Below are 50,951 nucleotides of genomic sequence, written 5' to 3'. Positions count from 1 at the left end.
GAGCTGAAGAGAGACACCCTCAGAATGTATATAGGATATGGCCATTATTGATTGCATCAACAGATTCCTCTCAATCCAAGGACATCATTTGTTCAGGGTGCTGCATACTCTGGCTGACTGGCAGTTAGTCTTGCAGGCCCGTAGGAACATTTGAAAATCCTATGCGATAACATAGCTGTGCACTGAAGAGTAAGGAAGGACGTTGAAAGAGAATAAAATGGATTGGCACACTGCAAGGGCTTATGGTCATGAACAATGAAACAAACAAAAAACCCACGTAGAGCCCAAATATGTGTCTTTTAAAATATAAGTACATTAATGATGATGGTGTTTCTTTCTTTTTTTCGATGGGCAATTTTAGTCACAGTCACTGAACACGGGTCAAAAGTTTAACTCTCTCTTGAGATTCTTTTATGGCTCATTAGTCTAGTATCTGCGTGCACATTGCAACTACTCTTTGCATTCATTTGTATTGTACACTCTGTGCACATATGGTTCATTGTTTGTATCATAGCTAGATGGATACTTGTAGTTATCTCATATATGAACCTTCTAAAACAAGGAATAATGTAAGAACTACTTTAATAAGTATCATCTGTGTATATATGTATATTATATATTTTTGTATTGATGTAGAGAGACTAATCAGAACTGTATCACAGTAGGCACTGTTTGAACACAACAAAAGATTTCTACAGCACCTATTCATGACTGTAGTTTGGAACCTTATCCTTATCTATACAGTATACATTTACAGAGTACCTACAGCAATGGATATGTGTTTTGCAAAATGGTACTTAAAATAGCACTTGAGTAACATCTTTTTGTTAGAAAGGAGACTTGCTTTTATGGCTGGATCATTGGGTACACATCCAAATTTCATATGTATATTTCATGCTTTAAATGTTGCGCAATGTGTGTGAGAAATATGGTAGTTTTATCCATCTAGCTGTCTGTCTATAATATGGGAACACACAAAGTTAGACGTTTACATGCGTGAACGTGGGTATACTACAGTCCATTTAGATAACTAGAGAGGAAACTATACATAAGTAAATACTGGTATACCTGCGTAGATATATATAAATTAAATAAATAAATTAATGGAGATATCCTATCTCCTAGAACTGGAAGGGACCTTGAAAGGTCATTGAGTCCAGCCCCCTGCCTTCACTAGCAGCACCAAGTACTGATTTTGCCCCAGATCCCTAGGTGGGCCCCCTCAAGGATTGAACTCACAACCCTGGGTTTAGCAGGCCAATGCTCAAACCACTGAGCTATCCCTCCCCCCGAATATGTAAACTTATTTGTGTGTATAGATATATGGGTGGACTGACAGAGAGATGAGAGTTTCATATACATAGCTCACCTCACATCAAAGTATTATACATGTATTTAGTGAGATTATCTCCAATGATCTAACCATGGCAGCAAACCTGTCTTCAAACACAAGGGGTCATACTAGAGCTACTTTAATAAGTATCATCTTGATCCTTCAGAACATGTAACCTGTCACTTCCCCCTCATTATTATTATCGTATTAAGCCTTCAGCAGGAAGGAAGACACCCAGAGAGGACGTTTTAGCTCAGATGTTAATGTTACTACTACAGGCGGTTGGAAATGTGTGTCCAAAAGCGCTGAGACCACAGTATGGGGGCTGAGGAGACAATGCCCACATAACTAATAACTCTGCAAAGCTTGCCAGGGTTGACGGCACAGCAGTTCAAGCAACACAAAGACCAGGAGTGATATGATCTTTTGGAACAGATCAAGGTTTCCATTTCCTTTCTGACTATCTTTCCGACTTGTGCTATGGTATCACCATGGATCTGCTGTGTTTAAATTCTTCTGTGCCAATGCAGGAGCAAAGAACATATTTGACCTTGAGGGGCTAACGGGCAGTTGGTTTGTATCATGGTAGGCTGAGTTTTAGACTGAAGTTAACGAAGGTGATAGCCAAAGCAATAGCCAAATTTAGCCCTGGATAGTTTCATTGACTTCAGCAGAGTTTCCCTGATGATGAATTTGCCCTTTTATCTGTAATGCAAACCCTCTATCAAAGCGACTTCACTGTCCTTAATCCACAATAGTGTCAAGCCAGGGATTTTGATTGCATTATAATGGAACACTCCATCACTCACCATAGCTGATGGAACCTGGCTGATGCATTTTGGAACCTGACACAGCACCTACTCTTGAGAACAACAATAGTACAGTCCATAAAAACAAATCACTCTGAAGCCATCTGTGCAGAGAAGCGAGGTGGGAAATAGGTAGGCCCAGAGAAATCTGCATTTGTTCCATGAATCTGTACCTTAAAAACAGATCAAGGGGTATAAGCTGGGCACTCCCAAGAAGATTGTGGGATGCTGGAAGAGCTACAGTTGGATTAATTAAAACCGGTGTATTTGGAAAGTTAGTCCGATATAGTCTGGAAGCAGGAACCTATGTTCCCACATGAAAAAGCTTCATGCATTGTGAGTTCAGTTTGCTTGACTGCATATACCCCGCCCCCCATGCAAATAATAAACAGCAAGGAAAAAAGCAGTTGCTCACCAACTCATTCACACCCCACTCACCAGCAACCCTTCTCAACCTCAGCTCTCTCCCCTTCCACCATCCACAACCCAATGTCTCCAACCTCCTCCTAAACAATCAGCATGACACCTTGACTCTGACCACGGCTGCTGGTTACATGTCCCTGAGTTTCAGTAATTAATATAGACTTTGGCATGTTTCCCAATTACAAAATAGGTGTTTTTGAACTGGTGGGTGTGAGGCGTGATGTCAGATGGTATACGGTGATAATGCAATATAGTTTCTGCTATGTTCAGGAAAGGTCTCATAAATGGGTGATCTACATCAGGGATCATTCTCCATGTGGCAGTAGTTTTTACTCACAGAGCAGAAATCTGCATGTGTGGGCGCACTGGTATTTCCGATCTATGGCTGAGGTCCAGCCAAATTGGGTCTATAGAGACAGGACGGTGTGATGGTTAGAGCAGGGAGACCTGAGACCTGGGTTTTGTTGCTAACTCTGCCAGTGACTTACAGTGTCACCTTGGGCAAGTCATTTACCTTTTCTGTCTGCAGGTTCCTCATTTGTAAATCAGGGCATTGATAGGACTTACACAGCTTTGTAAAAGGTTTTGAGATCCCTGGGAAAAAAGGGAAATTTGCACATTCTCATTATTTGCACGTGGTAAAATAAGTCCCTTTGGTTGAGGGCTCCTTGAGCATGTGCAAAGGCAGGGATGGAGCCAGGCACATCAATCCCTTAATAAAAGGCCTAGGATTAATCAATAAAAAGAGTTAAGGAGTCAAAGTCCAGGTCCCATTAGAATCTCTCCACTGCCTTCAATGGGAGCTGGATTAGGCTCCTGAGGGAGCATTTTATTAAAGATACTATTTCATAGTTTACAGAGAGAGTCAATGAATCAGTCCCAGGCATTACAAAATAGGATCATAGGGTAGAATCAAATATAAACTAATATTAAGGGGATAAAACAAACATGTGACAGTGAAATGGGTTATTACAAACACACCAGAAGGCAACTCACCTTTTGATCTAAATATAAACGAGTGGTTTGACAAGTGTATCAAAGCCAAGACAATGACGGTTAATAATAACTGCAAGGCAGGCTAATGGAGACAAGAAGATAGAAAGAGACAATTCCTGTACTGACAGATGTAACCATGGGAAACCGAAAGCATACAGGCCCCTGGAAAGAAAGATGAATGTTTCTGGAACTGACCGGGCTATACAATGGGGTAAGTGTGACTACTGAACTGTGACTCAGTGCCAGCTGCCAATTTCTCTCTCTTTAGAAAGAGCAACAATGCACTGCATGTATCTGAAGCTAAGGGCCAGATCCCCTCTCCCTGCTGCATGGTCTTAGCAAGTTCCCCATCCAGACAGCAGCGCTTCTCCTCACAGTAATAACTGTGGTAGCTCAAGCGAATATCTTGCCACTGATATATTTAGACACCTGCTAAAGCCTGGTATCGGCTACTGCTTATGGTCATTTCTTATCTGAAATGCATTCCGTAGGTGAAGTCAATTCATAGTCAACAATAATTACGACTGAAAAGCTGTTTCTCTTTCCCAAGCCCTAAAGGGTTATTTGCATGGGGGCTTGAAATGCAAAGAAAGGACAACAACTTAAAAAGTCTTTCCAACTTCAGTTGCCAACTTGCTCCATCCTTTCAAACTTCAGTTGCCAACTTGCTCACTTTGAACTCAACAGGGGTTTCGCCACTGACGTCAGTTGGAACAAGCTAAAGGGCCCTATGCTGCTCTATAAATTGTATGTCCATATAGCAAAAGCTGCCATGTTAATTGGCCACGTGGTTGGCAGTTTTAGTAAAAGGGCCAAGGACCGAATAATCATGGAGATTGAACCCTTCTCTGATATAAACTAGGGACGCTTGTACTTCCAAGGCCTGTGCTGAAGATAAATCACTGTTCCCCACCACTAAATTCATTTGCAAAGTGTATATAACATGGCGCACACCTCGTTTAACACAACGGCTGTGCGTGCACTTCAATGACCTACATTATCCACTTTACAAGACTAATGTTTTCGTCATCCTTAGGAAAAGGTGGGAGTTGGGTGTTCCAGAAAGAGGCGGGCTGTTGCTAGAAAAGGACCCTTGAAATTAACAGGTGAACTAAAGTTCAAGCAATAAGGCTTCAGCATGACTGAGGAAATGAACTCGAGTGCCCAAGAGAAAGGAAAAGGAAAGCTAAAGTCATTTAGAAAACAAATCTTAATCTAAAGCACATCAGATAACCTACGGTGAACGACTTCCAAACTACACAAATGCTGGCTGAGATAAGCAATGATCCACAGTGCTAAGAAACCTGACCCCACAGCCTTTACTTGAGCTCAACTCTCAATGCCTTCAATAGCTGTTTTGACCAAGACAGGACTTAATGTTTGTTCCTGATGAATGATAAATATGATCCACCTTGAGTACTAGGCTCAGGCCATTAAGCTACCCATTACCGTAGGCGACACCAACTCTCATTACGACTAGCCTCCTTTGCGGAATTAGGGAGCTGTTTGTACATGAAACGCATAAACAGTAAATGTTGACAACTATTCAAGAAGACTCCATAGAACTCTATGGAGATCAGGACTAAAATAAATTTAAGTCCTTGTGTAAGGCAGAATGTGGAGGGTAAGAGGAAAATGTTGGATGTACCAAAAACTTAGATAGCAGGACAATGGGCACTGAAAAAATACCAGACAAAACTTTCAATAGATAGATATCCAAGAGGGTGGAAATGCTATTTTGTGAAGTTATTTATAGACAATATTAAGTCACAAAGAGTGGGACTTTGAGAGGAACCTAAGGTAGTTGGGCACCTGAATCCCACTGAAATTCAATGGGAGTTGGGCACTATCTTAAAATGCTTTGAGAGTCCCAGTTCAAATCCATCTTGAAATGGATATTGGGATTGGATTTTGGCTGCAGCTGGCTTCCATATCAACCATGTATTTCTTTACCTCTTTCCCCTCCACTTCCTTCCCTCTCTCTTCATGGAAACATTTATAAACTTTCAACTCCCAATGCAAAGGCCACATTTTAAGAAGGGGCCTTAATCTAGCCTCTAATTTTGCAGTTTTAAATTAAATGTGGTCACAGATAGTAGCATTGAAGCAGCTCACTACCCGATTGCTCCCACAAACAGGAAATCTCTACCAGTTTTCACACACAAATGTGTGTGTGAATCAGGCCACCAAATTTGGCCTTGACTGAGATATAACTCATTTGAGAACAGGCCCAACATGTCAGTGATAGTGTTTCTAGATTCAAGAGAAGCAATGTTAAAATTTGTGAAGAGATGATATGAAGATTATATAGTCTAATAGCAGATGGCTATAAAGCTACTGTACATTCTGTAAACATCTGCTGCCTATATTTTAATCCAAGTTTTCCTCAGCTAGACTCATGGACAGCAGAGAAAAAGATGAGACCCCAAACCCTACTCTCAAATACACACACACACACACACCCCACTGGGTTTCTGCCAAAGTTGGCAGGACATCTCTCAAATCAGAATTAGGTTTATTAAATAAGCTATACCAAGCTCCTCAGAGTAATATTCCAAAATTCCCAGCTACTCTTCATAGGGTTAACACATCCAATCTTTTTACACAGCACAAAGCATAATGATTTTATTTAAAAAACACATTAGGAGGCCATAGTTTGAAATAAATTTCTAAGCAGGCTGCTGTAAATGTCAGCATGTAAGACTGGAGTGATGAGGGATTTTTTTAAAATTACATTTTGTCTGCATAGGAACTGAAATGATGCCAGATCAGAGTAAAATTCAGTCCAATGGTGGCCAACAGCTGATGCTCAAGTGAAAGGTGAAATACTATAATTGCTTATTGACCTCTGCAAATATGAGCACACCCCATCAAACCTGAAATTTGATTATCCTTATCTTAATCCAGCCACAATGGATGACACAATCTTATGTGTGTTGAGTTCTACATACAGACACGATACTAACCAAAGTATTATTACCATGTATTTAGATGCATATTGTCTTTATTAAGCTTGATTTAGCACTAGGACAACTTTCTAACACAGCTGTTGATGGGGGAAAGGGACGGATGTGGTGAACTTTTGCTCTGATTAGCTGTGATTATTTCTGAGGTAATTTTATTTACAAACCCCCCCCTAAAACTCAGCCAAGCAACAACAAAAACGCCCATTTTGCAATACTAGTGAAACAGCTGACTTCAGAAAGGGGCACACATTTAAGGGCACTACAATTTTATTTTTACAAAAGCTAAAAACTTACTTAATATGAAGGTTTTGATTTCTTTTGCAAAAATATTCAGTGAAAACCCTGGCCCTGAATTTGTAACATTTCCCTGAAAGTTTGATAACACTAGCCCTTAGTCACTGCAAGGGAATCCAAAACGGAAACTGACCCAATTAATGTTGACTAGGTTATTTTCATTTCTCAAGCTGAGTGAAATGCCAGAAAAACAGAAAACATTTTTCACTATCCTATCTAATTTTAAAATTTATTTGTTTTAATACATATACGTTCTAGTAACATGTAAAGAATTTAGGTTTTGTAAGTTTGTGATTTTTAGCAAAATGACCTTTTAAACTCCCAGAGCAAGAAATTTCAGTGATTTAAGCTTGCACTGTATTACTTACTGTGCCCGTGTATTATACAGTACATTCTAAGATCATCACACTATTTAAAAGCAAGAAGCAGCGCATGATTGTTGGAATAAGCTCCATACTAAATTTTCTTGCTTTTGTGGGTTTGAGTCTAGTGTTATTTTAACATCGTGATGAATAAGCACAAACCTTTCTCCAGCCAAGCTTCCTGTGATCGGGTTTGAACTTCCCGTCTGATATGAGGCTGGGCTGTCAGTTGACATTGGTAACACCGCTCACGTCAGGGAAGCTGCAAGAAGGTCAGCGTCTGTTATTACATTCTGGCAGATCAAGAGCTTTATACCCTGCTACCCAAACCTGTGCGTCATTGTTCTTAAAATTGAACAGGATGCATAAGAAAGCAAGAACACTTTTTCCAGAACTAAAGCCTTGGTAATTTAGTGGACTAGGGTAATTTAGTGGACTTTTTGTTTTTTATATATAAAGAAAACTTAAGGGGGAGATTTGCAAATCTCTCCCACGCGATTTAAGAGCACAAATCCTATTAACCTGTGCTCCTAATTCATTGAGGCACATGTGAAAATATTCCCGTAAGTGCACACAGCTCTAGGGTAAAGGCAATGGCAAATCTTCCACGGCTTCACTGGGGCCAGGATTTTACCCCTAAACTTTTGTAAGAGGACTTTAGTTTCCTCTGGTTTATCCTTAGTCATAGTAATAAGCATCCTTATTTCACAAAAGAAATATGCAATACTCTCTTGTATTCAACCTAAGCTGATGACAGAGATACATCGCTCAGAGAGAAAGCTAGTTTCTATGCCAATTATCTTAGCAAATAGCATTCAGGTCACTAATGGTAATATGAACTTTGTGCCTGACTACTAGAGAATAGTATCTCAATAGAAACCACTACTTTCCAGTTGGAGACCCTCCCCTGAGGGTAGGCCCACAAGACCTAATGTTTGGATTAGCTGACTAAGGTTGCAAGCTTAACTGCAATGGAATTGCATGCTCAGCACCTTGCAGCTCTGGGGCCTATATGACCACTTAACTTCCCTCCTAACCAAAAGGAGTGGTTGATTCCAGACGTGGAAAGAGAAATACATTGTGGAGTGGTTTTGGGGGTGAGGGGAGAATGAGGGTGGTACCATAGGCCTGAATGTATTTCAAGTAATTGTATAGCATGGGTTACAAGTGATTTGTATTTATGCAGTGTATAACGTTCATTTACTAGCACATTAAACAAAATATAAATGAGTTACAAACTCCTAAGATTTTACTTCATGAGGACAGAGGCTCTTAATAGATCTAAAGCTGGAACAGCTGCAGGTTAAGTGACCTGCTCAACCCTAAATGAGAGACTGAAATAGGGATTTAATAAAAAGGCTCCTATACCAAGTAGGAAGGTGTTCATCCTGGGCATTCTTCTGGTAACAGGAAATTCTAACTATTCTTAGCTTTAATCTTACTACACCTCTCACTACTAAAAGCAATTATCTAGCATAAACTAGCATCCTGTATTCTTTTAAAAATAGCAAAGCCATGAGAAAAGACGTAGTCAAGCACATGACGTCAACATGACAGCCACAGTCACTGGATTCCTCTGAAGGCTAAAATAACCCAGACCTAAATAAAGAATCCTGGAGGCGACTCAGAAAAGTGTTCCCTACAGAGGTAAAATGCGACTCCTGTATGCTACAGTGCATGAAAGAATATTAAAAACATTCATTTTAAACCAAAATTGTGCAAATATCCCCAGCAATTTCACTTAATTCAGTCACTGATTACTATGGTCAAAAAACTTCTAAAACAAATGTGCATTATAATTCAAGTACCTGCTTTCAGTATTCAAATTATTGGCTACAAAAAGCAATTTGGTTAATGAATCAAAATTCTGAATGAAGAGGACAGTCCAAAGTGGATCCATGTGGCAGAATTATCCATCTGTTGTGTCTTGTATTACATTGTAAGCTCTTTGAGGCAGGGACTGTCTTGGTCTGTACATTTTGGACTAGTGTTTTAGGGTATGTCTACACTGCAACCAGAGGTATGATTGCAGCACAAGCTGGCATATCTGCAGTGGCTTTGGCGCTCCATTTGGGTACCAAAAAACAAAAACAAAAAAAACCACACCATGAAGTTTCCAAATTCACAAAATATTTATTTTTTTAAATAGTCTAGTACATTCAAATTCATTTAGACTAGAATACAGTAATTCAAAATATTTTTGGCGAGTTCAAATTTTTAAAAACCATTTTCACCATTAAACACTCCGAACAACTGGCCGTGAAAATTAACTTAAAAGATAATGGAACAAATCCAAGCAAAAATTTCATTTTTGACAAAAAGCAAACGTTGACACAGATTTTAGTGGTTTTAACAGTGCTGCATTTGAACAGAATAGATGAACCCACAGAAGTGAAAAAACATTAAAAACAAACCACAGGCATCCACATGTTTAAGACTGTCATACAAGGGATTGTCTGCCCAGATGTTCCATTTTTATGCTTTTTAGAGATTTAACTAGTGGTACACTACGAGTGTAGTGGTGCCGTTTTCCAGTCACCAGCTAACACTGTATGGCAACTCATTTCCATGCCTTGATTTTTTTTTTAAAAAGTGTCCCTTCCTGGAAATTTTATAGACCTGTACAGATTCTATAATATGCAAACAACCCACTGGCAAGTTCAGATGAAATATTAAATAGTACCTTGAAAAACATCTCTATTGTACTAGTCTATTGTTTGAAGACAGGCAATACCCAGAACAAAATCTGAAAAAGGCAACATGTTTGTTTTGTTTTTAGTTTTTAAAATACTGACATGAAAAACTGAGTAAATTAGAAAAAAGGATCAAGTCAATCTTAATATAAGACATTGATAATGTAGTGGGACAGATACAATAACTGGACGAACAGCATTACAGGGAGGCGTCTACATCTAGATATTTAATGCACGTGTTCTACAATCATGCCTTGCTACATTTTGTTTTCCTGTACAGAAAATAGCAATATGCTAAGACCAGTTTTGCTCTTCTTAAGGTCCCAAATTGATGAGAGATATTGTATCAAGTTCTTCAGGCTTTCTTCACTAGAAGGCCATGTGTGTGAGGAACCAGTAACCATAAAATACTCTAAGTTATCAGCAATTGCAATATACCAGTTTTGGCTGGGATTCTGAAGGAGCCTAAGGGAGTTAGACATACAACGCCCACTCAAAGCCCAGGGTTGCTGGTACCCAACTCCACGGAGATCCTTTTGATATCCCAGCCTTAATGTTTCAGCACCAATATATATTAACTCTTCTGGACAATTACTGATGCTTCCTCATTGTAATTTGGATACTGGAATATTTAATAGTTGGCCACCTTCATTGATACTGCCAAGTTTTGAAAAGTCTGCTCTCATCAATTCAACTGTCTCTATAGATGGCATGTGGGGAGGGGCTTTAAAATGTTTGACTGGTATTAACTACTTGTCTGAAACACTTTGCTTCTTTCACTGATAAGCCATACTAAGGGCTTGTCTACATGGTGTGGTAATGTGGACTACAGGGGTATGCTGCACATTAATTAGTTGATACAGACCCTGCTGGTGTGCACTAAAGGCTCCCTGGTGCACTTTAATGTAGTGCTATTTGAAACAGTATTATGTTAAAGTGCATTAGGGAGCCTTTCATGTGCAGCATCTGGGTCCATATGGACCAATTAACATGTAGCATGTTAGTGCACTTTACGAATCACACCCTGTAATCTGCATTATTCCACCATGTAGACAAGCCCTGAGTAACTAAATGTACTATAGTGAGCAGCATGTTTTCACGTTCAAGCTTGGCAGAACCACGTTTTGAAATTACAAGTTTTTAAAAATTATGAGTTACAACCACACTTGTAATAAAACTTTTGGAAGAGGTATAATGTTTGCTTGTCAGTACAGTATGTGGAATGTAAGTTTCTTGCAAGAGTTTGCAATATGAATAACTGCATAGGTGACTGTTGTGTTTTCATTTCAATAAATGTACTTTTAAAATTTACAAAAAACAATTTAAAATTTCTATAAAAGTCATTATGCCAAGATGTGTGGTAAAACTAGATCTATCCCTCCATGATTTATGTTTATTAAATGGCTAGTGAAAAAACAGTAGAAACCAATTTTAAAACAAAAGAAGTTACATCTTTGCTATTGCACTGACTTTCACAATTTGAATCACTAATTTAGAAAAATTCATATAGTAAAAACTGTAAAATTAATCTGGAATACAAAAATTCTGGTTAGTAAACATCAAGAACCCAGTTCTACTAGTGTGGAATGGACTATCAGTACTGTACTTTAGTGCCTTGATTATTTACAGTACTTGCTGTATGAAGGGCAATTCCAGGACACATTATTTAACATCTGTTCACAGTAAATGTATTCAGAGAACTATCTACGTCAGTGCAGTTTTTCCTGTGCAATTTTTCAATTCCCCAGAATTCCTTACATCAAATAATACTGTTATGGAGGCCTAGTGCCGATTTTTTTTTTTAAATCATAAGTGACGGATAATGTCTGCAGGGCTTCTGTAAAGGTACTTCCAAATGGCATAGTAATGAACTGCAGCTGCAGTAGCTACAAACATGTGCCAGATGGCATGGGCAAATGGAATGATTCCATCACTCTTGAAGAACACCACTCCCATGCAATAAATTAAGCCTCCCCAGGCAACTTCTTGAAGTCCATCGGTGTTGTTCTGTTAATTAACAAGGAGAGACAAAAAAAAGTTAGTCTTCAAAAATTAAAACTGGAACAGAGAGTTAGTAAGTCTCCAGGCCTTGTTATTGGGGCGGGGATAGGGGATGGGACGGATGACTTATTTAATGACATTTAAAAGGCCAAACAAGATTATTCTGAGACATCACTTTGGAGTACATAGTATATGGATCCTAATTGTGGGTGAGTTTCTAAACCTTTTCACGTGACAGCTAATATGAACAGAACAAACAGGACAGCCAATCCTAAATGCTTACAGTTCAGGTTGGAGTTTCAGACTCAGCTTGTTTGAACACTGGCCTGGTGTTGTGATCATTATAAGATGTTACGCCACATGTGTAAAGTTAGAATGTCACTGTTTCTGCTGTTATAATTTTGTTTCAGATTCATCACTTCACCGTTCTAGCAGTTTGAGCAACAAGCTGTAATGTACTTAAATATTTACAATATAATGGCTATTCTTGATTGTGTGTGGGGTGACGTGTTTCACAGGTTACTCTTATCAAAGCAATATCAGGTGACATGATCAGAGTTGAGCAGGTCTGACATTCTACCCAGCTGAGAGTGGAGTACACACATGGGAGACCACAAACACACAAGAATGGATGTAAAGGGCAAAAAACAGAGGGAAGGAGTAACTTATTTCTAGAAACCACCCCAAAATTTACAAGACAGCTAGTGAATAAGCCAAACAGGACTACAGGGAGTCTTATGTCACACTGCTAAATTAAAAGCTTCCTTCTGAATTTCCAAGGGACAAGGAAGCAATCATTAAATGGAGTCATAAATATTACAATTCAAACACATTGCTTTGAAATACATGATGTTTGGATATATGGAACTGAAATGCACTACTTGATTCATTCTGGCTCTAGTGAAATAGAAGTACCATCCCTACATGATTCTTTTAAGCTTTTTTTTTTTATTATTATATTATATTATTATTATTATTAAAGAAACTGAATCTACATAATGGATGGAATTTCATTGGCTTATAGCTTAAGGACCAATCAACCCAAACAGATGGCTAAATACTTTCAGTGCTTCTACAACTAGCATTTATAACAGTGTGTTGAACTGAAATTAACAGCTATACAGACAAAAATGGAACTTCACTGGAGCTCCCTTTTAAACTAAACTACTTTTAAAAGGAAAGGTATTTATTACATTAACAGCATATTCATTTATTACATTAAGAGCATATTCCTTACCATGGATATCACTACCAGAGCAGGAGAAAATCCCATTGCTAAATAGAAAAGGAGTTCGACAATCTTATACCTAAAGGAATAATTTAAGGAAAGGTACAAGATGAATTTTTAATGCACATTTAATATTTCCTTAAAAGACAAAACAGCTAATGTATGACTTTTTAAACTAACAGATGCCCATCAGCCACCTAAAGACTTTGTATACAGACAGATCTACAGATAGATCACATTGAGGTTTTATTTACATAATTAGAGAAATATCTGCCCTCTGTTAAGGGAAAGAGGATGACAGTATGCTATAAACATTGCCTACACACTTTCGATATATGGCTAAATATATCAATTTTTCTCCATACTTTTGAGATGTACCTGTAACTACCACTTTGAGCCTCCCACCAAGTGGGTCAATGCATATGGTTTCAACCCTTCTTTCTTACTAGGTTGGGAAAGACTTATGAAGATTAGTCGCTTGCTCCTCGGGAATGGGGTATGCGATGAGAGGCAGTCATACAGGCTCAAGGAAACAGTAGTGTAAACTAAATAGACTCAGCTCTCCCAATAGCTCAACAGGGGCATTGTAGACATTTCCTGGGTTAGTAACTTCTCCATGTGCAACTTGCACTGTAATCCTATAAGGGATATTGTATCAATTAACTAGCATAGTAGAATATGGAAGCAATGAAGACATCTTGATTGTCTAGACATTTCCCTCAACTCCCACCAACAGATTTAATAGGACAGTAAAGATCAACTACTGAATGAAGTCAATAAAGATACTCCTCCTCTCCTTGCCTACTTTCCATCAGCTGGGTCTTAGTTTTCCACAGAAGACATAGAAGAGCATTTATAAATTTGTTCTAAATGTGAGATATACAAGTTACTGTAAATTTGTATGTGATAAAGTGGGTGCAAATATCTGTTCAGAAGATATAAGCTTGCATCCTTCTATTTATGTATTTCTGCTATTTTGAAGTTCTTAAGTCAATATGCAAGACAAGCTGACATTTTATTATAGGAGTATTTATAAAGCAGCAAGTTCAAATGCAGTTTACAGTTTAATGCAAATTAGAATTCTTACTTTTCATGGTAGAGAAATACATAAATGGTTCCTCCAGCTGCCATTAGCCAGATAAACCAACGCATATGAGATGCCAGAGGTCCAAGCTCACGAAGATTTAACCTGAAAACGTGAAGATTACAATAGACAACAGAAGTGATGACTGAATGGAACTTATTGACATACAAAGATTTTTACTCTTTTAAAACAATATGGGCTACACTTTGTTTAGAAAACAGGAAGAGGAAATAATCTTGCAACTTCTTGGAGAGGTAAGAAAATTTATTTGGGAACCTAAACTAAGTAGTGTCTAGGTGTGCTGGGACAGATGTGAGGAAGAGAGAGCGCTTTTTTCTATTTCAAATCCCTTTCTACCATCCCTTCTTAGGGATAATGTTCAGAGTATTTTCAATAACAAGTTGAAGTATAGTATTTTGCTTATGACAGTAGAATAGAGAAAAAGACAACTGCAGTACTTGGATAATTTAGCAATTGCTCATTCGAAAGGGGTATCACTGTCCGCTAGCTCCCTTTCTTCTTCAGTCCAAATTTTAAAACTCAAGGTAAAAATGAGGGGCCCTGTTACATTCCTTACATAACCTGATGTCCCACTGCAGTCAGTTTGAATTTTGGATAAGCAGGAATGCAGGTTAAGGCCCATAATTTCTAGTCATGTAGCTCAGAATTCATTCAACAATATAAAGAAAGTAACATCCGAAGAAGTGGGATGTAGCCCACGAAAGCTTATGCTCAAATAAATCTGTTAGTCTCTAAGGTGCCACAAGTACTCCTGTTCTTTTTGCGGATACAGACTAACACGGCTGCTACTCTAAAAACAGTTTGTTCTTCTTGTAATACAAAAGAGGGAGGAGGCAGCAGAGTTAAATCCCAAGGGATTAGGCCATATTCCATTTCCCAGTTCAATAATGTTGTCAATCAACTACTTCCCAACACCTTTACAAAAGTTATTTGGAAATCATATTGATAATACAGCGTAGGACGTTTTAATCCCTTGAAAATATACATTTGATTTCTTACCATGGTGCATATGATGCTGCAATAAAGACATAGATCACCATTCTGTCACACATGTGAAAACAATGCTCCATTGTCCTAACAAAGAAAAAACAAGCTGCTAAAATACAAGTTTGGGAAAAACGTCACAATGCCTCTCTGTCAAGAAAAAGCATTAGATCTTTTTGTGTTCAACGTGAAAATGTCTCACTTTTAAATGCTTTCATGTACAATAGTAAAGCTTCTTGGTCTTTGAGACACTAGAGTAGGGACCAAGTGCTCAGGTCTGGCTCTGTGCTCCCTCATTTCAGGGCTGGCTATGCCTTCAGCCTGCAGCAGCCTCCAGGATGATCTACGTTGGGCCAGCTGGCTCAGGCAACCCAGAGCGCAGCAGTGCTCCTGTCATGTCTTTTCCCCAGCCATGACCCCATGCTAGGGCAAGATAGCATGGAGTTGCTACACAAGCTCTACACTACCCAATGACAGGCACTATGCAGGGGGAATCCTTAAAGAAGCTGTTTAAGACAGCTTTGTGACTCCAGAGGAATCATGGCAGGAATTCTGCTATTGGAGACTAACTTTGAAACAGAACCTTCGTCTGGTCAACTGCGTATTAGATTGTGAGACACTTAAGTTCTGTGTCTAGCTCAGTGTATGGTAGAATGCAAAACATCCAGCCAACAATCACATTTCTATATTGAGATCAAACCCACCTCACTTTTAATCTAGCAATTTTCTTCTACAGAATAATGTTGAGTTGCTCGTGACATCCATTAACTGCAACAGTTAATGCCAGCATAAATTGTGTGGTTTTGTTGTGTTGCTCTGTCCTGTACATGTATAGTGAAAGTGATTCAGAGCCTTGTGATGGAAGGAAGTATAGGCTATTATTTTAATAAAGAAGTAATCAGGAACATGCTAGTGATTCATTACGTTCTGCCTATAGAAAGTGATCAGAAATAATGGTAGGTGTAAGATTAGCAGAAGACCAATTTATTTTTGGTTCAGTGTCCTATTGAGTTTTGTCTTCATAGAAGTCAACTCATATTTGAATATGCCATGCAGGCACATAGAAATGTGACCCAAAGCTACACTTTGTGCAGTATTATATGTTCTTTAAATAATGTATCTAGTTTTCTCTGGAGTAATTCTTCCCAACAAACAGAGTATAGTGTTACTTTAGTAACCCAACCTTGCAAGCCAAAGGTCTGCAGTGACAGAATGAAGATTTCCTGGAGAATCTATTACACAGCACACAAGGTACCCCTCTTAATGCTCTGCAAAAGCAGAAAGAAAGTGTTCCTTGATCTGCTTACTCAGGGTAATTGAATCTGACCACTTCAGAAGCAGCATGAAAAACATTACAAATGGTGAGTTCTCTGTGGATACCTTAAGTGACTCTTTTTCCAGGAAACAATGTGAAACACCGTTGAAACAATGAAGAGTGCACAGAGGCCCATGCCATACATCCATGCGGTTATCTTTTCCCATCGATCATCAGAGAGCCGGTGGAGGAGGGCACTACCCACAATGGCTGGAAAAATGAGGAACTAAGGAAATAATAAGAACACAGATGTTATTCTCTATCCCCAGCCAGTGTGTAGAATCATCCACCCATTCCTGAACTATGGATTTCTCTGGTCACAATACACAAGCAACAGCAACAGACAATATGCTAAGTGTGTGCCTGTCCATCTTCCCACAACCTCTTTTCACAGAGTAAAATAAGACCTAATTAGCTGTTTGTGTTGCACAGACTGATGGCAGCTCCCTAAAAAGGGCACAAAACCGAATATCACTGATGTCTAAATATTTCACGGGTTACTACTAGTAGGTTTATATATCAATTCTACCTCTTCCTCACATTAGTGTTTGAAGAGGCTAATGATTAATCCCAGTCACAAAGCACCAGGGAAACAGACACTCAGCACAGCTCTTCACTTAGTAAGCTACTTAAAATACAAAGATTTTGAAGGAGATCTTCGGTCTTCACAACTGCTTTGCCAAGCCCAAACTAAATTTCAGGTTAAAACCTGATATGGTATTTTTACCTAGCTGGAAGTAATGCAAACTGAAGGCCAACTTCTTCCTTCACGGTGCCCACTGGAGGCTAAGAGAGAGTCCCACCCTATGCATGCATCCATGAGCAAAAGTTCTCTTTTTAGTATAACGACTGAGCAAGAGAAATCTTTAAAGAAAACTAAAGCCTCAATTCAGAAAAACACTAAAGCAAGTGTTTTAGCCTCATTGAAGTCAACAGAATTTAGACAAGTGCTTTGCTGAACGGAGGATTCAAGCACTGACTGTATTGGCATAGTTAAAGTAGTACAACACCCCCCTCGTGTGATGAAGATTTATACGGGTATAAATGCTTTTATACCAGTATAACTTATTCCTGAAGGAAATGGGAATAATCTATACTAGTATAAGGCACCTTTATTTTGGTATAATTGGGTCCACATTGGAGGTTGTACCCAGCATAACTATTTCACTAAAATCCCACTCCCCAAAGCAAAATTGTTATAGTGATTACACACAGATTTTTGTGAGAGGCCTAAATAAGAGCAGGAGGAAATTCTCATGTATGTACTGAGCATTTAAAAGGAGTTTTTCTGTACTCTTGATAACAGAACAAGGATCGGTTAAGGCCACTGCAGAGTAACATTTAGAAAAATAATCCTCAATTCACAATACAAAATATAACCTATATCACTTTTAGGCTTGAAGGAGCATTCTGCATACTTGAGTTATCTTTAAGTCTTAGTAGTACAAATATGCTACATGAAATCCTAAAAAGAGTGGTTGTGCGTATTTTATATAATTATAGTGAAGAAAATTTAAAATGTGCTACTTCGGTTTAGATTTTAATATGTGGCAGTTCAAAGATCTTTATCACCTATTTTTTGTATGCATGTCTGGCAAATCAGTAACAGTGATAAAAAGGTGCTCAGATGAGGTCTGTTTAGGTCAAGGGGTAGGCAACCTATGGCACGTGTGCCAAAGGCGGCACGCGAGCTGATTTTCAGTGGCACTCACACTGCCCGGGTCCTGGCCACCAGTCCGGGGGGCTCCGCATTTTAATTTAATTTTAAATGAAGCTTCTTAAACATTTTAAAAACCTTATTTACTTTACATACAACAATAGTTTAGTTATATATTATAGACTTATAGAAAGAGACCTTCTAAAAATGTTAAAATGTATTACTGGCACGTGAAACCTTAAATTAGAGAGTGAATAAATGAAGACTCGGCACACCACTTCTGAAAGGTTGCTGACCCCTGGTTTAGGTCATAAGAAACATTTCAAGCTGCCCCCTTCAAACTACAGAAAGTATACATCTGTACATATTTTGAACATAGTTTTCTGTAACCAAAAGTAGTATTCTACTGGTCCTCACTATAGATTTTTCAGGCTTTATTGAAAAAATGAAATATTAATTTAACCAATGAAATTATTGGTACAGCCCAAAGTGGAAAAAACACACGTCTTTTATGATAAACACTGCATCCTGGAATTTGACAATGATTCACCTTTTAAAAAGTCTGTAATGCAAGACAGAATTACAGGTTGCAAAGTTCTTCCTTGATTATAGATATACTGTACTTTATCCACATGCAAAACTCCCTGTAGCATAAATGGAAATCCTGAGCATGGCTACAATAGAGATCATTCAAGAAAAGTCTGCACTGTGGATTGAAAAACAAACAGTTTGTAACTTGAAGACCAGAGTTCACAAACCAATTTAAAAAGCACAGAACTGGTGCCTGGTTTTTTTTGTTAAAAAAATAAAAAGAAGAAGAGATAAATGCATGTACTGATCCTTAAACACACACACAGAATGCAACAATTGCATTTCTATGATGCCTTTGCCTTCCATTCACAGACCTCAAGGCCCTTTTACAAAGATTAGAATATATAAACTAACTGCATAACTGTAAAAATATGCTGAGTACTACACTGTTAGTACCACAGCAAATGAACCAATGTACAAGACATGTTTACCTTTTAATTTGAAGTTCACACTGAATACAATTTAGTCTTCTCCATCCTCAGATTTAACGGAATACACATAAACCCAAAGATACTTGAGCCTAGAGGTATATTACTCATAAGACAACTTAAGCACTGGTGGTCACCATTAAAAAGTAAACTTTTATACAATTAAGAAACAGTGCATTTAAGATACCAGATATTTTTGACAAGGTGGGGTCTAACTTTTATAAAGACCACTGTAGTTCAAGTTATAGCAGGGTGAAGCAAATCAGTTTGTTTTACCATCTCTTCCTTCATGCCTTTAAAGGATGAATACAGATACAAATCAATACAGCGCTGCAAGCTATCAAATGTAATTTATTTCTGCCATTTTCCTGGCTTTTATTCTGAGCTCCAAATAAAAAAAATTCCATTCCTGCTATGGAAGAATTACACACACTACATTTCTCTTTTCTTTTAAGTGGTCCATTTGGAAAATAGCATGCCTTGCCTATATCCCATCAAGTGCATCATGAGAACAGTTAACTAAACAAAAGGTGTTTTATTACTTCCAGGGTGTTTGCTTTCAATCTAGCCATTTTATGTCAGACCAGAAGTGAAATTCTGCTGTCTGCTTACCTACTGGCAAACAGAATTCTCTACTACACTAATTACACTGGACACAATATAGGTTCTAATAAAAATAAGATGTATATAAAAATGGATTTCTCATCCACCTTTTAAAAAGCAAGATATAGCTTTAGTCTTAGAGCAGTGATAAGCAATACAAGTTTTCCACTCAAACTTTTCATAGATACAAAGATTTCCAGGTCAGAAGGGACCATCTAGAATACAGGCTATACAACTTCCCCAAAATAATTCCTGGAGCAGATCTTTTAGAAATTTAAAACTTCAAAAATTATACAACAAATACAGTATCAGTTCTCAAAAGGGGAAAGTCCTGATAGCACCTTTAGGATTGATATTTACTAACAAACCGAGGGAATGGATCTATTTTGACAGAATCATAAAAATGCTGAGTCATCACAATATAATGTAACAGTGCTAAACTGCCAGACAGTGTCCTGTTCTTGGTATTCAAATTTGCTGAAATTTACACTCTGTTCATTGTGTAAGCAAAACTATATTAACAGGAGAGACTGTACCAAGGTGCTAATTCTGTGTGCCAAATCCACTACTTTATAAATAGCCCAACTGAAACAAAAGCCAGCATTAAAATAAAGTAAAATCAATTTAGAAAGTATTCCATTTCATAGTTCAAGGTTAGCAATTACTTTGAGCACCTTCGCCAAAGCATACTTGCTAAATTAGAGGAAGTGAGCAGTGAGCTTTGGAGAGGCAAGGGAGGTGGGGAGGCGGGGTCAGGGAAGTGACAGTATTTTAGAGGAGATGTAGCAGAATTGCTGCCTAGTTCTTTCAATTTTACTAAGATATTTTAGAATAAATTGGAGAACCTCGTCTGATAGAGTCATTTGCTTTACTTTCTATTAAGGAAAGGACAGGAAGGAGTTAAGATGCATTAACAGTTTATGCAGCTTATTTTTATGGGCTGGGATTATCAAATGAGCCTGTTGAATGAGGAGCTGAATGTCCATTGAAACTGGCTGGGATTTAAGCACCTAACTCTGTTAGACCCTTGGAAAAATCCTAATCATTCAGTTATGAGAAAGTTGCAGTCACTGCTGGTAGGAATATCTGCTGAAGGAACTGAAAGGTGGCAAATACACTGGGGAAAGTCAATAGCACTTCCCTATTGCTACACATAACAGCAACTTTAATTAGGGCCCACAGCAGAATGAATGATGCAGAAACCATAAGCCCTAAAGCTGGTTGGAGAAGTTTTGATGGAATCATATGCCATTGTAACATGCAGAGCTGTTGAAATCTTGGCACTCTGTGAAATCCTGTCATGTCCCTGGAATTTCCTTTTGGAAGAAAACCAGAAGAAAATGTTTAACAGTGTCAGAACATTCTGTCTGGACATTTTCAGAATAAAACATTTTGATTTTTTGTTTTGAAACCAACTTTCCATTTGGAAGTTTTAAAAATTTGTACCATCTCTCATAAGAATGCAAAATAAGACGGTCACAATCAAAATGAAATGTTTCAATTTTGTTCAAACAAAACGTTTCAACTGACCTGAAACAATATTTGTAGAAGTTTCTTTCTTACAGCTTCAAATTTTTCAGTTTTTGTTTAAATTTGGAACGAAGCCAAATTAAAAAAAAACAAACAAACAAAAAAACCATCACTAGAAATCCTTCGTGAAACATAATTGCATCCTTCACACAATTCTAATAAGCTTCTTGCAGCACAAAATGAAACCCACAGAACCCTTATATTGCAACACCAACGTGCTGTTTGCTGTCAAACTATAGCAGACCAGTATAAACTTCCCATCAATTTTCTCAGTTTACTAGGGTGGTATAGACACTACTTTGCCTCAACTTGTTCCACATTTCACACTGTTTACGTAGCACCATTTTGGTCTTTGAACAGTAGCTACACCAGTTAGATCGCTTTGGCTTATGCACAAAGTTAAGGCAAGTTGTGCGTTACGTTACTACTCTTTTTGTTGCACAGGCCACAGCAACACAATGTAAAGTTATTCTCTTGCATAAGTTTTCCATGGGAAAGGTAAAAGTGTGCAAAACCCCAATTCTTGCTCTGTGTATGGAGACAAGTGGAAAGACTATGTAAAGCAGGTAGCACCATGTGGAACCCGAGTATTCACAGGGAAGCATGCAGCAGTCCCAGCCTCAACACTGAAGATCTTGAGGCATTCAGTTCGATTGCCTGTCCCTGTACATGGCTTTCAGAGAGGACTTCTCCACTGGCAGTATAGGATGATCATTGGCCATGCCACATGGTTTCCCACATGGTTTCCCTCTGTACTCCCTAACATTGGCTGGAGAGAAACAGGGCCCTCTCTCCATCAGAGCTGACAAGCTCTCCACTGCTCCCTTTTGGGAATACTTGCAGTCCTTTGCTCCCTGCTGCATGATGCAGCATTGGGGCATATAGACCATGACTCATATTTTGAAATACAGAAAGAAGAGAGCCCCTTATATGAAAACAAGCGGGAAGGGACTTTTAAAATTGTTGCAAATACAAGTTGTTTACATTTTGCTCGTTTTAGTTTACTATAGTATAGCATATGCTCTCTACACAGGTATAAAAACCCTGTATTTTGGATAATTTCAGATTGACCCCTCCACTCCCATATCAAATGGAGTTTACAGCAACTTAACTGTAAACTTCTCCCAACTTCACTCATACGCACTGTTTCTTTCCTGTTCCTGCAGCTACAAAAAGAGCAGTCTTGAGTGTCGCTACATTCATCCGCTAGCTGCCCTTCCTGCATCTCACAGTTCGTGCACTCAACTGTAGGAGTGGCAGATCCAAATTCAAGTCCCTGCTCCAAATCAAAGAGTGAGTGGATTTGAACCTGGGCCTCCCACATCCCGGATGAGTGTACTAACCACTGGACTAGAGGATCAAAAAGCATTCCACCACCACCAGGTTGAACAGCAATCAAGTTCCCTGGTAAATGTAGCCTGAACATTTATTTTTTTTTGCCAAAACTATTTGCCAAATCAGTGTCAAATTCACAAATAGTTTTAGTTGACCTGAGACTGCATTTTTAGGTGAATAAACTAGTCACTCAAAAATGTTTTGTCCATGGGGAACATATAGATATTTATAGTTAGATACTTAGAGTTTACATTCACCTTAATTGTTAGTGTCTTTAAAAATGTCTAGACTTCTCTCTAAGCAATTTAGAAAGAGAAGCTTTATCATAGCAAAGCTGTTCCATTTTATTTTTATCCTAAATGTAGCCTATGCCGCAGCCTTGTATTTAAAGGCTCAAAAGTTTTTAAACTGTTAAATCTTCCTTGTTCTTCCTGTACTGAAAAATAATCAGTCTAAAAGGATTATAGTAATCATTAGCTATAGAGATCCATTTTCATGATGCTTTAGTCACCCTTTGATTGGGCAGAATGAAAATAGATGGGTCAAAACCTTTAACCTGCAGGACTTTTCCAAAATATGACTCCTTGGATCCTTCTGCGCTCCCGGAACATGTGTTTATGATCACTGCTTGTATTTACTACTACTTTCTAGTAATAGTATACCATCAGATTGATTTTAGAAGTTGCAAACAAATATATTAAAGAATTCAAAGCTAAAAGAAATTTAGGATTCCAATACCATAAAGGGTTTCACTGAAAGAACTGGTAAAATAATGAATTTACTTACTGCGTGTGTATAACAGTTAGCAGCATGTTCATAGCAAGTGGGTTTGTAGCGGCTGTTTGCTGGAGCTGGGTGGTTCATGAACCTGTTCAGATAATCATGGAATACTTTTAGAAAAAGTTCACACACCACCACACACAGTAGCATCTAACTTAAATCTGTTAACATGTTAAAAATATAAGCAAAGCGATGTTTTTCTTACAGATATTTTAAACAATCTCAAAGGTATAATATACAATTGAAAGCGGACCTAATGAAGAAATTCATTAAATAATGTTTTCTGTGTCCCAGTGTATAGAAGACCAATCCCCTAGACATGGAAGACACTTAATTTAGTAGTAGTTGCATGCAAGATCAGACCTTAGCTTTTCCCATGGCTTGTTCTGTTTTCTTTAAACATACACGAGGTGGCAGCTCTGAGGAATGGCCAGGACTCAAGGGAATACATGTTAAAATAGGAGTAATACTAGGACCAAGATTTCTTTTATCTAAAGTTGTAACCGTTTTCTCTAGTTCTATGTAGATAAAGGAGACTAATCCTTTGGATCATGACAGCTGAGATACTGGTGTTTCTGATCCTCTAAGGGGCCTCAACATTTGCCTCTTGAGTGTGCCTAGTCTTTTAACCTAGTGTTTTTAGCTAAGGTCAAGACTTTGGGTCTGTCATCCAAGTCTAAGACATATTTTTATTTTTTGAATGACTGTTTCACTACGGTCTCTTCCCCAGGCCATATGGACCCATAGTATTCAGAAGATCCTGGAGGAAAATTGGGTTTATTCCAAATTAAGATTAGATTCAGAGGAGAGGGAGCACGGCTGAACTCTCTCAACTTTTCCCATAGACAGGGCCGGCTCCAGGCACCAGCTTACCAAGCAGGTGCTTGGGGCGGCCACTCCGGAGAGGCATGTCCAGCTGTTCGGCGGCAATTCGGCAGACGGTCCCTCACTCCTGCTCGGAGCAAAGGACCTCCCGCCGACTTGCCGCATTTGGCTGCTTGGGGCGGCCAAAACCCTGGAGCCGGCCCTGCCCATAGAGCATGTTACTACAGTAGTAGCTTCAGAAAAGTGAGAGCCAAAGGGGATATCAAAGTTCTCGCTGATCATGAACTACTGTTCATCTAGTTCTGATGAAAAATGTTTCCCCATATTTTTTCCAGTCTAACTTCTAAGCAAAATGTAGCATCAGGACACTAAAATAAATCATTCCCAGCAGGTGTTTAAAAATATGGCAATTTATACCATTTATTAGACAGTCCAGATAACAGATGTTCAACTTGCCCTTCCATGCTGCATTACATGTTTCAGTACCAAGTAATATTTTGCTAGATCTAGAATGAGATGCATTATTTTAAAAGTCAAAAATTTTATATTATAAATGTACACATAGTTTTGAATACCAAAAGTGAGTAGTATTTTTATAGAACTAGAGCTCTATATAGGTATCCTAATAAGACCAATGAACCAATTTCTAAAGACTTTTCCGTTAAGACTATACTCCATCTTCTGCCTGCTTAGGACTGCATTCAGATCACAATGGTTTCAAAGTCAAACATACATCTAGGTCACATTTCAACAAGTTGTGGCAAATATCCTATTGTTTATTTAGAAATTGAAGGATTGCATAGAGCAAGAATAGGTGGTCCTTTTGAAGTGGATGTGCGTATACATCTAAAATAAATAATGCATTTTAATTCTGCTTGAACCAAGAGTCAATCACAAGAGGCTTGTGAATAGAATCGAGAAAACGTAAGAGAATGTTAGAAAAAACTTGCCAGCATAAGCTATACCGGGGTCGGCAACGTTTGGCACGCGGCTCGCCAGGGTAAGCACTCTGGCGGGCCGGGCCAGTTTATTTACCTGCTGACGCGGCAGGTTCGGCCGATCACGGCCCCCACTGGCCGCGGTTCGCCGTCCCGGGCCAATGGGGGCAGCGAGAAGCGGCGCGGGCGAGGGATGTGCTGGCCGCGGCTTGCCGCCGCCCCCATTGGCCCGGGACGGCAAACCGCGGCCAGTGGGGGCTGCGATCGGCCGAACCTACTGCGTCAGCAGGTAAATAAACTGGCCCAGCCCGCCAGGGTGCTTACCCTGGCGAGCCGCGCGCCAAACGTTGCCGACCCCTGAGCTATACTCTTCTGAGAACAGCTGGAAAAACCCTGTGTCACATAAAACTGCAGACACAGGCAACATGACCAGAACCAATATGCAAATATTCCCTGTATCATTCTAAAACCTTTTTTTAAAGCTATACACAAATAGGGAAATTTCATGTTCAAGAAGAAACGTCATACTAACTTACTCTCCCGTTGGTCTATATCCATCTCGTCTTAAACTTACACTAAGTCCCTTGGGACAGGGATCCTCTTTTTGTTCAGTGCCTAGCACAGTGGGGTTCTGGTATGGGGCCCCTAGGCACTACAGTAATACAAAACAATAAGTTAGTAATAATTATTCCAAGTAGATCATTTTGTACCAATAACCAGTAACACCCAAATGGGTTTCTCAGGCTTTCACTGGTACCCAGCAGGGAACAGAATCATGAATGCACAGGCCCCTCCCCCCCACTTCCCAACGGGTACTTATATGTTCAGAGCTCAAAATTGCTTCATAACACAAGTCCTGTTTATAATGCAAGAACTTTGTTTTTCTTGTTAGGTTTCTTAAGTCAAGAGTCCTATTTTAATACCATCCATTTACTGTGCTGTGACGTCAGACCAGGCCAATCTTAGCAGCTGAAGTTGTGGCATTTGGAAGCTAGTTCTTTTGACCAAATATAGAGTCCTATTTGTGAAATAGAAAATAGTGACAAATATTTTGATCTATTCATAACTGACAATCAGTGCAAGTTAACATTGAAACTCTGGGTGCTAATGCTTTTTATTCATGTATACTAAACTGATAAATAAGGAATCCTGCAAAGACTGATAAATTGAGCAGGATATCAAAATAAAACTCCCCTTCTAAACTGGTCCACTAATAGATACAATCTCTACATAAAGTTGCATTTTCTGAGTTCCCTGTAGAGGCATAACGAAATGTAATGATTATTCACACACCAGAGAATACTGAACATTTATGCCTAATTGCAGTGAACTACACTAAATCCTAAAACAATGAAGAATTTAGCAGACTTACATTTGTTCTTAGTCTCTAGAACAACCGTAGGATTGCAATCAGAGGTAAACAGATTTCCAGGACATTTGGAAAATGGAATTAATGCCTGGTTGCCTATCTTTATTTATTCAACAACTGTTAAAGATTATCTGAACGTCGTCTAGAGGGAGCCCAACAGTTCACTCAGTTTTGTTTCCAAGTTGGGAAAATAGATAAAAATAAAGCATCTGTTAGGTTAGCCTCGTGTTCAGAATTAGATTGCTCCTGCACAGTTAAGTGGATTCAAAACCACAGGAGACATCTTTCCATTGATTACGTCTGGGATGATTTTACAAAATTTCTCCATGGACCACAGTGGTACCTTTGAGGCCTTATTATATGTAGAAACAAAAGGAATAATTATATCTTGAGAGTTAACTTTAAAGCTTTGCTTATTTCAGGATTTAGAATGTTAACTACTTCAGTTGTTTTGAACTATTCGTGATTTACAAGAGTTTAAGATGGTTAGTGGGATACCCCATTACAGTACAAGTTTAAATTAAATTATAGTTTTATATCTAAGTGAAAATAAAGAAAATCATCTGCACAGGAAATAGATTCAAAGATTCTAGGACTGGAAGGGACCTTGAGAGGTCATCGAGTCCAGTCCCCTGCCCGCATTGGGTGAATGCATTGCCAGATCCTCTAAGGACTGGATGAACTTAAATGACTTTAATGGGACTGGGTTAGATACAGACTTTCACGAAGGCCCCCATCTCCAAGAGAGTTGGCTGGTATACCATACACTAGTGGAGACTAGACTGGTATTGCTTATACCAGTGGGTAGACAGCTTATAGCAGGAAAAGAGTTCTTTTGTCCGTATAGCTTATACTAGTTTCCCAAATGAAATAAGCTATACCAGCAAAGAACTTTTTTATAAACTGCATCTATACTAATGCTTTCTGCCAGTATAAATGTGTTGTAAAGAATCACACTCCTAACCAACATAATTACACTGGCTAAAAGCCCTGTTGTAGAACTGGCCTCCGAGTTCGGAGATCTTCACAAACATGGAGTCTGTTTCTTTAGACAAGATTCTAGAAGCTTGTTTGAATGTTTCCACTTGGTGGACACACTGACAGCACAGTAGAGAATTTCAGCGCTCTTTAGCAAGAATCTTATTGGAAGAGCAGCATTACTGAGCTACTAAATGGGAACTGAACCCTACCCTTTTTCTACCATAGATGATTGTCTCACAGGATTGTGTTTTTAGGGAGGGGCTCATCCATATAGTGACAGAGATCCTAATTTGTCTACAAATGCTTTGTTTAAACATCAAGGAAAACAAATGAGTTTGGGGATAATAAACATGAGAGCTCCGCTTTGGATCTGGGAAAGGTTCGAAAAATTTGCACTTCTACTGTGCCTTTAATGGGAGGATTTCAAAGTACTGTATCACCTATCAGCTTTAGGTGTGACACCCCCATACCTCCTTTGTGAAAAAAGTTGATACCTCAGTGACACCACAATAATTACTAGGTCACACTGACTCCCATTCTAGATTTCCAAGAAGACCAACATTTACAAGTACATGGGACCCTCGCTAGAACACGCGTCTATATAGCATGTATTTGCATATAACGCGGTCACGCCCATGGATCCCAAATTTAATTAATTTAATTACAATTCATTTTAACGCAGTCCCTGCTATAACATGGTCTCAAATCCCCGTGTTCTAGCAAGGGTCTGGTGTATTTCCTTACAGTTATCAAACTGAATAAAAAAATACTCCAAGAAACACACAAACCAAATGTTAGTGTAAAGCTAATTTGAAGAAAATGGTGAAATAATTTTTTTACAGCACAAGACTAGTGCCTTAGGAGCACTAGGCAAGTTACAGCAACTAGTAGAATTTTGTTTATAAGGAGGAATTGATTGGAAGAGAGAGTCTAGTTTTTTTTATCTAGTATCTAGATTTAATCTTTTTATATCGTACGCAGGTCAGCCACTTCCCTTCATGACAAGAAACTCCTCCAACTCCCAAAGTGCAGTGAAATGTGGACACTTCCTTATTGGGCAACCTTCTGTCTTGTATCCACAAGCATCTATAATTGTACCAAGTACAGGTATACTCCACATTTACAGACTGCATTTCTTAAACAACTAGTTTGTTGGTCCCTTAAGTGGTCATGCAAGACAGGCCATGCTCTATAGCAATTTTATTGCGGCACATATGGCCTTTTTTTTGCCCCTGGGAAGTGCTCATAATTATCCAATCTTGAATGGAGAGTTTGTTGCCATGTCGCAAGTTTCATTATGTGTTGAGAAAGTTCTGCTATTTATTTTGGTTCAGTGTAGGAAGAAACTGGGCCAAAGAGAGAAAAGGTTACTTTTAAAGATTACATACTCATCAAAAACGAACATGTGGTTTTGACATCTACTGTGAAAGATCAGCTCAGACAACTATTCCTGGATGTAAAAGTTAAAACTATACTGTAGCACTGAGACAGATAGAAGAATTGATTTCCTGACCCGATATGCCATGTTAAAGGTGACCTTGAGATGCTTGTTCCTTAAGTCAGTTGGGGCTGGGAACATCACGCACAAGATTGCTCTGCTTCTCCTATGGGAATGCTGCTGCTTTTTGTTCCCTAAAATCATGAATGTTGCAGTGATGAGGATACTGGTTATCTCTAATATTGGGTTAGCAGGAAAATGTGCCACTTAAAAAAAAAAAAAGAAAGAAAAAAAGGTACTGTAGTGGCAAGAGGGATTCAGATTTAAAGAGGGAGAATACATGAAAAAAGTTTATATGCTGTATTCAGACTAAGTTGTATGTTCAAAAGTGAGGGTCGGGAGGTTTGAATCTACAAATTTACACAGTTAGGAGAAAGCTTTCCTAGGCTATATCTACACCGTGCACCTTACAGCACACTAACCGCTCTCTCCTGCCGACAAAATAACTCCCCAACGAGGGGCGGTAGCTTTATCGGCAGGACACCATCTCCCGCCAACATAGCGCTGTCCACCTGTCCATACTGGCGCTTTTCGTCGGCAAAACTGTCAGTCAGGGGCGTGTTTTCCCCCCCCCACCAATGACCCACGAAAGTTTTACTGACAAAAGTGCAGTGTAGACATAGCCTTAAGCTGAACAATTAGACCTCAAAATATAAATAAAAACCTGAAAATAAAAATAATGAATATGCCAGGCAGATGGAAAAAAAAATCACCAAGGAATGCACAGTAACAGCTTAACTAAAACTAACTGGGTTTTCTTGTATCTGTTACACCAAGAGACTCCATAAATGTTTTCCAGTGTAAGACTCTTGAACAGTAAAGATATACTGTTCTTATAGTAGTTCTTTTATTATTAGAGCCAATATAGATAAGATTGTAAAACAGTTTCCTGGATAGGACACTGGGGCTCTGCTTAGGCGCACACACACACACACGGTATCTTGTGTTAAGGTTGTTTTGTTAACTGCAGAGCACAGAAGTCATACACCGAGGGCATGTCTACGCTACAGAACTTTGGTCGATGCAAGCTACGCCAGTGTAAAGCCACTGCAGTTAAGATATGGCTTGTGCATGTGCCTACTGAGTTCCTTGCACCAGCACTGCACATACTCACCAGGAGCGCTTGTGTTGATGCACAATGTGGTGCAGCATGGGTAGATATCCCAATGTGCAACTTGCCATTGTGCAGCCTCTTTGGGGAAATTCAGGCACTGAATGGTTGGGCAGAAATGAGTGACGTAAGGGGGTCTGGGAGTGAAGGGTCAAGTTTTGATCATGCAACTTTCTCCATCCTATTATGCCATTTCTATCCCATAACATTTGTGCCTTTTGTAAAAACCCCTCAAACCCATGCAGTACTAGTCACAGTCCACCAGCTCTGACAGAAGCAGGGAGTCCGCACAGCTCTGCACTACTGTCATAAGCGTTGCAAACACAGAACGCACGATCCTCTGGTGTTTGCAGAGCCACAAAAAGAACCATAGCTGCGAGCAACATGATAATTTCATGGAGGACAGCTTGCTATGGGACTTAGCAAAAACCAATTCAAGGTTGCTGGTGGTGTTCATGAAGCAGCTACAGATGGTTTAGTGTGGCTTCTGGACCTGAGAAACAAGTAGGATTGAATCAGAGGATTGAATCATAATGCAGGTTTGGGATGACAAGTAGAGGCTGCAGAACTTTCGAGTTGTGAAAGGCCACATTCCTGGATCTGTGTGCCGAGCTTACCCCAGCCCTCCAGCACAGGGACACCAGAATGAAAGCTGCACGGTCAGTTGAGAACTGAATGACAATCACACTGGGGAAGCCTGCAATGTTGGATTGCTGCTGATACATGGGAAATCATTTTGGAGTTGGAAAATTCACCATGGGGGGCTGATGTTATTCAAGTGTTCAATTTTGCGATGCTTGTTGTACCTTTATAATTATTACGGTGTTTGTCACTGATCCCATGAGTTCTGTTGCCCTGTACAATAACTAATAGTGGGTGCTTTCAGTTGTGCTAGGCATTATGTTGTGAAATAATAAAAGATACATTATGTTCTCAAAAATAGATTGTATTGGGTACCAAAGCCAGTGCATAGAAATTATATGCAATTAAAAAAAAAACCCCCAAATAATTAGTTCCTTTTAATTTATTTCAAAAACAAACACGGGGAAAGAACATTCAGGTCCATTTCCGCTACACAGACAACAATCATGGCTCCCACAGGTCAGGATGTGAAGCTGTGGTTGTCCTTACTGTCTCCCAGTGTGGAGTGGCAGGGGTAGGGATGCAGCCCTGATGCCATGTGGAACATTGGAGAGTATGGGGGGGGGGGGGAAGTGTACAAGAATTCCATTTTAGCACCTCCCATTGACTGCAAAGGGAGGCAAGTCCAGGCTTGTTGATCCTGCAGGCCCCCAGGGAGTTTGCATCACCTGTGTTTTGTGCTGAAGAAGCCTCATTATGCCCTGGTGCATCTGCCTCTCCTTTTCCTGATGGGCCTTTCTCCTGTCCACCCTTTCCTTCTCCATCGAGTCTCTTCTTTCTCTTCCTTATCTAGCTCAAGCATTCTACAGGTGTGGAGGGGGACCCCTGAAGGCCAAAATGGCAAGAGCTACAGCTAACACACACAGAGGTATCACTGTAATAGTCAAAATGGAAAGTGTACGTTTTGTTCCAGAACTCCCTTCCCTTGCTGCCCTCAGGTTTTAAACAAGACACGCTTATTGACACTGCTCGGGCACAGCCCCACTCTCCAATTCCAGCCATCGTGAGCGTGGGCGGCCAGAGGCAGAGGGAAGAGAAATGAGGAGGGAATTGTTTGGTTGCATGAAACAATACAAGTATAGGGCAATGGCAGTGACTACGGGCACTATTTTCCACAGGCAGTGGTGATTTTAGCTGAACTCTCCTCTGAGGGTAACGAAAAGGCACAGAGAGCACAGCTGCGGCTGGCGACCCGAAACCACCTAGGCCTGTATGTTGCTAGCTGGCAACTGCAATGATGCCTGCCAAAGTCATCACAGAGTGGAGTGGGACTGTGTCCTACCACAGAGGAAGAAATAAGGCGGTCATCCCCAGAAGCCTGCAGGAGAGGATTGCAGAACAGCTCCATGGAAGTGTCGTCGAGATCTTTCAGGACGATTCAAGGACATCCGTGTGTACGTAAACAAACTGCTCCACGGGTCCCCTACCCTCTGCCTATCTCTAGTGGGGAATGAAAAGCTGACCACTCTACCTCTTTTTGTTGTACCACTACTTCTTCTAGTATGAGGAAAATAATAAGTCAATAGACGGGCCTTGCTACATTGGGGTTGGGCACCATCAGTACTTTTAAAGACTGTAATGGGAAATGCATTCACACACTTCCCCTGCAGCAGGCTCCCCTGTGCTTGACGGCCTGGACTGTGGAGGAGTCTCAAACAGGTCCTGTCTTTCAGCATGGCTGGACTCCTCAGTCACATGTTACGTATCCTCCTCCTCCTCCTGGCTGTTCATGCAGAGGTCTGTGTGTCCAGTTCCTTGGAGGTACCCACGGTGCTCTGTGGGGTGCTGGCGGGGTGTCCGCAAAGTATGGCATGCACATCATTTTAAAAGCGACATGTCTGTGGCTCAGCACTGGATCGACTGCCGGCCTCGCAGCATGCCTGCCGTAGTTCCTTCACTGTAATGCAGCTCTGTTGCTGATCCCTGTTGTTCCCCTTCGCCCACATCCCCTATGCAATCTGCTTGCAGACGTCGATGTTTCTATGCCTGCTGTATAACTGTGCCTGCACAGCCTCTTTTCCCCACCATGAGCCCAGGAAATCCATTACCTCCCATCTACTCCAGGCAGCAGCGCATCTAGAGTGTGTAGACAGCATGGTCAGTTGCACCCAAGGGGAAGCTGCTAGCTGTGCTCACCAAGCTGGGCAATCAGGAAAAAGTATTACAAAATGGTGAAGGGTTTTTTAAGGGGGGTGGGGTGGCTTCCGCTCTCTGCCGACCCTTGGGAAGCAGAGTTCACAATTGTGACCAGAGCCGTCAGCATCAGGCATCGCGGGACAGTTGCTGGCGGACTGTTAGGGTTGACATAAGTCACAGTGTCTACACGGACACTGCACGGCTCTCAGTACATTGAGCATAGTTCAGCGCTGTTTGAGAAGACGGTGTAACAGGGTGCTTACATTGGCCAGACACAAAATTTAAACGTAGGCACATGCAACTAGGCAGCTTACGTTGACCTAACTTTGTAGCGCAGACCAAGCCCAAGTCATTCAGGTCCATCAGGTAAACACATGGACTTGAAAAGGAGTTGCAGGAGAGAATTTGTAACATGTTTATATGATCAATACGAACTGCTATTTTAGGGATTTTACAGCCCATTAGGAAAATGACACATAGGGTTCCTGGTTTTCTTGATTTTTTGGTGTACTAGACCTTAGTGTTTATGAAAGTAATGGACTAATAATGCTAATTAGAAACAGACAGTCTGAAGATTGGGCTGGGGAAGCTTCCCCCAGTTAGCTCTGCTGAAGGAAATCAATTTTGACATGAGACTCCCTTAGATCGGTTACCAGTCAATTGTATCAATCAAGGCAATGTGAAAGCATTGCAATATGTATAAAGTACGTTTGAAGGCATCCAAGCTTTAAAATGAAGTATTCATCAAACTAAAATGGCCTTGGACCAAAGGCAAACCAAGTCCTTTACATCTTCAATGCAGAATCCCACATGAGGACAAGCATCTTCATTTTACAGACAGGGAAAGTAATGAACAGGGGGGCAAGTGGCTTGGGCAATTCATACTAACATCTTCATCTTAAGGTTTACACACACACACACACACACACACACACACACACACACACACCTTTAAATCACTTGAATTTTCGGCCTAAAGTATCTGACAGTCTTTTAAATAAAAAGCAGAGTAACCTATTAGATTAATGAAAGGGCAGAACTCGTGAAGTTTTTAATGTAAATTCTTGTTCATTTCCCATCAGACTGCCTTGTACACTGTGTTCTGTATTTCAAATGTGAATTATATAGAATTAAATAGTCCTATGTTAAGGGAAAGATTTTTTTTTTTTTTTTAAACTGTACCATGGACCACAATGAGTTTGGAAGACAGTATGAGGACTGTTGTAGCCAAGACACTATTTCACAATTCAATCTTATTTTTTCTGTAATCAGACCAGTGGCCCATCTAACTGTACACTCAATATTGTGTTGAACACTGGGTTACATCCAAAGCTGTAGTAAGAAACACATCGACAAGAAACCTGCCCATTTTGCCATATATTCTTGACTTCATCTAGTGATCAATGTAAGCTTTGAAACATGAAGTGATAGCACATTCTAGTTCTCATCTTAGCCAAGTAACTCTGTATGATGTTATTCACACAATGGTCCAATTTTGTAATCTTTTAGAGGTAAATATTTTTCAGTATTTAGTTTCATAGACCAAGTTACTTTAAGCCTCCGGTATTTCCTTTCATCCATTTTAAATGTGTTGCCTTTTTGTTTTACTTGGTGCCCTTCTGTTTTTGTATAACTAGAAACCCAAGGAGGAGGTCTGAATGGCCTTATATAAAATAAATAAATCCATGATTGACAGGAGTATAAGAAAATACACTGGCAGGAACAAACCAGCATTAGCAGGGGAATCGATTAAATGGAATTCCACATTTAGATACCAAGGTAATAGTTTTAAGGAACTAAACAGACTAGACAACCCAAGGGGGGGGGGGAGGAAGAGTGATTTCCATTGTTCCATTTTTCTCTAAATAAAGGTACAAATAAAATTAAAAAAAAAAAAAGTCAGTTCTGCATCAAGTTTGATGTTCATAGTCTACCTGGCAGTTATTTCTACTTCCCTCCATCTTTTCCCAGAATAAAGAAAATAAATGAAATCCCTTCACCAAATAAAACCACCACACTGATCACTGTTTGAGATGTTATTGACTACCACACAGAATTATTTTAGAAGCAACAGAATTCAGAATGCTTCAAAACATGTATCAGCACAGAATTAGATTGCTTCCATTTGTCACATTCAACATTAGATATAATAAATAACACCGTTCACAAGTAGTATGAACTCTGAAGCCAACATAACATGGTCATAAAGTCTTCTTGAAATAAGCGAATGCTGAAAGTTAACCCAAGCCCACAATATGCTCACAATCTCCACTATAAAAATAAAGGCCTGCTGTTTTATATTTCCCTATGGCCTAATCTAAAATTCATTACTACATGCGCCTCGATATCCCCAGATTTCTGGAAATTGCAAAGTAAAGGCGTGTTAAGGTGGCAGAGCTCAAAATGAGAAAATAATGGGGCTGGGGCTGGGAAAGACTAGATGACACTCATGTAATGCTGCAGCACATGTCTGAGCTGGGGAGCTTAACAAAACAAGTATATCAAAACAGGCATGGGCAATGTAGACAAGCTCAAATGTAGACAAGCTCTCTCCCCTCATGTCTACTTTAGGTTTGATTTCTTTGATCTTTCAATCTTTGCCTTTTGGTTTACTTGCTCAAAAGTAAAAAGTTATTGTAATTCTGCAAGAGACTGAGACGGTGTACCTCCTTGGGGGGATGGGGGGAATACACCAGAGGTCCTACACACTTGGGAGGCTCACTGTCATTCAAAAGTTTCAGAGTAGCAGCCGTGTTAGTCTGTATCCGCAAAAAGAACAGGAGTACTTGTGGCACCTTAGAGACTAACAAATTTATTAGAGCATAAGCTTTCATGGGCTACAACCCACTTCTTCGGATGCATATAGAGTGAAGAAGTGGGTTGTAGCCCACGAAAGCTTATGCTCTAATAAATTTGTTAGTCTCTAAGGTGCCACAAGTACTCCTGTTCTTTTTGTCATTCAAAACTTCACCTTCATTGTACCTGATGTTAGAATAATGAAGCACCTGAAAACCCAAATACTTATTTAAGTACCCGGGTTCTATTGTTCCTTGAACTGACCCATTTTTGGAAGGGAGGGGACAAGAACAAGGAATGAGGCCAGCATTCTAATTCTGTCTGCTAATGGACATCTAATTGTTGTATGCAGTGTAGTTATACCTGTGCTGGTCCCAGGAAATTACAGACACAATAAGGGTGAGGTAATTTCTTTTATTGGACCAACTTCTGTGGGCGAGAGAGAAGTTTTGGAGCCATGCAGAAGCTCTTCTTCAGGTCTGAGCGACTAGGGTGGCTTAAACACTTCAACATCTGTTGGTGAGAGAGAGAAGTTTTTAAGCCACCCTAGTCGCTCAGACCTGAAGAAGAGCTTCTGCGTGGCTCCAAAATTTGTCTCTCTCACCAACAGACGTTGATCCACTAAAAGATATTACCTCACCCTCCCTGTTTCTCTAAGAGACATCTAAAGAAGCCGGCAGGGATTGAAAATATCCCCATATACTTAAGGCTCCGCAACCACATCAGAGCACAAAAGACCACACTCTTTGCTTGTCCCTTGCCAACCCTTCTCCTCCTACCACGCGTTCTGCATCGTAAAGCAGCCAAAACAAACAGCTAGACATAATAATCCCAAAGCACCCTATACCCTACCGTCCCCACGGCCAGTCGTTCACGAGACCAGATCATTTCTAGGTTGGAAATTCCCCTGCCAGCTGGCGGAGTCCAACCACAGATGAACCTGTGACAAAGCATCCCACCGGATGCGTGACCCTTCACCCACTTAAAAGGGGGGGGGGGGGGGGAGGAGTATCTCATCCCTGCCTGCGATCTATTTCCTTTTTGGAGACACGCTGGCTCCTCATCTCTCCTGCCGGCCGGCACAGCCCAGGGCCCTTTTCCCAGGAGGGAAGGGACTGGCTCCCCAGTGACAGATGCAGCCCATGGGGGGCTGGCGGGGCTTTGCATGCAGCTATGGGGGGGCAGTTCTAGCCCTGGAATTTAAGCCCCTCCAAACACCCCCTGGTCCCCCCCAAAGCCTTCAGTAATGGGCCCCCCGCCCCGCCCATGCTCCAGCATTTGGGGCTGGGGGAGGCAGGTGTCAGACCCCCAGGAGGGGGCGCACAGACCCGAGGAGGGTGGGCTTGGGGGATGCGGGCACCAGCCCCGGGGGCGGCGTGGGGAGCCCCGGGCCCCGCCTGCCGGCTGGGGGAGCCCCCCGGGGATGGGCGCTCGGCCCCTGGCTCACCTCCGCAGCCTCTCCTGGAGCAGCCGCATGGGTCCTGGGCGCCGGGCGGGCGGGGGGTCGGGCCGGGGGGCTGCGGGCGGCTCCTGCGGCGGCGAGGGCCGGGGTCCGGGCCCTCATTGGCTTGCGAGCCCCGCGGCCCGGAGCGGCGTGTGCGGGAGAGACGGAACCGGCGGCACACGGGGGGGGGGAAGGCGCTCGGGGCTGCCGCTTTATCCGGCCCCTCGGCCCGGGCTTCCCTCCGCCCCATCCCCGCCCCTAGCGCCGGCGCCGCCCCGCCCCTGTCGGCGCCGGGCCAAGGAGGGAGCGAAGGCGGAGACGCGGCCCGGGTGGGGGGAACCTCGCCTGGCTCCAGCGCCTGGCCGGGGGCCGAATGGCCCAGGTTCCGCGGGGGCTGCAGCCAGGGGCAGCAGCGGCCCTCGCTCGCCCTTCGCGCCTGGGCGGGGGGTACAGAGGGCTCCCCGCAGAGCCTCCCCGCGCAGAGGCTAAACCTGCCTGCGGCGCCTTCCGTGCTACAGTGGAAACCCCACGCTGGCAGCCCGCGAGAGTCCCCGGCCGATGGGCAAAATCAGACCCCGTTTGAGTCCAACTGCCAGGGGGGCGCTGCTTTGTAATGAGCACCTCCTGGTAGCAAGCTGGGTTTCCTTTTTCAGAATGAAAGAAGAAGAAGAAAACCCTTGTACTGGCTGACACGTGGAATTCCCTTCGTGTACACACACGCGGGATGTTAAAAAGAAAGCCAGGCTGGACCTGAGCACAATTGTTTCTTAGGTGAGGAGAGAAGCAGGGGTGCCGGGACTAGAGGTGCTGCAGTACCCCCTGGCTTAAAGTGGTTTCCATCATATACAGGGTTTAGTTTTGTTCAATGGTTCTCCGCACCCCCACTATAAAAATGGTTTTAGTGCCACTGGGGAGAAGGAAGAAAGTAAAAGGGGAAAATGTAAGATAGGAGACGTTCAGGTGCTGGAGGAAGAGCCTAAACAGAATAGTTGTAAGGATGGATGAAGGCATTGAAGGGGGAAGGATAGCTCAGTGGTTTGAGCATTGGCCTGCTAAACCCAGGGTTCTGAGTTCAATCCTTGAGGGGGCCACTTAGGGATGTGGGGCAAAATCAGTACTTGGTCCTGCTAGTGAAGGCAGGGGGCTGGACTTGATGACCTTTCAAGGTCCCTTCCAGTTCTAGGAGATAGGATATCTCCATTAATTTAGGAGAGGCAGCTGAAGAAGAGGCCAGGGCTGAATCAGAAAGGATAGTGGTTTCAGTCCCTTTGTTTTAATTTAGTTGCCCCAGGAAGCAGTGAACTTAAGAAGATGAATCTTCTTGACTCCAAGAACCATGTACTTGTCTATAAACAGGTGAGATACCCTCACCGTAACAGAAACAATGGAGAGAAGATAGCATGGCCTCGGGCATGGTGCGCCCAGAGCAGTTTGGCTTCTGTTCCCAGTTCTGCTACAGAGCTGCTGTGTGACACTGGGCAGATGGCTTCACTTTTCTGTACCTCTGTTTTCCCTCCCACTCTTTGTCTTGTCTATTGTGACTATCGCCTTTTCCAAGCAGGGACTGCCTCTAAATATGTTTGTACACTACTTAGTATGTTGGAGACAGTAGGCAGTGCTGTAACAGAAAACACAACATTCCATTTAAGACTTACCAAATACTATGAAGGGGGAAGATGTACCACCTCTCACAAGCTCCCGTCTTTCATTAAAGAATCTAAGGCCTTGTTTATGCTTGGGATTGCATGGAAAGTGACCAAGGCAAGCCACTGGTGTAGACACCTAAGCTATGATGCAGTTTATCCAACTTTCAAGCTGGAGTGAGCTGCAGTGGTGCAGATCACACCTTTCTCATTTACAGCAAGGGTTTTCATCAGGGCAGGTACACAAATCCCCAGTGTGGATGGACAACACCTAAGCTTTCATTAAAAAAAGGGGAAGGGAGAGGAATGGCAAGTTTATCCCTTGTAGTTGAAAAGAAAACCTTCAAATTGCCAAATGGGTTTAGCCACTGCAGATTAATTTTCCTGTGTTTGCAGACAGCCTAAAATAATTTCAAGATCTATGAGTGGCCCCTATTAATCTCAGGTTTTAACAATGTTGACATTTAATTTGAACATGAATTAACTATTTCACTGCAAATCAGCACATAAGAGATAGAGGTTCGTAGTATGAAAATCTACCCAATTTACATGTGTGACACTGGGAAGTTGCTTCACTTTTCTGTACCTCTGTTTTCCCTCCCAACTTCTTTTCCTACTAATCAATAATCAATAGGGGGCAAAAGCGAAGGAGCATAGCAAGGCATCGTGAGCTCCAGAAAGGGAATGCTAAACCCAAAGAGCCCATCAGAATACATGGTCATATTTTGAATACCTGCACAGTCTAAGAGTAGCAGCACTGCATTCCCATACAACACCCTACCGTCTGTGATGGTTTTCCTCTGTTGCTCCCATAGCAAGTTTGCATACTGAAAGTATGAAGAAAGTACAGGAAACTGTCATGACACTGCTGCATCATCAGACTGTGGCTGTGAGCAGAGCACAATGTGTGGAGCCCAAGGAGGGTAAAGCAGAAAGCATGTGTGAACAGTATAAAATGTATCCAGTCAGAAGGTGACCCTCAAATCCCTCTTGGTATGTCATTGGGTATTCTGCCCACGTCCTCTCTATTCCTCTTTCTTCTTAGCTGCTGCTTCTTTTGTCATCTCCTCTTATAGTCTCTGCTTCATCTTTTCCCCTGCTGCCTCCTTATATTTGAACTAGCCTTCTAGACTTCCCATGTGGCACGCCGACTCCTGTCTTTCTTCACGTTTCTCAAAACTGATTTCTCCCACAAAGTCTTGTAGCAGCCACAACCTCCTTATTCCACGTTGGCCTTATTATTTACTGTAGCACGACTGCCTGATCCTCTGGGTGCTAAACGTTGAACAAACAGACCCCGAAGAGCATACAATGACTTGTGAAGGGTGGAGAACAGTGGCTTAGGGAGAAGAAACCACCAAATATAAACATTTTTAATGCATGTTATCTATTTGTAGCTAAAAAATTGCAAAAGTGCTAACTAACCCCATGCACTTCAACCTTTGATTGCCTGATTTGTGTGTTGCAGATGCACTGGAGTTTTTGTATAATTTTATACCAATTCATTACTTTAGCTGATAATCTCTTTAGGGAGAACTTCCATCCTGCAAAGATTTACTCTTGTGCTTAATTGTATGTTACATGTATAGAGCCATTGAATTAAGTAAAACTAACAGAGCACAAAAAGTAAGTAATGTACATAAGTCTTTGCAGGATTTATGCATGCACATGTGTCTTTGTTCAGTACATTCTAGCTATTTCACAGTGCATAGTACACTTACAATTAAAAATCATGTAGTATAGCAGATTTCCATGATCCCACATAAATTTAATTTGGTCAAATTTTAACACAAGACTCCCAGGGAATATTTGTAGAATGTAGCTATTCTAATACAGTATTTCAGTATTGCCCACCCTGAACAGTTAAAAAAAAATATCATGAATCAGGCTCTCAAAATCATGAGAGTGGCTTAAAATAAAGAGATTTTTAAAAATAAAGTTTTGGGTTCTTTTTATTGGCCTTCTGCTGCATGAGCACTGGGGATTCACATTTTCAAGTTTTTCTTTGGAATCATGAGGATTAGAAACTTACTTCTGTGTTTTAATGAAAAGCTGAGATGCTCAGAGAATAACCTGATTGCAGCATCTGGGGCTTTAAGAAAAGAAAAAAAAATCACAAGACTTGTGATAAAAATCGTAAGATTTTGTGATGCTGATGTTGAGTCAAATATGTATATTTCTTTTTGCAATGAAAGTAAGTTATTCAGCATTCACATTTAAGAGCCTGATCCTGAACAATACCATACTTAGCACTTACCACTCCCATGGAAATCACATCTCTAATGCATTTCATGTTTTAATGACTCAGACATTTTATTGTATTTTGTAAATATCAGAAGAGCTCAGACCTTTTTATGGTCTCAGGAGCTACAAATTAATTTAAAAAAACTGGCATCAAGCACAAAACTGCAGACACCAAATCCCCCAAGTCTTCCAAACACCACTATTTTTATTACACTCTTATACTTTACAAATTAAAAAACCTAAGATGCTATTTCATTGCTTTATTACAAAGTGCTCCTGGCACTAGAAACATGTTGCCTCGCTTTAGCTAGGAGTGCATTTTTTCGATGTGTCAGGTTTGCTTAAACAAAATTGCCAATGGTTTCTTAAGGGATGAAACCCTAGCTGCTACAATGTCTTTGTCCACCTAGAAACAAAATGGCTGCATGCTGATGATGGATGGCCCAGGGGACTGCTAATAAGATACAGAAGCTTTCACCTCTAGTTTGGCGGATTGAATACACCTCTGCTCAACAATAATGGAAATTTGTTAGATGGGTGATGTGAAATGAGCCTAATAGGAACTAGACTGAAACTAATAGGCAGGTGTCCACACAGCAAACCTGCTGCTAATTGCCATGCTTAGTGGCAGGCTCATCACAGAGAACGAGTGGATGGGCCACATGGAGTGACCTCTTCTTTCATTGCTATTTCAGGTTTGACACATGGGAGGAGCTGGAGGACATGCAAAGCTTGCACCGCCATTGTTCTGTGGATAGAGAAATTCATTCTCCCGAGCTGTTCATTAATCATTTTTCATGAGCTAAGTTCACACATATATATCATTTCTTGTTTTTGGCACAGACATCAAGCACCATGGGGAGATTATACTAACAGGGACAGAAAGATGGGATCTTTATGACAAGCTGCCATTTTCACTCTACCTCACAGCACACACAGAACCTACATATGATGGTTGGCATAGGCAAAACACACACCACGGCCAAGGCTAAATTGTAGTATCCCACAAGAAGTCCGTGTAGACGTCCTACTAACAAAATTAAATCTCTCAGATAGAAGCTGAATCTCTTCTTGTCACGTTGACAACATAGGAATTATTGTCATTAGTATTTATGTCAGACATACGTGATGTACCCAGCCTTTTCATTTGTCAGATCAAGAGAATAACAAACATTTAGAATAAGGAACTGCAATTGTTTCTGGAGTGTGCTTTGGTAGTCACCGAACGCTTACACAATGATAGTTAATGTTTTCCTTACTGACTGGTTTACATTCCTGGATACTTGTCTGAGTCTTCAGTGGTCACAGGTACACAGCTGAGGTGGCCAGTTTCCTTCTGTGACTCTGGGAGCCATCATCCATTTTAACATAGCAGAGAATAGCTTAGGTCTTTTTATGAGGCAAGAGGAGACAAGTTTGACTGGTGAAACTCCTTTGCTCTCCAGGTATTGATGGGTTGGACTTATCAGGAGAGGTGGGGTAAGTCAGGATGAAAAAAGGAGTATTGGCATGCCAATAGAATCCAGCCTTCCAGTAGAGGAGGAGCTAGAGGACTGCTCTGGTAGGAGGGAATAATTTGGCCTGTTGCTTAGGCAGACAAACCAGCAACACTGAAACTGTGCTGCTAACAAGAAGAGATAAAGCGAAGGGTTCATGCGAATGGAAGGGAGTGTGGATAGCTGACCTTGGCTCTGGGTTTCTGTGAGTTTCTTGTTGGAAACTGCTTTGCTGATAAGAAATTATGAATTCTTTGCTGTTGCTAGGGAAATTTTTGACCCATTAGGGGTTATGTGCTTTGTTTTGAGCTATCTATAAAAGAGATTTGTTAGAGTGTGCACTTTGGAGAAGTTTTGGAGTGGATTTCAATGAGCTAAAAGACTGACACCAAACTCCCCAGTGGCTCGGAGAAAGGCTGGTCACTAGAACCCTGCTGCTGACTACTCGATACATCTCAAACTTTGGGTAACTATATCTGGGGAGCTCTAGATGAGACTATTGCTATTTTAGATGAGTGCTTTGTACTTAATAAAAGCAAGGCTTTTGGGGTGAAAGCACTCTTGTGTGTACCAATTGTTTATCAGATGGAGGTGCTGTGTTCCCCACTGATTTATTTCCTGTCGCCACCTGAAAAACAGAGACTAGTTACCATGGTTTTGGGTTCGGAAAACCTCGGGTAACATAGTGACTTAAATCAGAGGGCCAATCCCTCTGTACTGGGATGCATTTAACCAAATGTAATAAGTACAATTCATACTGCATGATGTTTTACGTTGTATTCTGCCACAAGGAAGTCTCCACTAGTGGATAAAGAACTATCACTTCTTGGGTTTATAACAATACATACTATAATTAGCTCAACAGACTCTTCGTGAATCTGAGTTTTCTACCCTCTCCTCCTCTCTTGCTGATTGCTTTCAGTCTTATCCTGCTATGAAGGAGACATTCGCTATTAACACCTCCCCCCATAGGAGACTGCTGATAGAAAAATAGTCTCCATTTGTTGATTTGTGGTGTTGGATTCTTGCATGAGCAACAAATAGAGTTTGTGGGACGATGTGGAGTCAGAAACTCAGCTGTGGCCATGGAATGCTCAGCACATCAAGGGGTGCAAATGTGGGTTTTTTGCTCTCCCGAACATGGGCTCCTGCCTGCTGGCCTGTGCCCATAACACAGATGAGAAGAACCAGAACCCCCTATTCCCAATAGTGATTAGGACCTCTTAAAAATCCACAATTTTCCTGACAACTATCATCTTGTACATTCATATACTATAATTTAAATAACAAGACATTTGAAAGCCACCCCACTTTCCACGTAAAAATACAGCATTTCACAGATCAAATGCTCAGCTTGTTGGTTGTCTGGATGGTCATCAGGGCATTGATTATTTCTACAATCTGTATCATCTCTGGAGCTGGATGGTTCCCAGATAAATTGGGACAACTCAATAATCTGCCCTAATGTACAACATTATACAGATAAAGGGGCAGGTTGTAATACACTTACTCACACTGAGTGGTGTTTTACTCCACTTACACATGGTGAAAGGAGTTATTCAGTGTGAATAAAGATATCACAGTCTGGCCCAAGATACCAGTTGGTTCTCTCCTCTTCAGAGCAGAAAGGTCCTTCCAAGCCAGGGTTGATGGTCCTGACACTCCAGCATGGGAGAATGACCATGCAGAGAAGAAAGTAGCTGATGTAATGCATGAGAAAGCTGATAACTTCAGTTGTCAGTATGACAAGTCCTTAATTCTTCAGCCCATTAAGAGTAGGCTTTTCACAAGGTTCTGTAGCGTTTCTTGGCAATATGCCATTCACTCAGAACAACTCATTCTCCTTGGCACCGTTATTTGATCAATATTTTACCTTCTATATTGTCAAAAAAAAAAGTACACGATTTTCACATTTGTGCCAGCATCCATTATATAATTAATACACCTGCAAGTCCCTTTTCAGTAACAAAGCAGAACTAGTCTGGATTGGTAAAGCAGACACCTACATGTAAAGACTTCTCTCTCACTTCCTCCCAAACCTCAGATTTTTTCCCTTTGGAAACACATCGATGATGAACCAGATTCTGCCATTCTTATTCACACCAAGGAATACCTTCCTTTGACATTGCAATGAAGGGAATAGTTGGCGGAGTAAGGTCAATGGGTCTGATCTAAAGCCATGATCTATTGTCGAGATAGACAATAGAAAGACTACCCCCATTGAATCCAATGGGCTTTGGATCAGGCCTTCAGTAAATAAAGGTCACAGAATCTGGCCCTTCATATTTACAGATTTTAACATACATTGTTTCCTAACTGAAGGGAAAAAATTGCAGTTTCCTAATATATGATTAAGCATGGCAGAGGTTTTATTCCAAGTGGGTATTGTCTAGTTTTAGGACGAGAAGCAGCTGAATTTGTTATTTTTACATGATTGTATTTTTAAAATACAAAGATACCTAAAGTCCTTTTGTTATACTTTCTTTATAAAGAGAAATAATCAGAAAATAGATAAATAAAAATCTCAGGCCAGATTTTTCTCTCACGTCTAGTGATGTAAATCAAGAAGAATTCCATTGGAGTTTATGGAATCAAAATGGTGTAAGTGGGACTAGAAGCAGGTCTATTGTGTTTACATGACAAGTTATCTCTTGTTTAGTACTGGGACCAGATCCAGGATTTGCTTAGAGCTGAGGAGTCATTCATTTAAAATCACAGACCACGCTGACAGCATTATGGTAGTTATTTGTTAAAATGGTTTTCATTAGGTTGTTTGAATAATAAATTTGGAATCTGAGAACCCAAATATAGACTGAGATGCACACTTTCAAACTTGAAATAAACATCTCAGTTCTTTTACTTTTGACAAATAGATTTTAGTAAAGAATAACTTAAAAATCCAGGTCTCCGGCCCTCTGTTAATGGCAAAAGTCATTGAGAAGTGAAGTGAAGCTATCATATATAAATCCAAATCCAAAGTAGAGGGTGGTGAAGCACTGGAATGGGTTACCTAGGGAGGTGGTGGAATCTCCATCCTTAGAGGTTTTTAAGGCCCGGCTTGACAAAGCCCTGATTGGGATGATTTAGTTGGTGTTGGTCCTGCCTTGAGCAGGGGGTTGGACCAGATGACCTCCTGAGGTCTCTTCCAACCCTAATCTTCTATGATTCTATGAATGTACTCACCAGTTACTGTTTTTATCATGTGTGTTGGAAACTAGAACTCCTTCCAATAACATGTGGGGTTTCTTTCATTAATGTTTAGGTTCAAACCTGATTAGGAAATATTTTAGAACATGTGAATCTATGGACATTGCATCTTATTATTTGTATTATAGTAGCACCCAGAGGTCCCAAATGAGATCAGGGCCCCACTGTGCTAGGCTCTGTAGAAACACTTAAAAAGAGACAGTCCCTATCCCAAATTGCTTATTGACATATAGAATGAAGTCAGGGAGATTTGAAGGTGCACATCACCTTCCAGGACTGGCTCCATAGATATGTTTCATTGTGGAAGAGGCAGCTACCTGGCTTTAGGAACATGGCATTTCTTTTTCCAGTTGGTTCCTCTCAACTGTTTTCACTGGATTTGTATTAATTACCTGTACTGTGATAGCACTGTGGAGCCCACCCTTTGAAAATGTGCTTCTCAGTGACTTTCTCACAGCCCAAAGATAATCAGTACTGGAGATAGATCAGACTTCAAGAATCCCTGCCTCTGATTTTAACCACACCTCCTGAGTTTATACAGGGCGCTATGCAAACTGAGAACGAACAGAAAGTTCCTGCTGACAATCTAAGTATTGTTTACCTTTAAAATAAAATATTACCAGCATTGGAAGTGGGGAGGAAGGGGATGGGCAGGCAAAAGAACAGTCATGATGTAATCATCTAATGTCATTCCTGATGAGGTAGCTCTCTCCACTCAGCCTACGGAACAATTTGTGGCACTCAGCGGGGACCTGGGCACTGGGACAAAATAATAATCATACTTGATGCTTTTATAGTGCATGTCATCTGAATTAATTGATCCTCACAACATCCCTTCAGCAAGGTAGCAAAGTATTGTTACATGCAATTTACTGAAGAGCAAACTGAATCATTGAGAGGTTACGTCACTTGCCAAAGGTTGCACAGTAAGCGGCAAAGAGATATCAAGAGACCAATTGCCTGTCTCACTGTTCTAACTAGTAGACAAACACTGAGTGACTCCCAGACAGATGCTACTACTATTAATAATGACACTTACCAGCACTTCTTATCTTTGCCATCTAGTTAAGTCTCACAACAGCCTTGCGAGGGTGGTATTACCTAACCATCATCTTTTATAGATGAAGAAATGGGGGAAGGGGGAAAGAGAGGATAAGGGGTAAGTTTTCAGAAAGGCTGAGGCCTGGCTTCCCTTTTTGTGGATGTAGCTCACACCTGGGGAATAAACCGAAGCAGAAATCTGAATACCCATGCCTCACTGCCTGCCTGATTTGTACCCACAACTGGATCCGGGGGCCAGATCCTCAACTGATTTAAATCAGTGTGGTTCTGTTGACTTCAGTTGGACTTCATTGACTACACTGAGGACCTGACTCATGGTATAAATTCCAGGAATAACGGTTCCACCCACACGGTTCTTATTTGGAGGATTGGGACTTTAGACTGCAAAGTCTCTTCCTCAGGACTGAATCTTGAGGTTAGGGTGCAGTTCTTGCAACAAGATAAAATCATTCAACATAAACAGAAAATAAACAGACAAACTCCCTAGAGGAAAGTTCAGGCCAGTTGAATGATACCTGGGTGTGGATGGAGCAAAGCCATTGACTCTTTCTCTCTTACTTCTACAGCACTTTCCTCTGGTTACCTGAGGAAGGGCACAGAGAAGCTGATCAGGAGTTACCAGGTCCCCAGTGAATTGGGAATTAGTTTCCTTGCACTCTGTGACTTGTGGATGCAAAAGATTCAGCTATATTTTTGGGGAGTGCAACTTGCAGCCTCAGCACAGAGCCCACCCTTTGAAAATGTGCTTCTCAGTGACTTTCTCACAGCCCAAAGATAATCAGTACTGGAGATAGATCAGACTTCAAGAATCCCTGCCTCTGATTTTAACCACACCTCCTGAGTTTAGGCCACACCTTTCTCTTTCTTCTGTTTGTTTTAGCATGATCTCTCTCATAAAATATAATTTTATCTACAGTATATAGCATAAATATTTCAATCACCCTTACATTTAATGCTGGTCTCTGCAGTATTGCCAACTCTTGCCAATGTTAGCGTGAGTCTTGTGATATTTGGTATTTTTCTTAAACTCTCAGTTTTCATTACAAAACAAAACAAAACTAAGCACTAAGATTCAAGCCGTCTTGGTTTTGGATAAATGCTGGAAAATTTGAACCCCAACGGTACAAAAGCTAGATGGCAAATAAAAAAGACTCCAAAGGAATTGTTCTAAAATCTCATGATTTTTTAAGACAGGCTCATAATTTTGGGCCTGATTCATGAGTTCTGAATTCTTTGGATTGGCAATATTGTGTCTGTTGAATGTACTCTATATCAGTTTCATGATAATCCAAAACACCAATATGATGGGATACTGTTACTGTGAATAATTTATTTCTGGACATCTCAGGGTATGTCTACACTGCAATGTAAGCCCAGGGTAAGTAGAAGTCAAATCAGCAGCTCCTGGGTTTGTTAGGGCTTGAGCATCTACATTTATTTGTAACCCCAGGTTTGGAATAGTTGAACCCTTGGTCCCAACCTGGGGCTCCAGTGTCTACACTGCATTATGCAGGCCTGAGTCAAACCACCCACATCTCAGACTTCCTGGCACCCTCCCAAAATGTGGCTGCTCTAGTCCTTTGTTCGTGGCATTGATGGGAAAACTTGACAGTTCACCAAACTTGACTGTCCAGAGAACAAAGAAAGTCAGCCTGTGGGATTGTGGGATATTAGTGGCGGACTGCCAGAGTATGTCTACACTGCAATAAAACATCCGTGACTGGCTTGTGTGAGCTGACCTGGGCTTGCAGGGCTCAGGCTGGGGGCTATAAAACTGCAGTGTAGACATTCAGGCTCCAGCTGTAGCCCAGGTTCTGGAAGCCCAGGAATGGGGAGGTTCCCAGAGCTTGGGCTCTAACCTGATCCCAAATGTCTACACTGCCATTTTATAGCCATGCAGCATGAGACCCAGAAGCCAAAGTCAGCTGACCCAGGCTGGCTAGCCACAGGTATTTTATTGCAATGTAGACATACCCCCAGAACATGAGTCCAGTGGGTCTACGTCTACACTGCAAATCAGTGACTCTGGTTCAGACCCTGCACCCTCGTGGAGTCTGGGGACACTGGGTCTGAACCCTGGGTTAGTGCAATGTGTGTGTAGATGGGAAGGGGGTTAGGCGTGAGCCCTAGTTTGCACCCTGGGTTTAGATTGCAGTGTAAACATACCCTTAGTGGTTTAGGTATAAAGATATTATGGGCCTAATCTTGAATTGTTGTAAATTGGAAGAATTTACCTAGTCACGTGGTGGATCCTCAGTCACACGAAGTCTTTAAATCAATGTTGAATATCTTTCTAAAAGAGATGCTATTGCTCAGAAAGAAGTTATGGATTAGATGCAGAAATTACTGAGTGAGGTTCAGTAGCCCATGGTATGCACAGTTTAGATGACTAATACTTTAGTCTAATCCAGACTATTCGTCTCATTAAAGGGGAATAGTAGTCTGTGATGTGCAGAAGGTCAAACAAGATGATCTGGCGATCCCTTCTGGCCTTAAAATCTATTAAGTGGATTGATATCAATGGATCTTCACCCATTTACGTCAGCCGAGGGCCTGGGCCTATGAATCCTCTTTTAGACTAGCCAGCGAGTAACTAGCCTACTGGTAAATAAGATCTCAAATGGATACAGGCAGCTAATTAGCACTGAGCTTTCTCTAACACAACTCTTTGTAGAAGCTCCTGAAATAGAAACTAAGACAAATGAATTATTGATGTGGCCTGGAACAAATGGATAAATTAAACCCATAAAGCTGTTCACAGCCAATGTTCATACTCTGTCAGAGTCAACTTAATAAGGAGAAGCCAGACTGACCACAGCACTTAAATTTATATCACTACTTAGTAGGTCTTCAATTCAGTATTAGAGCAGCCTCAAGGAATAATAGGAAAGGAGACCCTTTCCTTAAAGTGGGTTTAGGCTTGTATTAGAGTACTCTTTGTGACTGTTCCATACTATTTTCTCCCTTAAAGAAAGAATACTTAGAAATTGTCTTTCAGTTAAGGGGCTATGGAACATTCTTCACAGGGAAGTAGTAAAAACACCCTATCATTTTACATATTGAAGATACAACTGGACAAAACAGGAGAAAACATATTGTAGGAAATATATTGTAGTGTTGCCCTTTTTGGACTTGAATGGCTAGTCCAAAATATTGGCTGAAAAACAATTTTTGGGGGTCTAAAAACCAAACATTTCAGTTCAGTTATGCCACCATGGTGCCTCATGGGACTTATAATTTAGGTGCTTCAGGGTCCCCTTCTCCTCGGACTGGGATCCCTGGTTGGACTACATCTCCCATGATGCACCATGAACTCTCCGCTTGGTGAGCCACCATGGAAGTCCTAGGGCTGTGGTGCATCACGGGAGATATTCCAGCTGAAAAGTCTGGCTTATAGAGGAGAATTGGAGCCTGAGGAACTGACTCCTTTGGTGCCATTTCCAAACTGAAGTTTTTGACCAAATGTTTTCTGGTTTTGGCGAAAACCTAAACACTTTTCAGATATTGATTTTTTAACAAAAAATTAAACTTGTCTGTGGAAAGCAGACATTTTTTGTGAAAACTTTTGAGTCAGAACTCCAATTTCCATTGAAAAACAGTTTTGATGGAAAATTTCCAAGGAGTCCTATTGATCACAGTTTTGGAAATCTCCATCCACACAGCAAGAAGACATTTCCTGGTGTCAGACAGAGGAGTATTAGACTCTAGGGGTCTGCTTCATTACTGAACCACACTTTGTGTTATCATTTACACTAATGCAAAGTGATTTGATAGTTTACTCCTACCTCCTACTCACTTTGCATTAGTGTCAATTTCCTACTCACGTTGCATTAGTGCAAATTACTACCCAAAGTGCAGGGCAATAGTATACCAGGTCTCATAACTTCATTCCCATTCTTGAAAAATAGAAAGCTAAAGTAAAAAGTCCCAGGAACAGTGGTAACTGATGTACAGTTCGTGCTGCTATCAATACACTGCTATTTAAGGGTGACTGATCCTCTTAAAGCTCCAGATTATACATGCTATAACAGGGGTCGGCAACGTTTGGCATGCGGCTCGCCAGGGTAAGCACCCTGGTGGGCCGGGCCAGTTTTATTTACCTGCTGACGCGGCAAGTTCGGCCGAT

The 50,951-nt window shown here is 40.9% G+C and overlaps 1 protein-coding gene across 2 annotated transcripts; it reads right to left on the bottom strand.

Moving 5' to 3' along the window:
- Positions 1-9,317: 9,317 nt before the first annotated feature.
- Positions 9,318-37,283, bottom strand: MMD (monocyte to macrophage differentiation associated). Of its 2 annotated transcripts, none has more exons than XM_026654540.2 (7): positions 37,177-37,283; positions 23,440-23,521; positions 16,575-16,735; positions 15,210-15,284; positions 14,193-14,294; positions 13,115-13,184; positions 9,318-11,883 (listed from the first exon to the last, which is right to left on the bottom strand). In XM_026654540.2, exons 1-7 carry the CDS (start codon positions 37,203-37,205, stop codon positions 11,683-11,685), a joined length of 720 nt encoding a protein of 239 aa, XP_026510325.1. In that variant the 5' UTR covers positions 37,206-37,283; the 3' UTR covers positions 9,318-11,682. The 2 variants fall into 2 exon arrangements, with proteins under 2 accessions (XP_026510325.1, XP_024049076.1); XM_024193308.2 differs by lacking the exon at positions 37,177-37,283 and adding an exon at positions 25,771-25,786.
- Between the last annotated feature and the right edge of the window lie 13,668 nt (positions 37,284-50,951).

Source organism: Terrapene carolina, unplaced genomic scaffold (genome assembly GCF_002925995.2).
Source record: "Terrapene carolina triunguis isolate 2854851 unplaced genomic scaffold, T_m_triunguis-2.0 Scaffold192, whole genome shotgun sequence".
Taxonomy (NCBI): Eukaryota; Metazoa; Chordata; order Testudines; family Emydidae; genus Terrapene; species Terrapene triunguis.
The sequence above is the reverse complement of the archived record's forward strand: the minus strand, read 5'-3'. Positions and strand labels throughout refer to the sequence as shown.

Coding starts and splice junctions, on each gene's coding strand:
- MMD (XM_026654540.2), bottom strand. CDS start 37,205: ATGCGGCTGCTCCAGGAGAGGCTGCGGAG. Junction 23,522..37,176: donor CTCCAGGAGAGGCTGCGGAG/GTGAGCCAGGGG, acceptor TTATCTGAACAG/GTTCATGAACCACCCAGCTC. Junction 11,884..13,114: donor CTCTGGTAGTGATATCCATG/GTAAGGAATATG, acceptor GTTAATTAACAG/AACAACACCGATGGACTTCA.